We start from the raw sequence: 72,089 nt of genomic DNA, 5'->3' as shown, positions 1-72,089 counted from the left end.
CTTGAGGGTATTCTGCCCACCAGGGGAGCTGTCCCTTGACTGACCATTTGTGACACTGATGAAGTACTTCCTCATTCTTTGCATGCTTGCTGGAGATTTTTATGGCCTCATAAATTAGTTAAAGGAAGGCTGAGAAGGGCGGTATACAAATACAGTAAATTAATTAATTAATTAATTAAATTTGCCTCCCTGCATAAGCGGTAACTAAATTTCCTACTTGACAGATGCAACTGTCAGATTCCATCTGAATATGAGGAAGAACTTCCTGACTGTGTGAGCCGTTCAGCATTGGAACTCTCTGCCCCAGAGTGTGGTGGAGGCTCCTTCTTTGGAGGTGTGCAGAAGTTATTGAAACTATGTATATGTTTAACTGTTAGAATATATTCGTGTTGGTAACAGTAGCTGAAAGCTAGAGCTAACTGGTTGTATCCACAGTGCGGTTGCCAAGGAGACCAGGCAAGAGAGTGAGAAGTGGGCGGAGCCTAGCAAGAAAATGTTATCTGCGTCTTTGAAAAGAAGAGTTCAGTTTAGAGTTGGGAGTTAGGAGTTCGGAGTTAGCAGTTGAGAGAGGGGAGTGAAGAGTGGAGAAGCAGTGTGTGTGAATAGCCAGAGGTTTCTTCAGTCTAGGAAGGCTGAAGAGGGAAACCTAAATAGTTTCATTAGTCAGAGAGGACTAAGGGAAGCTTGTTTAGATCACTAGTTAGGAAAGAACTAGAGATCTAGGATTTGATCAAGAAGGATCAAATTAGAAGGCTATTCACATTAGGAAACATTGTTATTAAAGTGCTTCACCTCAGTAAAAGTCAAACACAAGTTGTGTCATCGTGAAGAGTGAACTGTATTGCAAACCAAGTTACATTCCAAGTTCTATAAGTTATTCCAAGTTATTTAACAGTCTGCAACCATACGCTTTGTACAAAATAAACTTATTAACTTTTGTTGAAGACCGTGTCAACTCCATTAATCTGCGTCTGGGGAGCCAGTTCTCATCGGCAATACCTCACGTTGGTGGCAGTTACCTTAATTACATCCATAATCATCCACATCTGTATAATTGGTGGCAGAATTTAAGTGCAGACAGTACAATTAGTGACAGCGGGTGGGTTCTTTAAAATTAAAAACCCTGTACCCTGTCTGTTGTTGCTATTGCAGCACCTTCACAATTAGCACAATTGTACATCTGGTGCATGCAGACTTCGCAATTTGGTGTCAGAGGTGGGATAGACTTCGCAGGAGATTTTTAAACAGAGGCTAGATGGCCATCTGTCGGGGGTGCTTTGAATGCAATATTCCTGCTTTTTGGCAGGGGGTTGGACTGGATGGCCCATGAGGTCTCTTCCAACTCTAGGATTCTATGATTCTAACTGTCTTTTGGGCTGCAAAGGTTGACAGCAAGCTACATAAAATTGGTTGGAAGCCCACTCCGACCCGAGCTGGCTTTGAACGCATGACATTTCGGTCAGTAGTGATCTTAATGCAGCTGACTCCCAGCCAGCTGCGCCACAGTCCCGGTGCATATGATATGTTTGTACTCACCTGAGGGATTGAATGCTTTCTTTTTTGTATGTGTAAACTGCCCTGAGTCCCTTTGAATTGTATGACTGGGGTCTGACTAAGTCCTATTAAGGTCTGGAAAAGCTGAAGGCACCATCCTAAAAAAGTGAAACCTGGAAAACTGCATTATGGAAAGTAAGTACAAAGGAGCTGAAGAATTCATTAACATGAGAAGTGCTACTGAGAAATCCAGAAAACAACTGCTGAATGGTTGTTTGTAAACAACACCTGTTTCTACAGTCAAACACAACGTTACCTTAAGAAACAACCTACCTGTTTTGGGATTGATGAGGTTCCAGCAGTTCTGAGCTGAATGTCAGAGATTATTTAAACAACTGAGTAATGCATAAACATCTTGTAAGACTGCAGGATTTATATAGCAATCTTAAATGATCACTCACAAGCCGGTTTTGCTTTGAAATGGATATATTGCTTGTATCTCTGCAGCAAGGAAAGACACGACTGACTACATAAGGAGACTTTTTTCATTTTCGACTGTGTGGCAGATCTAAGAGGAATGCAGCATTTTGAACATCCGCCACCTTCCTCCCAACAAGCCTGATCAGCTTAACGGAGAGGGATGGTGAGTATGAATGTTGAATGGATGTGGAGTGAATGCGGAGTAGAGGTGATTTTTCCCCTTTCTCTGTGTAACTAATATAGCTATTACAAAACCCAGTACAGGAGTCTGTGTGTCTACACCTTTCTCTGAACGTGCCTGATGTACTCTGTCTCATAGAATCATAGAATCAAAGAGTTGGAAGAGACCTCATGGGCCATCCAGTCCAACCCCATTCTGCCAAGAAGCAGGAATATTGCATTTAAATCACCCCTGACAGATGGCCATCCAGCCTCTGCTTAAAAGCTTCCAAAGAAGGAGCCTCCACTACACTCCGGGGCAGAGAGTTCCACTGCTGAACGGCTCTCACAGTCAGGAAGTTCTTCCTCATGTTCAGATGGAATCTCCTCTCTTGTAGTTTGAAGCCATTCCTTCATTGCGTCCTAATGGAGAGGGATGGTGAGGATGAATGTTGAATGGATGTGGAGTGAATGCGGAGTAGAGGTGATTTTTTCCCCTTTCTCTGTGTAACTAATATGGCTATTACAAAACCCAGTACTGGAGTTTGTGTGTTTACACCTTTCTCTGAAGGTGCCTGATGTACTCTGTCCCACTGATAACAGATTCAAGAACATTTTCAAGGGTCATAAAGTATTTGTGACACAACGCCCCGCCTCCATCCACCGCACTGCTTACCTTGCGGATGAAGGCCTGGCGGATGTTCTTGTCGTCCCAATCCGTGGGGGTGAAGTCCTGGTTGTCATAGTAGGAGGGCGGCCCGTCACTGTGCATCGGGGCTGCAGGGGGAGGGAGGGAGGGAAGAATAAGGGTGTGCTCTCTCTCTCTCTCTGGCCCTGCCTGCCCCAAAGCGGCAATGGAGTGTGCCTGGGAGGGGGCGCTCACCGATACGTGCAGCCGCGTTTCCTGGTTTCTGTACCACATAGACAGGGTGTCTCGCTCCATCTGGGGGTGCGAAGGCAACAAGAGAAGAGAGGAGACTGAGCCGGACCCCAGAGTGCCCCACTGCGCTGTTCCAGGGGGGTGGTCCCCTCCTTACCAGTAAGACCCAGCGAAGGGAATGGGGCCACTCTTGCCCTGAACTCCCTTCTATCTTCCTAGGCTCCCCCCCCCCCAAAAACCCACCCACCCATAAGTCATTTAGGCTACTTACAGTCTTGGACCCCGGGGTGCTGCTGAGGGTAGGGCCCCTGTGGATAGGGCCCCTGCGGGTACGGCCCTTGTGGATAGGGCCCAGGTTGAGGGTATGGCCCCTGTTGAGGGTAGGGTCCCTGTTGAGGGTAGGGTCCCTGTTGAGGATAGCCCGCCTGCGGAGGGTAGGGCCCCTGTGGATATCCTGGCTGGCCGTAGACAGCGGGCTGTGGGTAGGGGCCTGGCTGCGAGTAGGGGGCCGGCTGCGGATAGGGGGCTGGTGGTGGGTAGGGGGGCTGGGCGTATCCTGACGGGGCAGGGGGCTGCTGCCCCGGAAAGGGGTCTCCCGACACCAGGAAGCTCTTCTCATGTGGCATGACTGCCACACTCATGGTTGCGTCGCCACCTCAGAGCTGGAGAGACAGAGAAAGAGAAAGAAAAAAGAGAAGAGAAGAAGGGGTCAAATGAGTGGCGGAAGGACCCTTCCCCGGCCAACAACCGTGTTTCCCACAATTCATTGAATGTCACTGCATTTCATCCACTCTAAGATGCCATCACGTGTAAGGCGCACCCTAATCTCAGTATCATCATCATCAACAAAAATACATAAGATACACCTGTGATTGTAAGACACACCCCATTTTTAGAGATATTTATACAGGGGGAAAGGCGTGGCTTAGAACTGAGGATAAATAGACAACTATGGAAACAAAAGAAAGCAACAACTAAGATACATTCTGAAATTATAAGGGAATAAAAGAAGAATCCGGGAATCTTTTGAACTCCTGAAACCTTTGTAAACTGGAGGAAAAAGGGAGAAGGGAGCGGAGATTGGAGATTTAAAATATATATACATATATAATTTTAAAACGGCATTGGTGACAATAAAAAAAAAGTGTCCCTTCCCCGTCCCATCCGTGCTAAAAACAGGCTTAACCAATGTTAAAGACAAGCAACTAAGAAACGAGTTGACTTTAATGGCAGCAGAGAAAGGCATCACAAGAAAGAGTACTGACCTTTTGTTGTGTCTACGGGAGGTCCTTCTTGTAAATAACGTCAGAGGACGGAAGACGGGAAGACGATGACCGGAAAGAGTGGGTACGGAAATGAAGTCAGAATAAGGAAATTAGAACTCAGACTATAGAGATAGTAAAGGAATAGACGTGGACTCTAGTGTGAACGGAAACGGAAACGGACGTTGAAAAGACGTAGTAGTACATAGAGCTATTAAAGTAAAGAACAACAGATTCAAAACAAAAACAAAAATTAAATTCAATAAAAATAAAATGAAAAAATAATTAAAAATAAAGGGAAGAGAGGAAAAATTGGAGAAAGGAGACAACGGACCAGGAAGAGAAGAAGACGGGTGGCGAACCAGGAGGAGAAGAAGACGAGCGACGGACCAGGAAGGGAAGTAGACGAGCGACGGACCAGGAAGGGAAGGAGACATGCGCCGGACCCGGAAGAGAAGCAGACGAAATCCAAAATTAAGGATTACAATGACAAAATAAGGAAATAAACAAGCTAATAGTGGAAAAAAGAATTAGATTCAGAGGCAAAGAAGGAGAAGAAATTGGAACTGAATGAACTTAAATTGAATAAATTCAAATTAAAAGGAAATAAGTTTAAAAAACGGACTAAATTGGAGCCAATTATATGAAGTAAAATAAATAAATAAATTATTAAAAAATATTAATATTAACATTAACATAAATTTAACTAATCAATAAATTAAGGAATTAAATTAAAAATTAATTGACGAACCAACTAAGATATATATCTATTTATACATATTTATATTATATTTATACATATCGAAGTGGTCATTTGAAGCAACTTACATTCCTCTCCTGCTAGGTATAATAAAAATAAAAGGTCATTTTACAAAACTTAAAATATTTCACTTCAGATGAATTACTAAATTAAATTAAATGAATTAAGCCAATTAAGGCTAGGAAATGTATTGTCCACTACTTTTAATCTTATCTACTGGGAACCAGGAAGTACCACAGATACAGAATGGTAACTCCAAAACACAAGGCGGAAAAGGAGGTCAAGGACCTCAAAGGTACAACAAGAAGGGGGTCTGGACAGGAAGAGGCGGCAACGGTAGGAACAGTAGGAACAACGACCGCAACAGGACCAACGGGTTGGAAAGACATTTTAAAGGAAATACAAAAATTGTCAGAAAAGCAAGATGAACTACAAAAAGACTTTGAAACAAAAGCAACTAGACATGAAGAGCAACAGAAATTGGGAAGAGATGGCGGAAATTAAAAAAGACCTAAGGGAAGAATGAGGAAAAATGAGTAAGGAAATAAATGCATTAAAAAAGGAGAAAATCAAAATAGAGAAAACCCAGACAAAAATACGAAAAAAGGTGGAATATCTAGACAATAAAAACACTAAATTAGAAAATCTCCATGAGAGATTAGAACAAAGCGAGATGGAATATCAGCTCAGATATTTCTTTCTGACTGATGAACTTAAGCGGTTAAATATCAGATTTAGGTGGGAGAAGAATGAAGGAATAATGACTACGTATAAAGGAGATAAATACTGGCTTACGTCAGAGGAGAAAGCTAAGGAATTCTACAAAAGATTGGAAAAAGAAAAACTGATAAAAACAACACCCAAATCAGCAGAAAGAGGGAAAAAACCTAAAAGGAAAAGATCCAAATCCCCAGAACTTCGAGAAGCAACGGCAACCATGCAATCGACCAATGAAGACGGTGACGACGAAGAGGATGGCGAGAAGACGGAGGAAGCACTAATAGAAGAGTAAAATGGTGGCGTTTACATACCAATTAAATTGCTATTCTAATAATGTAAATGGATTAAATTCACCCAATAAAAGGAAAATAATATTCAATTAGTTAAAGCGTGGAAAATATAATATTATTGCTTTACAAGAAACCCATATAGCGCAAAAGCACATATCCCATTTAGAACAAAAACAATTAGGCAAATTTTATTACTCATCAGCAGCGAAAAAGAAAAAAGGGGTAGTTTTATATATTGACGAACGGATCTCATCAGAACTGATCTTTAGAGATCAGGAAGGTAGACTGGTAGCGGTCAAAATAGTTATAGGCACAGATACCATCTTGATATGTAATATATATGCTCCAAATGGCTCAAAATCAAAATTTGTTAAGATTCTTAAGGAAAAATTAATAAATCAGCAAATTGACCACATGATTATAATGGGAGATTTCAATGGTATAATGGATTCGAAGATAGATAAATCGAGACAGCAGAGAAAATATAAGAAAGAAAATCAGAGTATTTTACCTAAAAGTTTCCTCTCATTGAAGGAAGAATTCGATTTAGATGACACCTGGAGATTACATAACTTTAAGGAGAAAGACTTCACATATTATTCCAGTAGACATGCAAAGTTGGTCTAGAATTGACATGATATGGACAACAAGGACACTTATAACAAAGGTCGACGAGATAAAAATCTTACCGAGAGACTTATTGGACCACAGCCCAATAATAATGTGTATAAACTATAAAAAATCAGCAAGAAGATGGAGGCTAAATGAAAACTTACTAAAAACACAGGAGGACATAAATAGATACAAGGCGAAATCGAGAGAATACTTTGAATTAAAAAATAAGGAGGACATTAAAATCCAGACGGTGTGGGATGCATGTAAAGCAGTTATGAGGGGACACCTGATTCAACATAACACAATAAGGAACAAGGGAAAAAGCCAAAAATTTAAAGAAATACAGGGGGAAATTTGGAAAAAAGAACAAGACTTAAAAAGAGAACCAGAAAATAGGGGGCTCAACAAGGAGTTAGACTTACTTAAAAAAGAGAAACACAATATGGAGTTAGAAGAAATGGCAAAACAACTAAAATATATTAAACAAATATCATTCGAGAACGCAAACAAGATCGGAAGATGGTTGGCTAGGAAATTAAGAAAAAAGAAACAAGCTCAATATAAACAAAATTCGAATAGGAGAGAGAGTAATAACTAAAGAAAGAGAAATTATTAAGGAATTTCAAAACTATTACCAACAACTCTATACCAGAGAAGAGATAGATAAAGAAAAAATTATGAAGTATCTGAACACACGAAATTTAGGGAAATTTTCAGAGGAACAAAGGGAAAAACTGAATAGACCAATCACACTTGAAGAAATTAAAAAGGCAATACAAAACTTAAACAATAACAAAGCACCTGGTCCCGATGGATATTCAGCTTGTTTTTTTAAATCTATGCAAGAAATTTTTTTACTAGTCCTACAAAGCATTATGAATAAAGCATTTACAAATCGGGAAATACCAGATTCGTGGAAAATAGCAGACATCATTTTGATTCATAAAGAAAGAACAGATATAGAGGAAATGAGGAACTATCGTCCAATATTGTTATTGAATTCGGATTATAATTTTTTTCGAGTATCCTAGCCAACAGATTCAAAGACTTTTTAAAAGACTCAATTGGGGAAGATCAAAATGGTTTTTTGCCGAATCTGAATATTAAAGACAATGTGAGAACAATTATAGACGCTTTGGAATATTATGAAATGCACCATCAAAAAGAAATGGCTTTACTTACTGTCGATGCTGAGAAAGCGTTCGACAATATTGGGACTTTTAAAAATTCTTATTTCAAGAGATAGACATCAGCTTCCATTTTCAGAAAGCAATTGAAGTGATTTACGAGGATCAGAAAACTAAATTGCTGATCAATGGGAATATAACAGAGGAAATAACAATAGAAAAAGGCACAAGACAGGGGTATCCATTGTCAACTCTAATCTTTATATTTGCTTTAGAAATTTTATTAAAGGACATTAGAGAAGACGACTCCTTGAGAGGTATTAAAATTGACAAACAAGAGTACAAAGTTAGGGCGTTCGCCGACGATTTAATATGTATAATTGAAAATCCGCGGCATAACATAATGAAATGGACCCAAAAATTGGAAGAATATGGAGGGATGGCAGGTTTAAAAATAAACAGAACTAAAACAAAGATTCTTACTAAAAATACTACAAATAAAATTAAAAAAAAAATTACAAGAAATAGGTGGAATTAAAATAGCATCCAAAATCAAATATTTGGGTATTTGGCTAACGGCAAGGAACTTGCAATTACTGGAAAACAACTATCTAAGCAAATGGAAAGAAATTAACAACAGACTGGTTCAAGATTGGGAAAGGCATACAGCAAGGCTGCATCCTCTCACCCAGCCTTTTTAACTTGTATGCAGAACACATCATGCGAGGATGTGCGGGGCTTGACGAATGCAAAGCTGGGGTGGAAATGGCTGGAAGAAACATCAACAACCTCAGATATGCAGATGACACCACTCTGATGGCCGAAAGCGAGGAGGAGCTGAGGAGCCTTCTAATCAAGGTGGAAGAAGAAAGCGCAAAAGCCGGGTTGCACCTAAACGTCAAAAAAACCAAGATTATGGCAACAAGAATGATTGACAACTGGGAAATAGAGGGAGAAACCGTGGAGGCCGTGACAGACTTTGTATTTCTAGGTGCAAAGATGAGTGCAGACGCAGACTGTGGCCAGGAAATCAGAAGACGCTTCCTTCTTGGGAGGAGAGCAATGTCCAGTCTTGATAAAATAGTCAAGAGTAGAGACATCAGACTGGCAACAAAGATCCATTGCCTAGTCAAAGCCATGGTCTTCCCTGTGATGTGAGAGCTGGACCTTAGGGAAGGCGGAGCGAAGGGAGAGAGAGGCTTTTGAGCTGTGGTGTTGGAGGAAAGTTCTGAGAGTGCCTTGGACTGCGAGAAGATCCAACCAGTCCATCCTCCAGGAAAGAAAGCCCTACTAAGGCTCATTGGAGGGAAGGAGAGTAGAGGGAAAGCGGAAGTCCTTTGGCCACATCATGAGGAGACAGGAAAGCCTAGAGAAGGGAATGATGCTGGGGAAAGTGGAAGGCAAAAGGAAGAGGGGCCGACCAAGGGCAAGATGGAGGGATGGGATCCTTGAAGAGACTGGACTGACCTTAAAGGAGCTGGGGGTGGTGACACACTGGACAACGTATAAGGACATGTTGCATAAAAAAGGAGATACCGATGAACTGAAAAGACAGGAGGACATAAGGGGACAATTTAAAAATGTATCATGATTCCAGTATTTACAGGTGAAGGACGCTTTTAATGTAGACCAAAAAAAATGGATTTGGAGACAAAGAAGAGTTCTGGGATAAAATACAAAATACGGGAAAAAAGATAATTACAAAAATGTATAACAAATTATTAGGATGGGAAAAGGAAAGGACCTGAGGCTGTTAGGAATGATGGGAGTTGGAGTCCAAAACACCTGGAGGGAGGGCCAAAGTTGGCCCATGCCTTTGCTCTACCCAAAGCATCCTCAAATGTAACAGCCTTGCCTCTGCAGCTCTGGCTCTACTTTTGGCTACTTGGCGGGCGCAGACGGCTCTCTCTCCGGCCGCGGATTGTGACCCAGGCTTGGCCCCATCGGCCTCCGTCCTTCTGGCTCAAAGGGCTCCCAACGGACTGCTGGTCAAGCAGGTTCTATTCCGGCCTCCGTTGCTGCAGCGACCAGACAAAAACAACAACATGAGCCAAGGGTGTGATGCTGCAGCGGAAAAGGCCAATGCAATCCTAGAATCCTAGAGTCAAAGAGTTGGAAGAGACCTCCTGGGCCATCATCCAGTCCAACCCCATTCTGCCAATAAGCAGGAATATTGCATTTAAATCACCCCTGACAGATGGCCATCCAGCCTCTGCTTAAAAGCTTCCAAAGAAGGAGCCTCCACCACACTCCCTCCGGGGAAGGAAGAGAGTTCCACTGCTGAACGGCTCTCACAGTCAGGAAGTTCTTCCTCATGTTCAGGTGGAATCTCCTCTCTTGTCGTTTGAAGCCATTGTTTCAAGTCCTAGTCTCCAGGGAAGCGGAAAACAAGCTTGCTCCCTCCTCCTCCCTGTGGCTTCCTCTCACATATTTATACATGGCTATCATGTCTCCTCTCAGCCTTCTCTTCTTCAGGCTAAATATGCCCAGCTCCTTAAGCCGCTCCTCATAGGGCTTGTTCTCCAGACCCTTGGTCATTTGAGTCGCCCTCCTCTGGACACATTCCAGTTTGTCAATATCTCTCTTGAATTGTGGTGCCCAGAATTGGACACAATATTCCAGGTTAAGTGGTCTAACCAAAGCAGAATAGAGCATGGGGAGCATGACTTCCTTAGATCCAGACACTAGGCTCCTCTTGATATAGGCCAAAATCCCATTGGCTTTTTTTGCCGCCACATCACATTCCTGGCTCATGTTCAACTTGTTGTCCACGAGGACTCCAAGATCTTTTTCACACGTACTGCTCTCGAGCCAGGCGTCACCCATTCTGTCTCTTTGCATTTCGTTTTTTCTGCCTAAGTGGAGTATCTTGCATTTGTCACTGCTGAACTTCGTTTTGTTAGTTTTGACCATTTATCTCTCTAATCTGTCAAGATCGTTTTGAGTCCTGCTCCTGTCCTCTGGACTATTGGCTCTCTCTCAATTTGGTGTCATCTGCAAACTTGATGATCCTGCCTTCTAGCCCTTCATCTAAGTCATTAATGGAGATCCTGAACAGGACCACATCCTAGGCTGCATCCAAAAGAAGTCTGCGTCTGGATGGAGGAAAGTAGTATTGCCATGGCTTGGCACTAGTAATATATATGACTGAACATGAGCCAAGAGTGTGATGCTGCAGCAGAAAAGGCCAATGCAATCCTAGCCTGCAACCATAGGAGTCTAATGTATGGATGGAGGAAAGTAACATAGCTATGGCTTGGCAATAGTAATATATAAGACAATAGTAATATATAAGACGCGGAACAATGGCTTCAAACTACAAGAGAGGAGATTCCATCTGAACACAAGGAAGAACTTCCTGACTGTGAGAGCCGTTCAGCAGTGGAACTCTCTGCCCCGGAGTGTGGTGGAGGCTCCTTCTTTGGAAGCTTTTAAGCAGAGGCTGGATGGCCATCTGGCAGAATGGGGTTGGACTGGATGATGGCCCAGGAGGTCTCTTCCAACTCTAGGATTCCAGGATTCTATGACATGAGTCAATGGTGTGATGCTGCAGCGGAAAAGGCCAATGCAATTCTAAGCTGCATTCAAAAGGAGTCTAGTGTCTGGATGAAAGTAATATAGTCATGGCTTGATGATAGTAATTTATGTGACTGAACACAAGCCAAGAGTGTGAAACTGCAGCTCAACAGGCCAATGCAATTCAGGCCGATGCAATTCAACATCACACTCTTGGCTCGTATATTGATGAAGGGATATAATAATAATAATACTAATAATGATGATTTATTTATTTTATTTATTTATTTAATTTTTTTTTGCATTTATTGACCGCCCCTCTCAGCCCGAAGGCGACTCGGGGCGGTGAACAGCAACATAAAGGACAGTGTACAAAAATCAAGACAATACAAACCAGACAATACAACATGACATATACTTATACTAAAAAATCCGCTTCGTCAAGTCCTGGGGTCATAGCCAAATTTCATAATCCTAGTCCATTCCAGTGTCGTTCAAGATACTCTCAGTTGAAGGCCTGCTCGAAGAGCCATGTTTTCAGGCCCCTACGAAAGGCCAACAAGGAGGGCGCCTGTCTAACTTCAACAGGGAGGGTGTTCCACAGCCGGGGGGCCACCACCGAGAAGGCCCGCTCTCTCGTCCCCGCCAGACGTGCCTGTGAGGCAGGCGGGACCGAGAGAAGGGCCTCCCCGGAAGATCTCAAGGCCCTCGTGGGCTCATAGGCCGAGATGCGGTCTGCAAGGTATTTTGGGCCGGAACCGTTTAGGGCTTTGTAGGATAATACCAGCACCTTAAATTGGGCCCGGTAGCGAATCGGCAGCCAGTGGAGCTGGGACAGCAGGGGCGTTGTATGCTCTCTGCGTCCTGCTCCCGTTAACACCATGGCTGCCGCGCGTTGGACTAGCTGTAGCTTCCGGGCCGTCTTCAAGGGCAGCCCCACGTAGAGAGCGTTGCAGTAGTCGAGGCGGGATGTGACCAAAGCGTGTACCACCGTGGCCAAGTCAGACTTCCCAAGATACGGGCGCAGCTGGCGCACGAGCCTAAGCTGTGCAAATGCTCCCCTGGTCACCGCCGAAACCTGAGGCTCCAGGCTCAGCGATGAGTCCAGGGTCACACCCAAGCTGCGAACCTGCGCCTTCAAGGGGAGTGCGACCCCGTCCAGCACAGGCTGTAACCCTATACCCTGTTCGGCCTTGCGACTGACCAGGAGTACCTCTGTCTTGTCTGGATTTAGTTTCAGTTTGTTCGCCCTCATCCAGACCATTACAGCGGCCAGGCACCGGTTCAGGACTTCGACGGCCTCCTTAGTAGCAGGTGGGAAGGAGTGACAGAGTTGGACATCATCTGCGTACAGGTGACACCGCACCCCGAAACTCCGGATGATCTGACCCAGCGGCTTCATGTAGATGTTAAACAGCAAGGGGGACAAGATGGAACCCTGAGGAACGCCACAGATCAACGGCTGTGGCGCTGAACAGGAGTCCCCCAGCAACACCTTCTGAGTACGACCCTCCAGAAATGACCGGAGCCACTGCAAAGCAGTGCCCCCAAGCCCCATCTCTGCAAGGCGCCCCAGAAGAATACCGTGGTCGACGGTATCGAAGGCCGCTGAGAGGTCCAGGAGCACCAACAGGGACACACTCCCCCTGTCTAGCTCCCGGCGCAGATCATCCACTAAGGCGACCAAGACCGTCTCGGTACCATGTCCCGGTCTGAAACCAGACTGTGCCGGATCCAGAATATCCGTGTCTCTCAAGAATACCTGGAGTTGTGAGGCCACCACGCTTTCCATGACTTTGCCCAAGAAGGGAAGATTGGAAACAGGCCGAAAGTTGTCCAATTTAGTGGGGTCGAGTGATGGTTTCTTCAACAGCGGCTTTACAACAGCCTGTTTTAGGCTCGCTGGAATCTTGCCTTCCCGAAGGGAGGCATTAACCACCACCGTTACCCACTCGGCCAATCCCCCTCTGGCCTCTTTCAGAAGCCAGGATGGGCAGGGGTCTAGGATGGACGTGGTGGGTCTCATTCCTCCAAGTATCTTGTCCACATCCTCGGGTTTCACAAACTGAAAAGAATCCAACAAAATCGGACAAGCAGGTGCTTGTGTCACATCCACTGAGACTGCATCTAATGCGGCGTCCAGCCCAGAGCGGATCGAAGCGACTTTGTCTGCAAAGAACCGAGCAAATGCTTCACAGCGTGCTGTCGAGTTGTCAGGGCTCCCACCTGAGGTAGGGGGAGTTAAAAGACCTCTGACAACCCGAAACAACTCCGCCGGACGGTTCTTTGCAGACGCAATAGTGGCCGCAAAGAAAGTTTTCTTTGCGGCTTTTATTGCCGCGGCATATGCCCTTAAAAAGGACACAAACCGTGTTCGGTTTGACTCGCTTGGGTCTGAGCGCCACACGCTCTCTAGAACCCTCTTCTTTCGCTTCATCGCTGCCAGCTCCTCAGTAAACCAAGGGGCTGGTTTAGCTCGGTTACTCGAGAGGGGACGTTCCGGAGCGATCCTGTCAATAGCCCTGGTCATCTCCCCATTCCAGAGAGCGACCAAGGCCTCGACATGATCACCTACCGCGGCGGCGGGAAACTCCCCAAGAGCCGTCAGGAATCCACTCGGATCCATTAGCCTCCTGGGGCGGACCATCTTAATGGGTCCTCCACCCTTGCGGAGGTTAGGGGGCGCAGTGAGTCTAAATCTAATCAGGAAGTGGTCGGACCATGGCAACGGAGAGCTAGACAACTCCTCCACACCGCCACCCTGCTCCCATCCCTGACAGAAAACCAAGTCCAATGTGTGTCCAGCACAGTGGGTGGGGCCAGTTATTCGTTGGGACAGCCCCATGGTTGCCATGGCGGACATGAAGTCCTGAGCCGCACCTGTGAGGGTTGCCTCGGCGTGGATGTTGAAGTCCCCCAGCACAAGAAGCCGCTGGGACTCCACCGCCAGGCTCGAGACCACCCCCGCTAGCTCAGGTAGGGAGACTGTAGTGCAGCGAGGTGGACGGTACACTAGCAGAATCCCTATTCTGTCCCGGTCACCCACCCTCAGGTGGACGCATTCAAAATTTGTGGTCTGCGGGATGGGGCTCCTGGTTAGATGGATGGAATCTCTATAGACCACTGCGACACCGCCTCCCCGTCCTCCGGCTCTTGGTTGGTGTTGCACGGAGAAACCTGGAGGACAGAGCTGGGAGAGGTTTACGCCCCCCGCTTCATCCAGCCAGGTTTCCGTGATGCATGATGATGATGATAATAATAATCTTTATTTATACCCCGCCACCATCTCCCCAATGGGGACTCGGAGCGGCTAACATGAGGCCAAGCCCGGACAACATGTTACAGCAAAATAACACCAAAACATAAACAATACACAACATCATCAAAATTACATAGAAAAAGCATACATACACACACACACACACACAACAAAACAACATTCCAATAAACACGTGTAATATAGCTATGGCTTTAAAAAACTTTAAAAATAAATTATTATTATTATTGTTGTTATTATTATTATTGATACTAATAATAATAAGCACAACTGCCACTGAGCTCAGGCCCTGGCTTATATAGGTTAAACAGGGGTGCTTTGAATGCAACATTCCTGCTTCTTGGCAGAATGGGGTTGGACTGGATGGCCCAGGAGATCTCTCCCAACTCTAGGATTCTAGGATTCTATAATATAGATGACTGAACCCAAGCCATGGCTTCTCCTTCTAAGCCAGGAAGGGTCTTTTGCAATTTGGCGTCCCTTTGACGTTGAGCATGCCCCCCCCCCCAAACAAGGGATGGTGACTTGTAGTTCTGCAAAGGACAAAGGTACCAGACTGCACAATAGGGGTTAAGTCTTGGTCAATTTGCCAAGGCCTTAGCAACAATGAGGACCCCATGAAACTTTGGGAATAGCTAGACCTTGGGGTCTCTGCCTCTCTCGGGAGCTGTAGTTCTCCAATTACGGGGAGCAAAGCTTTTTTCCAGAGACACCAGGTCCATTTGGGCCACTCAAGAACTCCTGCCGGGACCTTTGTGCAACACCCTTGCGTTTTAGCCATCCCCTATGGACGCTCTTTCCCCCCACATGGACAAACTTTATGAAATCTTGCCTTTTTTGAACTTTAGATGTATGAAATGTGTTTTCTGATTTCTTTGTGTGGCAGAAGCCTTTCCCCTTTTCTTCTGACCTTTGTTTCCCCTATATACATGAAGAAACGCCACCAAAGGGACTACAAAGCCCCAAACATTCCAGGAATTGTTTTTATCCACAACTTCCTTTTGCATGAACAATAGCCTGGGCAGCTGGTGGCCCTCGGAGGAATTGCCCAGCCCTCAGTTTGACCCTTTGGCAAAAAATCTTAATCATATTTCCTCCTGAAGGACAAAAGGTCCTTGAAAAACTTTTTGCCTTTGCTCTGATTAACTCAGCTATCTCCACCAAGAAACAATCACCCCAGTCTACACATGTTGATAGATCAGGCTGGCTTGAGATTTCCCCTTTGTCTCGCCGGCCACATGGCATTTCCTTTGTTTACTCCTTTCCCAGATTCCTTTGTGCTCTCTCATCCCGCCTCCATCTCTGATTGGTTGTCACCACCAGGTGGCAGAGGTCTCCCCATTGGTTACGGACCACTGGAGCTTCCTGATTGGCCCAGAGGCACTGGGGACAGGAGGGCCGCCTCCCAACTGTTTGCCCAGTGCCCAATCATGGCAGGGAACAACAGGGAAGCCGGGGCGGGGGGTTTGAACTCTGCAACTTTGAATTTGCTATAAATATGCCTCTGATCAATGCACTGGTATGCTTGTGGGTGAGCTATCCCCGCAATTGCATCCGATCCAGCTGAATTGCTAATAAAGAACCTCGGTCGCCATCTTCTTCCACTTTGGTGAGATTTTTATAATTTTTAATATTTTTTCGTCGGCGGAATTCGTCTTCTCTGTCCTCACCAAGGTTAGGGACCCTTTTTGGTGCGGTCCTAGGGGTCTCCTTTACTAGGGGGACCCTCCTAAAGTCCGTATTGAGTTCAGTTGGACCTGATGGTCTTGCCTTCCAAGTAGTATCAGGATAACATATTTCCTTGCATAGCATTGACATAATAGTCGCACCCCCATTTTTGGGGTGGTAAACTTAGTATCTTTGTGTTCTTCACATAATAGTCGCAGAACCATTTGGAGCCGACTCCCTTTCCCTTCCTTCTTTCTCTAAAGGCAGTTTAAAAATTATGAAACGGGGGTCTCTGGGCATCAGATCTTCCCTCCTTCCTTTAAAGAGCTCCATTTCAGATTTTGTAAACTGTCTTGCCTTTGGAGGAAGGAAGAGGCAAAACAGTTTAGAACAAATATGCAAACAAACAGGAACAAAGTTGTTTGTTGGAGGATGGATAATCTCTCCTCCACCTCCATTTTTGGAGGTAAGGCAAGTTTTCTGAAAAGCATTAATGAAAACAAACTGAATCAAAGGCAGATGTTTTCATCATATAATAGTCTTACCCTCTTTTTGATGAAAAATGGGGAAAGTACGACTATTATGTGATGAAACATGGAAGTTCGTGCCTCCCAATCCTATTCTCCACCTCCCCCACATTTGGAGGTAAGGCAGTTTTCTAAAATAAATAATGAAAACAAACTTTTGAATAAAAGGCAGTTGTATTCATCATATAATAGTCTTACCCTCTTTTTGACGAAAAATTGGGAAAGTGCAACTATTATGTGATGAAACATGGAAGTTGGTGCCTCCCAATCCTATTCTCCTCCTCCCCCCACATTGGAGGTAAGGCAGTTTTCTAAAATAAATAATGAAAACAAACTGTTGAATCAAAGGCAGTTGTTTTCATCATGTAATAGTCTTACCCTCTTTTTGATGAAAAATGGGGAAAGTACGACTATTATGTAATGAAACATGGAAGTTGGTGCCTCCCAGTCCTATTCCCCCCCCCCCAAGTGACAGAGACAGAATATAATGAAAACAAACTGTTGAATCAAAGGCAGTTGTTTTCATCATATAATAGTCTCACCCTCTTTTTGATGAAAAATGGGGAAAGTGCGACTATTATGTGATGAAACATGGAAATTGGCGCCTCCCAATCCTATTCCCCCCAAGAGACAGAGACAGAATATAATGAAAACAAACAGTTGAATCAAAGGCAGTTGTATTCATCATGTAATAGTCTTACCTTCCCATTCCTATCCCCCCCCCCCCCCCAAGAGACAGAGGCAGAAGGATCTGGTACATTCTCACTTTTTATTAGGACATCCTAGTTATACAGCTTTAGTGCAAAGGTTGCCCGGGGGCACGGTCGTGGCTGCTCAGCATGCAGTAGTGCAGGGCCCCCCTAAAGCCAGCCACAAGGGTCGGGGGTCAGGGGTCAAGGGGGTAAAGGGGGAGGGAAGGAATGGCGCAGGGCCTACACCCCCTGCCCCCCCCCCCCCAAATGACATCAGGAGTCAGGAAATATCTTCACATCTTGATATAAAAGGTTGCAGCAAAGGGAGCAACTGAGGGTCCACTCTGCCTATCCTGCCCCCCCCCCGCCCGCCTTGGAACCTATAGAGAGGCAAAGAGGGAGGCCCCACTCATTTGGAAAACGGGAAAGGGGTACGGAAGCCCTGAACACTCTCAGACAGCCCCCCCCCCCCAAGTGACAGGAATAGAAAAGTCCAGAAATGGGGAGGTACTGAGGGGATTGGGGTAGATAGCATATAAACAGAGCCCCCCCCCTTCCTAAAGGCTTGGTCTCTTGTTAGGGAGGGGGGCGGGAGTGAGGAAAGGGGCTGGTGACGATGTGTGGTCGATGGGGGGGGGGGGTATTGGGTAGCATGCCTGGAACAAGGAGGTCCCTCAAAACGAAACTGGACACCTCCAGATCAAAATACAAAAGAGGGAGATGGGGGGGAGGGGAGGGAAGAGACAGACGAGCACAGCCTATATACAGCCCCCCCCCACCAAATCTTCCCATAACCACCCACCCCCTCCCTACTTCCCATTTCCTGACTCACCAAGGAAACCCTTTTGCTTCTTCTGAAAGACCCCCCCCCAATTAACTCTTCTTTCTTTTCCTGAGAAAAGCTTAAAAAGGGGAGGGGGGCAGAGAGACCTGGAGGAACAACACACACAAACGTACATGCACACACGTGTGCATGCTCGTCCCTGTCATTCACGCATAGACAAAACCAAAGGGGGAGGGAGGAGGAATATAAATCCTGGGTTGAGGGGTCAAAAGGGGGAGGGAGCACGATGACCACAAAGAAAGGAGGGGAGGGTCCGAGGGTGACGCTGCCGCTGCTGCCGTTTGGAGAGAGAGAGGACCCCCCCTTCCGGACCCCCTACTCCTTGGCCCGGCCGATGATGGCCAGGATGTAGAGGAAGATGTTGATAATGTCTGTGTAGAGGTTGAGGGCGGCAAAGATGTACTCCTCAGGGCTGAGGGACAGCTGCTTGTTGCCCAGGATCATCTGGGTGTCCACCGCCAGGAACTGCAAAGGAGAGAGAAAAGGAGGTCAGGGGGCAGATTGGGGATGCGCACGAGAACCCCTCACAGCAGGTCCAGCAGAGGAAGAGGCTGAAGAGGAAGCAGGAGGGGACCCCTGCTCGTGGGAAAAGCCTTCCCTTTTGGGGTGTGCTAGAGAGCTGAGTGGTTGTTTCTTGTTTCAGGCTAGGTGTTTGTGTTTGTTTTTACGGCATGTTTTGGTGGCTAGTGTGCAGATAGAATCACAGAATCATAAAATGTAAGACTGTAGGTTTTATATAGCAATATTAAATGATCACTCACAAGCCGGTTTTGCTTGGAAATGGATATATTGCCTGTATCTCTGCAGCAAAGGAAGACACTACTGACTTTTCCCCACCACCACTTCCTTTTATACACCTTTCCTGCCCATCTCCCCCTCTTCTCCGTTTCCTTCACAAGTTCCAATACAAAGTTTCCAGCACCCTCTGCTGGCTTCAAAATGTCACAGAGAGAAAACTGAGGCAGCCAGGATGATTGTCAGGATGTCATGGAGGGAATTTGTGATGTCTTCATGCCGTCAGAAATTGACTCCTGACATAGAATCAAAGAGTTGGAAGAGACCTCATGGGCCATCCAGTTCAACCCCATTCTACCAAGAAGCAGGAATATTGCATTCAAATCACCTCTGACAGATGGCCATCCAGCCAGCAAGATGAGTGAAGGTAGGAAAGAGAGAAAGGCAGACAGAGGAGGCCTGGAAACTTACCAACCAAAATAAAGTTCAGACAAAGTCTCACATGTGCTTTTGGAGGAGAGAGTTCAAGCCTAGGGATTGGTTTAAGCTAATAACACACAAGCGCAAGAAGGAAAAACAACTGTTGAGACAACACTGATAAGAGAGGTGCCGAAGGAAAAGAGGATGCAAAGCTCAGAGAGAGAAAAATTGCACGCATGTGCTCAATATTTGGACTATAAAACAAAGCTGCTCTTAGTTGTGTGTGTGGCACTTTCCACCCAGCAAGGTGACTTGATCAATCAAACCTGTTGCAACCATATCCTGCTTTCAGCATTTGAATAATAATAATAAAAAAACTCTGAAGGTTTTTGGGCTAATAGAGAAGAGGGAACAGCAGTGATCCCAACAAGAAGAAGCAGAAGGCGAACTACATTTGGGGAAAGCCTTAACTTTTGGGCTGTGCTAGAGCGCTGAGTGCACTTTCTTGTTTGTCTATCTACTCTGTTATACGAGGTGTACTGTCTGCAACCATAAAAAAGGTTTTTACATTCTTTTAAACCTTACCAGAGCCTGCTTCCTGCATATTTTATCTCCTGTTTCCTCCCATAAGCTTGTATAACCTACTACAGATACCAAATAATCCTCCAATTCCTGGCTCAGCTGGAGGACCGGCCCAGTTTCAGCATCCTCCTCTCAGGCCCAAACCTGAGCCCTAGAGACTTTTTGATGCTATGAAGCACAATGCATCGAGTACCAAGAATGGCTTCTCATGTACGCTAGTTAGACTCAAAGTGAAGACAGAAATCTTCACTCTTATTATTTTATTTACTTCGTTTTTGTTCCACCTTTATCATATATAGGGACTCAAGGTGGGAAACTATAAATAAAAGGCCTGCTTCCAGAACGAGGCAAAAGGATGACTCCCTCTCACTTACTTTGGGAGGCAGGACAAAGAATATTTACTGCAGCCAGCTTGCTTTGGGCAGAGCAGAGGGTGAGCCCTGGCACCGCAATTAAGGAGGAAGCTAAGCAAGTCCAAGGACACCCCCTGCTCCTCCCCCCAAGGATGCATCATTGCAAGTTGCAGCAACAAAGACATTAAAACTTGCAGTAAAGATGGAGATTTGCACCTAGCCCTTTCCTCTGCCCTGGACCCTCCAAAACTGGAGAGCCTGCACTCGGGGTCAATTCCTTGAAATTTATTTGGTATACTTGTATACCGCCGTTTCTCAGCCTAGCCGGCGACTCAACGCGGTTTACAACAACTTATAACAAACAACAGTATACAGTTTAAAAACATAAAAACACAATCCACAATACATATATCAATAAACAATCCAATTCATCTCTTGACTAAAATCGCGATCCAGTTTCGTCGTCCAAATTGCCAGTCCTTCAATCATTACACTTATTGCACTGAGTTAACCGAACGCCTGCTCGAACATCCAGGTTTTTAGTCTTTTCCGGAATACCATCAATGAAGGGGCTGATCTTACCTCCATGGGGAGGGCGTTCCATAGCCACGGGGCCACCACAGAAAAGGCCCTGTCTCTCGTCCCCGCCAGCCGCACCTGTGAAGCAGGCGGGATAGAGAGCAGCCCCCCCCCAGAAGATCTTAGGGTCCTGGTGGGCTGATAGGCCGAGATACGTTCGGATAGGTAAATTGGGCCAGAACCGTTTAGGGCTTTAAAGGCCAACGCCAGCACTTTGAATTGAGCCCGGTAGCAGATCGGCAGCCAGTGGAGCTGGTGCAGCAGAGGAGTTGTATGCTCCCTGCGCTCCGCTCCTGTTAGTATCATGGCTGCCGAGCGTTGGACTAATTGGAGCTTCCGGGCCATCTTCAAAGGCAACCCCACGTAGAGAGCGTTGCAGTAGTCTAAACAGGATGTAACCAGAGCGTGGACTACCGTGGCCAAGTCAGACTTCCCAAGGTACGGGCGCAGTTGGCGCACGAGTTTTAACTGTGCGAATGCTCCCCTGGTCACCGCTGAAACCTGGGGTTCCAGGCTCAACGATGAGTCCAGGATCACACCCAAACAGGATCACACCCAAATGCCACGTGGTCCCTTGCAGGGCATCCAGTGAAGCAGCCTCTCTGCAGCCCTTGCTTTATTATTATTATTATTATTAGTAGTAGTAGTAGTAGTAGTAGTAGTAGTAATAGTATTTCTATCCCACTTTTTCTCCCCACAAGGAGACTCAAAGTAGCTAACAATAAAAATATCACAATATAATTAAAAATATGCAAATATTAAAACCACACACCCCTGATTTGGGGGTGGGGTGTGCTTCTAGAGGCTTGAGGGGTGGGCCACAAGGGAGTCTGGGGGCCACGGGGGCCCATTCAGGAAATATCAAGGAGTTGCACCCCTTGCATCCACTTCTAGAGCTGTAACTATATGGAACTAGAGCTGTAACTATAAGAACACTCCTACTTTTCAGCCCACTCAGTTCCCTTGACGATTCCCTCTCCACTCTGTCATCGGAAACATCCCTACAGGTCATCCAAGGGAAGTTATATCCCAGCCCCACTTCCTCAGAGAGTTGACTAACTGTAGATCCTAGTCACATAGGGGAGGAGGGGTTCCGGAGGAGGGGGACACTATCCAGGTCATGTGGGGGAGGAGATTTGCTGGTCACCAATGGCCCAGGGAGAAGCGCAACAGAGTTCTTGCGACCCTGGAGAAGGTAGGAAGTGGTAGGCTCTATGACAGACCACCTGGCCTCAAGGTTCTGATGAATGCCAGATCTGTCAACAGGAACACCGCAGCCATCCAGGACCTGATCCTGATCTGGCTTGCATCACTGAGACCTGGTTGGACGAGTTGGGTGGGGTAAATTTCACCCAGCTGTGCCCACCGGGCTTCGGGGTGCACCAGCAGACCAGGCTTGGGGGGCGGGGAGGAGGGGGTCGCAGTAGTCTTTCAGCAATCCATCGCAGTGGTCAGATGCTCTGTTCCGCAATCATCTGGGTTCGAGTGTATCCACCTGAGGGTGGAGAATCGTTATAGCTTGGGGTTTCTGCTGGTGTACCGCCCACCCCGCGACACAGCAGTTTCCCTGCCTGAGCTAGCAGATATGGTCTCCAATTCGGCTTTCATCTCCCAGCACCTGGTTGTGCTGGGAGATGAAACCTCTTTGACTGGTGCGGCTCAGGACTTCATGGCCGCTATGACCATGGGGCTTTCACAAATTATATCTGGACCCACCCATCAGGCTGGACATACACTCAACCTAGTTTTGTGGCGGACAGTGTAAGGGTCAGAGTGGAAGAACAAAACATCCTTCCTGTGTCATGGTCTGACCACTATCTGATCAGTTTTAGACTGTCTGCTAACCTCCGCAGGGGTGGAGGACAAATCAAGATGGTCCGCCTCAGGAGACTGATGGATCTGGAGGGATTCCGGAGGAATCTTGGGGTTCTTTCTGCCATGGAGCCTGGCGATCCTGTCAACGCCTTGGTCAATCACTATAATAGGGAGATGACCACGGCGATAGATACGGTCGCTCCCAAACACCCCATCTCGTTGTGTCGAGACACACCATCTCCCTGGTTTACCGAGGAGTTGGGTGTGATGAAGCACACGAGAAGGGGGCTAGAGCGCATTTGGAGGAAATCTCGAGACGTGTCTGACCAAGCACGGGCTACAGCCTCTCTTAGGGTGTATACCGCGGCTATACGGGTAGCCAGGGAGTCTTTCACGACTGCCCATATAGCGTCTGCAGCAAATAGATAATCAGAGCTGTTTCGGGTTGTCGGGGAACTCCTTCATCCACCTGCGGTGGAGGAGACCTTCGATGACCCAACAACTCGGTGTCGCGAGTTCGCACACCATTTTGCAGGCAAAGTTGCTCAGATACGCCTTGAGCTGGACTCCAATTTCATCACAGTGCCAGGAGAGGTGATTGAGGCATCTGCTTGTCCAACCCTGTGGGATTCTTTTAGGCTTGTTCTTCCTGAGACCGTGGGGGAGGTCCTTGGTGCTGTGAGGGCGACCACGTCGGCTCTAGACACTTGCCCGTCTTGGCTAATTAAATCGGCCAGGGAGGGGTTGGTTGATTTGTTTGTGTTGATCATTAATGCATCATTGGAGCAGGGTGTTTTTCCATCTAGACTAAAACAGGCTGTGGTCCGACCACTCCTTAAAAAGGTCTCCCTTGACTCCACGGTGCTGAACAACTATAGACCAATCTCCAACCTCCCTTTTCTGGGCAAGGTGCTGGAGCGGGTGGTCGCCTCCCAGCTCCAGGCTTTTCTAGATGACATCAATTACCTGGACCAGTCACAGTCTGGTTTCAGGCCTGACCACAGCACCAAGATGGCTTTGGTTGCCTTGGTGGATGACCTCCGTAGAGAGCTTGACAGGGGAAGCGTGACTCTGTTGGTTCTCTTGGACATCTCAGCGGCTTTCGATACCATCGATCATGGTATCCTTCTGGGTCGACTCTCTGGGATGGGTCTCGGGGGCACGGTTCTGTCGTGGCTCCGGTCCTTCCTGGAGGGTCGATCCCAGATGGTGAAGCTAGGAGACACCTGCTCGGACCCCTAGCCTTTGACCTGTGGGGTCCCGCAAGGCTCTATTTTGTCTCCCATGCTTTTTAACATCTACATGAAACTGCTGAGAGAGGTCATCCGGAGTTTTGGAGTTAGGTGCCATCGCTACGCAGATGACATACAACTCTATTACCCATTTCCACCTAATTCCAAGGAAGCCCCTCGAGTGCTGGACGAGTGCCTGGCTGCTGCGACAGTCTGGACAAGCTGAAGATTAATCCCGACAAGACAGAGGTCCTCCTGGTCGATCAAAAACCGGATTGGGGTATAGGGTGGCAACCTGTGCTGGACGGGGTTACACTCCCCTGAAACCACAGGTCCGCAGCTTGGGGGTCCTCTTGGATTCATTGCTTACGCTTGAGGCTCAGGCATCGGCGGTGTCCGGGAGGGCTTTTACACAATTGAGACTTGTGCGCCAACTGCGACCTTACCTTGTAAAGGCTGATCTGGCCGGGGTGCTCCATGCCTTGGTCACCTCTAGATTGGATTACTGTAATGCGCTCTACGTGGGGCTGCCCTTGAAAACAGCTCGGAAATTTCAGCTAGTTCAGTGGGCGACAGCCAGGATGTTAACTGGTGCTCCTTACAGAGAGGTCAACCCTCCTGTTCAAGGAGCTCCATTGGCTGCCATTCATTTTCCGATCCCAATTCAAGGTGCAGGTGCTCACCTACAAAGCCCTGAACGGTTTGGGACCTGCCTACCTGCGTGACCGCATCTCCGTTTACGAACCCGCACGCTCCCTTCGATCATCTGGAGAGGCCTTTCTCACGGTCCCACCTGCGTCGCAGGCGCGTTTGGTGGTGACGAGGGACAGGGCCTTCTCTGTGGTGGCCCCTGACTCTGCAATTCTCTCCCCAAGGACATCAGACAAGCCCCAACGTTGGCTGTCTTTAGGAAGAGCCTGAAGACCTGGCTGTTCCAGTGTGCCTTTCCAGAATAGGAAACTCCTGGCTTTAGTCCCAAATGCACTTTGTTAGAGATTCAGGATTATTTGCATATTGCACCTACCTCCACATACCTCTACATATTACCTGTCAAGTTCAGCATTTTTAAACTTTGTCCACTACATTGGCCCGGCCTTTAGGTTTTAATTGCGTCACGGTGTAATTGTCAGACTGTTCTATTGTTTTGCTTGATGTTTTATTATTTGCTTATGAATTTATTGTGTATTGTATGTTGTTGATTGTCGCCGGCCTTGGCCTTTGTAAGCCGCATCGAGTCCTCCGGGAGGTTTTGCGGGGTATAAATAAAGTTAATAATAATAATAATAACTCTGTGACTTTGCATTGATGTGGCATTGGGGACTGTGCAGTGGTGGAGGGGGTGTGGAGAAATGGGTGTGTTGTTTTGCGATGTGTGCAACGCACAACAACAATAAAGTTGTATTGTCGAAGGCTTTCATGGCTGGAATCACTAGGTTCTTGTAGGTTTTTTCGGGCTATAGGGCCATGTTCTAGAGGCATTTCTCCTGACGTTTCGCCTGCATCTATGGCAAGCATCTTCAGAGGTAGTGACGTCTGTTGGAATTAGGACCATGGGTTTATATATCTGTGGAATGACCAGGGTGGGACAAAGAGCTCTCTGCCGTATACCATGCAGCTGTGGACAAGTCTACATAGGGACCACCAAACGCAGCGTTGCCCAAACACGAATCAAGGAACATGGAAGGCACTGCAGACTTCTTCAACCAGAGAAGTCAGCCATAGCAGAGCACCTGAGGAACCAGCCTGGACACAGCATATTATTGGAGAACACAGAAATGCTGGACCACACCAACAACCACCATGTCAGACTACACAGAGAAGCCATTGAAATCCACAAGAAGCATGTGGACAATTCCAACAGAAAGGAGGAGACCATGAAAATGAACACAATCTGGCTACCAGTATTAAAAAACTCTAAAATTACAACAGCAAAACAGCAGAGAGGAAACAACCAGGCACATCTTAACACCTCTCAACAGGGGATTTTCCCAGGCTCAGCCAAGCCTTCAAATGCTAATGAAGGTGATCAGCTGAAACATTCACACCTAGCTTCAGCAGAGAGCTCTTTGCCCCACCCCAGCCATTCCACAGATATATAAACCCATTTTCCTATTTCCAACAGACCTCACTACCTATGAGGATGCTTGCCATAGATGCAGGCGAAACGTCAGGAGAGAATGCCTCTAGAACATGGCCCTATGAAGGTGATCAGCTGAAACATTCACACCTAGCTCCAGCAGAGAAGAGTCCTTTGTCCCACCCTGGTCATTCCACAGATATATAAACCCATTTTCCTATTTCCAACAGACCTCCCTACCTCTAAGGATGCTTGCCATAGATGCAGGCGAAACGTCAGGAGAAATGCCTCTAGACCATGGCCATATAACCCAAAAAAACCTACAAGAACCTAACAATAAAGTTATTCTATTTATGCAAAGGCTGAAAAGAAAAAAAATGTCCCCAATTGCCCCCTAGTGGACAGGTAGGGTATTTGCATTACGCTTTTGGGGAAAGGAGAGGCCTTTTTGGAAAAGTGGAGGTCCCTCTCGTCCCTTGGCCACTCTTTGCCCAACCATTTCCACCAAAAGAAGCACAGCAGAGCCAGAGGGGATCTGCACGGATACCCCCCCCCCCCCACGCACATCAGCCCAGCCCCGTTGGAGACTCACGCAGGTGAAGAGGAGGGCCCCCAGCGAGGCGTAGACGATCTGCATGATGCGGTTCCGGATGAAGATGCAGAGGATGGCGAAGATGAAGAGGACCATCAGGCAGACGATCAGCACCCCCCGGCAGGAAGTGAAGTCGTACTTGGTCTGCGGAAAGGGAAGCCAAGGCCGGCATGGCCGTCAGCAAAGGAGCACCGAGGACCCATCCACAAACACCCCCACCAGGGGCTTTGAGACCCACCTGCAGGGAGAAGATGACCACCGTGAAGCAGACGGCGGTGGTGATGCCCACAGCCATGATGACGGCATCCGTGTCGTAGAAGCTGGCGATCATGCCCACCATGTAGGAGAGGCTCAGCGTCAGGATGGACTGCGGGGAGAGGAGAGAGCGTGGGGCAGGGCACCCCATTAGTCGCCCCCATTTGCCACCCTCGCTGCCCCATTAGCAGTCGTGGGACAGCCCCTCGCCACCCACCCCTCCCTGCCCCCTACCCTACCAGGGCCACCAGGTTCCAGGGGTGCTTGCGCCGGAACTCCCCGCAGCAGCTGAGCACGATGAGGGAGATGAAGAAGACGGCGTAGGAGAGGTAGTACGTCCAGACGTTCCTCCGCACAAAGCCCTTCACGCCCTTCACAAAGGTGAAGATGGCCACGAAGGCAAAGGTGACCGAGAGCTGGACGGTCAGGACCAGGAACACCTGCAGGGTACAAGGACGGGTGCTCAGGCGGGGACCACGACTGCAAATCGTTTATAGTCACACTTGTATACCCTACATGTTGTCAGGTATTCCTTCAACCTGAAGCAGAGCTTCCTAGTGCAACCCTCCAAGCAGTATTTGTATGAAATAGTAACCTTCTACAAGCCTCCTACACTAGCTATTTTTTATGTATATAATACAGACTGCTTACTGTATTGTAGATGTGTGAATTGTGTGAATGCTGAATGTATGTGGAGTGAATGCTGAGTAGAGATGATTTTTCCCCTTTCTCTGTGTAACTAATATAGTTATGTATTGTTGAAGGCTTTCATGGCTGGAATCACTAGGTTCTTGTGGGTTTTTTCGGGCTATAGAGCCATGTTCTAGAGGCATTTCTCCTGACGTTTCGCCTGCATCTATGGCAAGCATCCTCAGAGGTAGAGGTCTGTTGGAATTAGGACAATGGGTTTATATATATCTGTGGAATGGCTGGGGTGGGGCAAGGAGCTCTTCCCTGCTGCAGTTAGGTGTGAATGTTCAGCTGATCACCTTCATTAGCATTTGAAGGCCTGCCTGCGCCTGGGAAAATCTGTTGCTGGGAGGTGTTAATCTGTGCCTGGTTTTTTCCTCTCTGCTGATTAGCTGTTATAATTTTAGAGTTTTTTAATACTGGTAGCCAGATTTTGTTCATTTTCATGGTCTCTTCCTTTCTGTTGAAATTGTCCACATGCTTGTGGATTTCAACAGGTTCCTGGAACATCTCAACAGCATCCACCCAAACATCCAGTTCACCATGGAAAAAGAAAATGAAGGAAGACGTCCTAGATGTCCTAGTCATCCACAAACCAGATCAACAATTGGGTCACACCGTCTACAGAAAACCCACACACACACAGAGATATCTACATAGAAACTACAACCATCACCCAAGTCAAAAAAGAAGCCCCATTAAAGCCTTGGCAGACCGTGCAAAAAGAATCTGCGAAGCCCACCTCCTCCAAGAGGAACTGGACCACCTCAACTGGGCTCCCCAGGCCAATGGAGACTCCACCTCAGACATCAGAAGAGCTGCAAGACAACCAAGAAGAAGCCACGAGAGTCAAGACAAAGACCCATCCATAGGGAAAGTGTTCCTGCCATACATCAAGGGAACCACTGATCGCATAGGGAAGCTGATGAGGAAACACAACATACAAACAATCTACAAACCCACCAAGAAAATCCAACAAATGCTCCGTTCAGCAAAGGACAAGAGGGATCCTCTCACCTCTGCAGGAGTCTACCATTGTATACCATGCAGCTGTGGACAAGTCTACATAGGGACACCAAACGCAGCCTTGCCCAGACACGCATCAAGGAACATGAAAGGCACTGCAGACTCCTTCAACCAGAGAAGTCAGCCATAGCAGAGCACCTGAGGAACCAACCTGGACACAGCATATTATTTGAGAACACAGAAATGCTGGACCACACCAACAACCACCATGTCAGACTACACAGAGAAGCCATTGAAATCCACAAGCATGTGGACAATGTCAACAGAAAGGAAGAGACCATGAAAATGAACAAAATCTGGCTACCAGTATTAAAAAACTCTAAAATTATAACAGCTAATCAGCAGAGAGGAAAAAACCAGGCACAGATTAACACCTCCCAGCAACAGATTTTCCCAGGCTCAGGCAGGCCTTCAAATGCTAATGAAGGTGATCAGCTGAACATTCCCACCTAACTGCAGCAGGGAAGAGCTCCTTGCCCCACCCCAGCCATTCCACAGATATATATAAACCCATTGTCCTAATTCCAACAGACCTCTACCTCTGAGGATGCTTGCCATAGATGCAGGCGAAACGTCAGGAGAAATGCCTCTAGAACATGGCTCTATAGCCCGAAAAAACCCACAAGAACCTAATATAGTTATTATAAAACCCAGTACTGGAGTCTGTGTGTCTACACCTTTCTCTGAAGGTGCCTGATGTATTCTGTCCCACTGACAACAGATTCAAGAACATTTTTAAGGTTGATAAAGTATTTGTGACACAACGCCCCGCCTCCATCCACCGCACTGCTTACCTTGCGGATGAAGGCCTGGCGGATGCTCTTGTCGTCCCAATTCGTGGGGGGGAAGTCCTGGTTGTCATAGTAGGAGGGCGGCCCGTCCTCATGGTAGTTGCTGTGCATCGGGGCTGCAGGGGGAGGGAGGGAAGAATAAGGGTGTGCACAATCCCCACACGACCCTGTGGGAGCAAAGCCCTGCCTCTCTCTCTCTCTCTCTCTTTCTGGCCTTGCCTGCCCCAAAGCGGCAATGGAGTGTGCCTGGGAGGGGGCGCTCACCGATACGCTCGGACGCGTTGCCTGGTTTCCGTACCACATAGACAGGGTGTCTCACTCCATCTGGGGGTCCGAAGGCAACAAGAGAAGAGAGGAGACTGAGCCGGACCCCGGAGCACCCCACAGCGCTGTTCCAGGAGGGTGGTCCCCTTCCTTACCAGTAAGACCCAGCGAAGGCGATGGGGCCACTCTTGCCCTGAACTCCCTGCTATCTTCCTAGCCCCCCCCACCCACCAAAACCCACCCACCCATAAGTCATTTAGGCTACTTACAGTCCTCGTCCATAGGGACCCCAGGGTGCTGCTGAGGGTAGGGCCCCTGTGGATAGGGCCCCTGCGGGTATGGCCCTTGTGGATAGAGTCCCGGTTGAGGGTAGGGCCCCTGTTGAGGGTAGGGTCCCTGTTGAGGATAGCCCGCCTGCGGAGGGTAGGGCCCCTGTGGATATCCTGGCTGGCCATAGACAGCGGGCTGTGGGTAAGGGCCTGGCTGCGGGTAGGGGGCCGGCTGCGGGTAGGGGGCTGGTGGTGGGTAGGGGGGCTGGGCGTATCCCGGCGGGGCGGGGGGCTGCTGCCCCGGAAAGGGGTCTCCCGACACCAGGAAGCTCTTCTCGTGCGACATGACTGCCACACTCATGGGTGCGTCGCCACCTCAGAGCTGGAGAGAGAGAAAGAAAAAGGAAAAAAGAGAAGAGAGGAGGGGGTCAGGTGGGTGGCGGGAGGTCCCTTCCCCGGCCAACAACCCTGTTCCCCACAATTCATTGAATGTCACTGCATTTCATCCACTCTAAGATGCCATCGCATGTAAGGCGCACCCTAACCTCAGTATCATCACCATCAACAAAAATACATAAGATGCACCTGTGAGTGTAAGGCACACCCCATTTTTAGAGATGTTTATATAGGGGGAAAGGCGTGGCTTAGAACTGAGGAAATATAGTGGATAGATGGAGGGGGTGGGTGGATAGATAGATAACATACCCTAGATAGATAGGAAGGATGGACAGGCAGATAGATAGATAGATAGATAGATAGATAGATAGGTCGGTAGGTAGGTAGGTAGGTAGGATGGAAAGACAGATAGATATAATGGGTTGTGATGGATGGACGGGCAGACAGACAGACAGGATGGACAGACAGACAGACATAGTGGGTTGGGATGGATGGATGGATAGATAGAATCCTAGAGCTGGAAGGGGCCCCAAAGAAGGCCATCCAGTCCAATTCCCTTCTGCCATAATAGATAGATAGGTAGGTAGGTAGGTAGGTCGGTCAGTAGATAGGATGGAAAGACAGATAGATATAATGGGTTGGGATGGATGGACGGGCAGACAGACAGACAGACAGGATGGACAGACAGACAGACATAGTGGGTTGGGATGGATGGATGGATAGATAGAATCCTAGAGCTGGAAGGGGCCCTAAAGAAGGCCATCCAGTCCAATTCCCTTCTGCCATAATAGATAGGTAGGTAGGTAGGTAGGTCGGTAGGTAGATAGGATGGAAAGACAGATAGATATAATGGGTTGGGATGGATGGACGGATGAACGGACAGACAGACAGGCAGACAGACAGGATGGACAGACAGACAGATATAGTGGGTTGGGATGGATGGATGGATGGATGGATGGATAGATAGATAGAATCCTAGAGCTGGAAGGGGCCCCAAAGAAGGCCATCCAGTCCAACTCCCTTCTGCCATAATAGATAGATAGATAGATGGATGGATGGATGGATGGATGGATGGATAGATAGATAAATAGATAGGATGGACAGACAGATAGATATAATGGGTTGGGATGGATGGATGGATAGATAGATGAATTAGTAGATAGATAGATAGATAGATAGATAGGATGGACAGACAGACAGATATAGTGGGTTGAGATGGATGGATGGATGGATGGGATGGATGGATAGATAGATAGAATCCTAGAGGTGGAAGGGACCCCAAAGAAGGCCATCCAGTCCAACTCCCCTCTGCCATAATAGATAAATAGATAGATAGATAGATAGATAGATAGATAGATAGATAGATGCATAGATAGATGCATGGATGGATGATGGATGGATAGACAGACAGACAGATAGGATGGACAGACAGACAGACAGTGGGTTGGGATGGATGGATGGATGGATAGAATGGATAGACAAACGGATATGGTGAGTTTGGGAGGATAAATAGATATATAGATGGGAATGGATAGATAGATAGATAGATAGATAGATAGATAGATAGAATCCTAGAGCTGGAAGGGACCCCAAAGAAGGCCATCCAGTCCAACTCCCCTCTGCCATAATAGATAGATAGATAGATAGATAGATAGATAGATAGATGCATGGATGGATGCATGGATGGATGGATGATGGATGGATAGACAGACAGACAGACAGATAGGATGGACAGATAGACAGACAGTGGGTTGGGATGGATGGATAGATAGAATGGACAGACAAACAGATATGGTGAGTTTGGGTGGATGAATAGATATATAGATGGGAATGGATAGATGATAGATAGATAGATAGATAGATAGATAGATAGATAGATAGATAGATAGATAGATAGGACAGACAGACATGGTGAGTTGGGATGGCTGGATAGATAGGATGGACAGACAGACAGACATAGTGGGTTGGGGTGAATCGATAGATGGGAATGGATAGATGGATAGATGGATGGATGGATGGATGGATAGATAGGTAGATAGATAGATAGATAGATAGATAGATAGATAGATAGATAGGATGGACAGACAGACAGATAGATATGGTGGGTTGGGCACAATTAAAACTCCGGACCGGCCCGGACGGAGAGGTGCGCATGGCTGCAAGCGGACTTGCAAGGCTTCCTTTCCTTTGTTCTGCTTCACCAAGAGGAAACGACACAGCGCACGACAAACAAACACACTTTATGTTTAGACCGGCGGTTTCCCCTCTCCAGCGTTTCCGCCTTTTGAAGAGTGACCAAACAGGAAGTAACCAGGAAGCGGCTTCGGCTCACTTCCCGAGGTCCGAAAATGACCTAAAGTCTCAAGAGCCTTTGTTTACAATTTCTGGGACTTGGAAGGGCCCCGATCCCAAGAGGTAACCCCCAAAACACTCAAGGAAGAGCCATGTAAACACTGCCAAGGAGCCCAGGACAAATGGATCTCCCTTCCTGCTATACTAAGCATGGGTACATTTGGGCCTTCCAGTGGTTTTGGACTCCAACTCCCACCATTCCTAACAGCCTCAGGCCCTTTCCTTTTCCCTCTCAGCTTAAGCGGCTGAGAGGGAAAAGGAAGGGGCCTGAGGCTGTTAGGAATGATGGGAGTTGGAGTCCAAAACACCTGGAGGGAAGGCCAAAGTTGGCCCGTGCCTTTGCTCTACCCAAAACATCCTCAAATGTAACCACCTTGCCTCTGCAGCTCTGGCTCTACTTTTGGCTACTTGGCGGGCGCAGACGGATCCCTCTCCGGCCACGGATCGTGACCAAGGCTTGGCCCCATCGGCCTCTGTCCTTCCGGGTCAAAGGACTCCTAATGGACTGCTGGTCAAGCAGGTTCTATTCCGGCCTCTGTTGCTGCAGCGACCTGGGATTCCTGGCCAGTCGTTTTACTGACCGTGAATTCTCCACATTCATGTTCGTTTTTGACTAATTTAATGATGGTTGAAATTTGAGAGATCGCAGAAGAAATCCAGGATTTCAAAAGGATAGAAACTGCAATCTGATTCTCTTGCAGAGTTTTGGTGTAAAAAAATAAATTCCAGGAATTGCCTTGTATTCTCTTATGGTCTTTTCCACAACTTATTTATACGAACAAGTGTTTCCTGATTTGCTGGTAATTAAAAACAAGTCCAGGAATTGATTGAACGTAAATAAGGGCCGGGCTATAGCACAGCTGGAGTTTTGGTGTAAAAAAGCACCTTTCGAGGAATCACCTTGCACTATCTTATGCTCTTTTCCACAACTTATTTATGTGAACAAGCGTTTTCTGTTTTGCTGGCAATTAAAAACAAGTCCAAGAATTGATTGAAAGTAAATAAGGGCTGGGCTATAGCACAGCTGGGAGTTTTGGTATAAAAAAACAACTTTTATGGTAAACTTTGAGGAATCGCCTTGCATTATCTTATGCTCTTTTCCTCAACTTATTTATATGAACAAGCGTTTTCTGTTTTGCTGGCAATTAAAAACAAGTCCAGGAATTGATTGAAAGTAAATAAGGGCCGGGCTATAGCACAGCTGGAGTTTTGGTGTAAAAAAGCAACTTTTATGCTAAAATTCGAGGAATCGCCTTGCACAACTTATTTATGTGAACAAGGTTTTTTTGCTTTGCTAGTAATTAAAAACAAGTCCAGGAATTGATTGAAAGTAAGGAAGGGCCGGGCTATAGCACAGCTGGAGTTTTGGTGTAAAAAAGCAACTTTTATGATAAAATTCGAGGAATCACCTTGTGTTCTCTTATGCTCTTTTCCACAACTTATTTATACGAACAAGCGTTTTCTGTTTTGCTGGCAATTAAAAACAAGTCCAGGAATTGATTGAAAGTAAATAAGGGCTGGGCTATAGCACAGCTGGAGTTTTGGTATAAAAAACCAACTTTTATGGTAAACTTTGAGGAATCGCCTTGCATTATCTTATGCTCTTTTCCACAACTTATTTATACGAACAAGCGTTTTCTGTTTTGCTGGCAATTAAAAACAAGTCCGGGAATTGATTGAAAGTAAATAAGGGCCGGGCTATAGCACAAATGGAGTTTTGGTGTAAAAAAACAACTTTTATGCTAAAATTCGAGGAATCGCCTTGCTCAACTTATTTATGTGAACAAGGGTTTTTTGTTTTGCTAGTAATTAAAAACAAGTCCAGGAATTGATTGAAAGTAAGGAAGGGCCGGGCTATAGCACAGCTGGAGTTTTGGTGTAAAAAAACAACTTTTATGCTAAACTTCGAGGAATCGCCTTGCATTATCTTATGCTCTTTTCCACAACTTATTTATACGAACAAGCGTTTTCTGCTTTGCTGGCAATTAAAAACAAGTCCAGGAATTGATTGAAAGTAAGGAAGGGCCGGGCTATAGCACAGCTGGAGTTTTGGTGTAAAAAAACAACTTTTATGCTAAAATTCGAGGAATTGCCTTGCATTATCTTATGCTCTTTCCCACAACTTATTTATGCGAACAAGGGTTTTTTGCTTTGCTAGTAATTAAAAACAAGTCTAGGAATTGATTGAACGTAAATAAGGGCCGGGCTACAGCACAGCTGGAGTTTTGGTGTAAAAAAGCAACTTTTATGCTAAAATTCGAGGAATCGCCTTGCACAACTTATTTATGTGAACAAGGTTTTTTTGCTTTGCTACTAATTAAAAACAAGTCCAGGAATTGATTGTAAGGAAGGTCCGGGCTACAGCACAGCTGGTGCTTTGGTGTAAAAAAGCAGGTTTTATACTAAAATTCGAGGAATCGCCTTACACTATCTTATGCTCTTTTCCACAACAGGAGATCAGGAATGTGTGTATGCAACCCACGTCCAGTGACACCTTTGAGGGATTTTGAGGGTGGTGGGGATTGGTAATCTGATGATACTATGGAATTGTGGGGAGACCTAAGTCAGAGATGCGTTTGGACAGCGTACCTGTCCGAACACATCTCCTTCTATGTCCCGCCTCGGAGTTTAAGATCTTCTGGGGAGGCCCTGCTCTCGGCCTCACCTCTATCACAAATGAGATTGGGGGGACGAGGAGCAGGGCCTTCTCAGTGGTGGCCCCTCGCCTGTGGAACTCACTTCCCAGGGAAATCAGATCATCGACATCCCTCCTCTCTTTCAGAAGGAAACTAAAAGCATGGATATGGGACCAGGCCTTTGGGTAATCTGGCAGATAGACAAAGGACAATGACGACTAGAATTGATAGGATTTGACAATGTGGAATGAACTTACGGATTCTGAGCTGGCTAACGTTGAACATTAGATTGGTTTTATTGATTGTGAGATATATCTTGCTTGTTTTAATTGTTGTAATTGCTATTGATACATATTTTATCTTAGGTTCTTGTGGGTTTTTTCGGGCTATAGAGCCATGTTCTAGAGGCATTTCTCCTGACGTTTCACCTGCATCTATGGCAAGCATCCTCAGAGGTTGTGAGGTCTGTTGGAAGTAGGAAAAATGGGTTTATATATCTGTGGAATGGCTGGGGTGGGGCAAAGAGCTCTTCCCTGCTGCAGTTAGGTGTGAATGTTTAGCTGATCACCTTCATTAGCATTTGAAGGCCTGCCTGAGCCTGGGAAAATCTGTTGCTGGGAGGTGTTAATCTGTGCCTGGTTTTTTCCTCTCTGTTGTTTAGCTGTTATAATTTTAGAGTTTATTAATACTGGTAGCCAGATTTTGTTCATCTTCATGGTCTCTTCCTTTCTGTTGAAATTGTCCAAATGCTTCTTGTGGATTTCAATGGCTTCTCTGTGCAGTCTGACATGGTGGTTGTTGGTGTGGTCCAGCATTTCTGTGGTCTCAAACCACACCAACAACCACCATGTCAGACTACACAGAGAAGCCATTGAAATCCACAAGCATGTGGACAATTTCAACAGAAAGGAAGAGACCATGAAAATGAACAAAATCTGGCTACCAGTATTAAAAAAAATCTAAAATTACAACAGCAAAACAACAGAGAGGAAAAAACCAGGCACAGATTAACACCTCCCAGCAAGAGATTTTCCCAGGCTCAGTCTCTTATTGTTTGTTGTTGGCATCGAATTGTGCCTTTTGTAAGCCACCCTGAGTCCCCCCTCGGGGGTTGAGAAGGGCGGGGTAGAAATGCGCGAAATAAATTAATAAGTCTTGACAAAAGGCGGAAGAGTTGGAGGGATGGGTGTTGGCATTCAGCTCTAGAGGCTAAGCCAGCTGACAGTGATGAGGACGGGTGATGAGCGGTAAGATAAATGAAGGCACTGGAGTAATAGAACTTTGCAGTAGGCAAAGTGTTGGTTTCGTGCCTTGGGTCTTGTCGCTGCCGCTTCTCTTGTTGGGCTTGGGTCCTGGATCTGCAGGTTGCTGCTTTTCTTCGTGTACCGACCATCTTGGCTTCTCGTAAGTGCGGCTCTCCCTTCTCCTTGACTTCGGACTGTTTTTGATGACGACGCTGCCTTTTGGACTTTGGAACTTTCATCTGGGACTTCTTCGCCTTTGGACTGCTTCTGGACGACGGCTTCTCTTCACGGCTCATTGTTTGCTTATTATCTTTGAACTGTGTGATTTTGGTGTGCTTTGAAAGAACTCTTGTTTAATCTGGATTTTTTTGCCAGTTTAATCCGGTTTATTTTCCAAGTTTGTTTTTCAAGCTGCAAATTGCTGCAAACTTTGACCAGAGACACTGAAGCAAGTGTCTCTGCGTCCTGTTTGCTATTGTTTTGGATATACTCCTGTGCCTGGCTCTTTAAGGCATCTGGGTTTTGACAATGATAGTGTCATTCCTACCAATGCATTCTTGGACGCTCGGCACACAGACCACCTTTGGGCACGTCTCTTTTTGCACTGAGTGGCGCCAAAACGGCCGCAATCTCCTTCCGTAGTAATCTAATTAGCAATAAATAAAACAGATGACGGAGCGCTTGGGCAGCGCTAAGTGCCCCCTTGGCTCCGTGTCCATGGCTGCCGCATTGGCAAGGGAATCATCATAACAAGAGGACCAAGTGGCCGAGGGCCAAGTCACCAAAGGACATTTTGTGCAAAAGGAAAGGCTGGTCGTGTTGTAAGGAAAGCTAGGAAACGGCAAGGAACGAGCAGGAGGGCTTGGAAGCGTTGTTTCCTGTTTCATTGTGCGGTCCTGGCTTCGAAAGGAGTCGTTCTTTTACTCGCGAAGCTTTGTTTTCATGGCGCAAATGATGTGGAACGGGCCGAGACTCCATGATGAGATACTCATTGAGTATTGTTATTATTTACTCTAGGAGATAGGTACTCGGACAACCACTTTGTCAAAGAAGCCACCGAAATCCACAAGAAGCACAGAAAAGGAAGAAACTATGAAAAGGAACACAATTTGGCGACCTGTACTGGAAAACACTAGAATCACGGCACCACCCAGACACAGGAAGTCTCCAGAGTAAACAGCCAAGGGCTTCTCCAGATCAAGGATGCCTCCAGGCAACAACCGCTTCAAAGGGAACAAAGGCTACTCCCAAGCTTGCTAATTGCACACTAGGGTTCTTTACTCTCACCCTGGACATCATTCCACAGGTGTATGATAGACTCAACTTGCTTGACTACCATGAGATCCTCTGCCAAGAGCCACAGATGCAGGCAAAACATCAGGAGAAAATGCTGCTAGAACACACTGGCCATGCAGCCCAGACAACAAACAACACCTCAGTGATTCCAGCTGTGAAAGCCTTCAACAATATATAAGCCAGACTTTCTCAACCTGGGGGTCAAGACCCCTGGGGGTAATGAGGGGGTGTCAGAGGGGTCACCAAAGACCACCAGAAAATACAGTATTTTCTGTTGGTCATGTTTCTGTGTGGGACGTTTGGCCCAATTCTATCACTGGTGGGGTTCAGAATGCTCATTGATTGTAGGTGAACTATAAATCCCAGCAACTACAACTCCCAAATGCCAAGGTATTTTTTTCCACAGTATTCACATTTGGGCATATTGAGTATCTGTGCCAAGTTTGGTCCAGATCCATCACTGTTTGAGTCCACAGTGCTCTCTGGATGTAGGTGAACTACAACTCCCAGCAGGTCAATGCCCATCAAACCCTTCCAGTATTTTCTGTTGGTCATGGGAGTTCTGGGTGCCAAGTTTGGTTCAATTCCATCATTGGTGGGGTTCAGGATGCACTTTGATTTAGGTGAACTATAAATCCCAGCAACTACAACTCCATAATGTCAAGTATATTTCCCCCAAACTCCACCAGTGTACACATTTGGGCATATTGAGTATTCGTGCCAAGTTTGGTCCAGATCCATCACTGTTTGAGTCCACAGTGCTCTCTGGATGTAGGTGAACTGCAACTCCCAAACTCAAGGTCAATGCCTACCAAACCCTTCCAGTATTGGGTTGTTGTAGGTTTTTTGGGCTATATGATCTTGTTCTAGAGGCATTCTCTCCTGATGTTTCACTTGCATTTATGGCAAGCATCCACAGAGGTAGTGAGGATGCTTGCCATAGATGCAGACAAAACGTCAGGAGAGAATGCCTCTAGAACATGTCCATATAGCCCAAAAAACCTACAACAACCCAGTGATTCCGGCCATGAAAGCCTTCAACAATACCTTCCAATATTTTCTTTTGGTCATGGGAGTTCTGGGTGCCAAGTTTGGTTCAATTCCATCATTGGTAGGGTTCAGAATGCTCTTTGATTGCAGGTGAACTATAAATCCCAGCAACTACAACTCCATTATGTCAAGGTCTATTTTCCCCAAACTCCACCAGTGTTTACATTGGGCCATATTGAGTATCCGTGCCAAGTTTGGTCCAGATATATAATTTATTGAGTCCACAGTGCTCTCTGGATGTAGGTGAACTACAACTCTCAAACTCAAGGTCAATGCCCACCAAATCCTTCCAGGATTTTCTCTTGGCTATGGGAGTTTAAGTCCATTGTTGGTGGAGTTCGGAATGATCTTTGGCTGTAGGTGAACTATAAATCCCAGCAACTACAACTCCCAAATGTCAAGTCTATTTTCCCCAAACTCCACCAGTGTTCATATTTGGGCATATTGAGTATTTCTATCAAGTTTGATCCAGATCCATCACTGTCTAAGTCCGCAGTGCTCTCTGGATGTAGGTGAACTACAACTCCCAAACTCAAGATCAATGCCCACTAAACCCTTCCAGTGTTGTCTGCTGGTCATGGGGGTTCTGTGTGCCAAGTTTGGTTCAATTCCATCATTGGTGGAGTTCGGAATGTTTTTTGATTGTAGGTGAACTATAAATCCCAGCAACCACAACTCCATAATGTCAAGTCTATTGTTCATAACTTGGGGGCTGCTTGTTAATTCAGAGTCCCATTGAGAACCCCCCTTTTCTTTGGCCCAGCTCTTTCCTGCTTTGAAAGAGTCCATTTTCCGGCTCGTTTGGCCTCCAAAGGAAACTCTTCTTGGCTTGGCGCTACGCTCGGACTGGCCGGCGCTGACCAGCATTAAGCAGCAGCTCCTCTTTTTGCAGAGGCTCTACACCATCTGGTAGGCTGTTAGGAATGGAAGGAGATGACCTCCGAAACACCTAGAAGGAGGGCCCAAGTTGGCCCAGGCCTGGTCTATCCTCTAGCTATAGAAATAAAAATGTAATATTCATTTGTGGGATTAACATAATTCAAAAACCACTTGGCGAATTGACACCAAATGTGGACACAAGACACCTCTCAGGCCAATGAGTGACCATCACTCAGGAAAAAAAAACACTGAAAAACACAACAGAGAGGACTTAAAAGCAAAAAAAAATTACAACACATGCACAAAACCACATATATATATGCAAATACACATATATACACATATACACAAATATATACACACACATATACACACACAAAACACATATAAACAGACCGGGCCACAGCAGCGCATGGCAGGGGATGGCTAGTATCTTTAGAAATAAAAATGTCATGTTCGTTTGTGGAATTAACATAACTCAAAACCTACTGGACAAATTGACATCAAATTTGGGCACAAGACACGTATCAGGCCAAAGAGTGACCACCACTCATAAACACACTGAAAAACACAGCAGAAGGGACTTAAAAAGCCAAAAAAAAAACACCACCCATTACTGCACATGCACAAATCCACATATATATATATATACTAACACACATATCTACACACATATATGCATATACACACACAAAACACATACACAAAAAGGGGGAAGGAAGGAAGGAGAGAAGGAGGGAGAGAAGGAGAGAAAGAAGGAAAGAAAGAAGGGTAAAGAAGGAAGGAAAGAGAGAAGGAGGGAGAGAAAGAGGGAAAGAAAAAGTCACCTGAGGGCTGAGAAAAGTGGTATATAAATGAAGTAAATAAATAAAATAATAAATAAGAGGGGAAAGAAGGGAAGGAGAGAAGGAAAGAAAAGAAAGAAGGGTAGAGAAGGAAGGAAAGAGAGAAGGAGGGAGAGAAAGAGGGAAAGAAGGAGGGAAGGAGAGAAGGAAGGAAAGAAAGAAGGGTAGAGGAGGAAAGAGAGAAGGAGGGAGATAAAGAGGGAAAGAAGAAGGGAAGAAGGGAAGGAAAGAAAGAAGGAAAGAGAGAAGGGTAGAGAAGGAAAGAGAGAAGGAGGGAGAGAAAGAAGGAAAGAAGGAGGGAAGAAGAGAAGGAGAAGGAGAGGAAGAGAAGGAAAGAAAGAAGGGTAGAGAAGGAAGGAAAGAGAGAAGGAGGGAGAGAAAGAGGGAAAGAAGAAGGGAAAGAAGGGAAGGAGAGAAGGAAGGAAAGAAAGAAGGATAGAGAAGGAAAGAGAGAAGGAGGGAGAGAAAGAGGGAAAGAAGGGAAGGAGAGAAAGAAGGGTAGAGAAGGAAGGAAGGAAGGAGAGAAGGAGGAAGAGAAAAAGTGAAAGAAGGAGGGAAGGAGGGAAGGAAATAAAAAAGTGAAAGAGGGAAAGAAGGAGAGAAGGAACGAAAGAGGGAGGGAAGGAAGGGAAGAAAGAAAGAAAGAAAGAAAGAAAGGAGAGAAAGAGGAAGGGAAGCTTGGCCACAGCAACGCGTGGCAGGTACACCTAATATACACATATAAATTGATTGCACACACAGTGAATGCACCACAGTCCCTGTGTTCTTTGTTGTCCTTGCTTTTCTTGTGGTCGCTGCTGCTGCTGCTGCCAGAGGTGCTTCCAGCAAGCATTAACCCCGACACGGGAGCCTTTCATGGGGCTCTTATGCAACCCACAGGTGCCCTTTGGTGTCTTTTGTGGACGTCAAGTGGGTGAAGTCCATCAAAAGGCAAACAGAGCTCAACTTAGAGAGGACGGAGCAGAGGAGGCAGGGTGGATCTCACATTGGCCAGAACTAACACAATGCATTTCAACAAGGAGAAGTGTAGGCAGGGGCGGCTCGTCCATTACGCGAAGTAAGCGGTTGCTGAACACTTTTTTTGCCAGGGGTGCAGAAGCGCCTCTGTAAATTGCCCTCGACCGCCACTTGAGGAGCGCCCCCTCAGCTCACAACAGCCCTAGTAGTCCGGGGGGAGCCTCGGCTTTCTTGCCTCGCTGCCGGGCGATCCTCTTCCCAAAGGGGCCGGGCCCTTGAGCCTCGCCTAGCCCCTCTCGTTCCTGCCCCACCTGGCCACCAGGTGCGAGAGCAGAGCCGGCGCTCAATCGTTCTCCACGTTCGATCCCTTCCCCGTGACCAGCTCCCTTTCCCGATCCCCCGGCGCTCCACTCGCCTCCTCTCCTCTCCCCAATCCGCGGGTGGGCAGAACCGCCATGCCTGGCCCACTTTGGGTCCGGAGGCGTGCCTGAAGACCCCAGCGTGCGCACCAAGAGCCGCCTCTTCTCCTGACTTTCTCTTCAGCCATTGGGACCAAGAGAGAGAGAGAGAGAGAGAGAGAGAGCCCCTCCGGCTGGAGGTATCTCCCACCTCCGCTCCCTCCTTTGTTTTTGCGCCTACCTTCAGGAAAGGTGGGCATCTCCACCTACCAAAAAGTCGCCTCTTCTCCTGACTTTCTCTTCAGCCATTGGGACCAAGAGAGAGAGAGAGAGAGAGAGAGCCCCTCCGGCTGGAGGTATCTCCCACCTCCGCTCCCTCCTTTGTTTTTGCGCCTACCTTCAGGAAAGGTGGGCCTCTCCACCTTTCTCCTTCTCTCTCTCTGGAGGCGTGTCTGAAGACCTCAGTGTGCGCACCAAAAGTCACCTCTTCTCCTGACTTTCTCTTCAGCCATTGGGACCAAGAGAGAGAGAGAGAGAGAGAGAGAGAGAGAGAGAGCCCTCCGGCTGGAGGTATCTCCCACCTCCGCTCCCTCCTTTGTTTTTGCGCCTACCTTCAGGAAAGGTGGGCATCTCCACCTCTCTCTCTCTCTCTCTCTCTCTCTCTTGGTCCCAATGGCTGAAGAGAAAGTCAGGAGAAGAGGTGACTTTTGGTGCACACGCCGGGGTCTTCAGGCACGCCTCCGGACCCAAAGCGGGCCAGGCAAGGGAGCAAGTGCGGCAAGTGTAGTTACTGGGATGTATAGTTCACCTACAATCAAAGAGCATTCTGAACTCCACCAATGATGGAATTGAACCAAATACGGCACACAAAACTCCCACGACAAACAGAAAATATATATCAATGATTGGTGGGGGGGGGGGGGCAAAATACTGTTTGCTTACCGTTGAAAATTATCTTGCAAACAGGCAGATACTCACGCTGAGTCACACAGGAGAGAGAAAGATGGATTCTTTCATCCTTACTTATATAACAGGCCTGGGCCAACTTCGGCCCTCCCTCCAGGAGTTTTGGACTGCAACTTCCACAATATCGAACAGGAATTAATGGAGTTGCAGTCCAAAACACCTTGAGGGCCGAAGTTTGCCTGTGCCTGAATTCTCTCCAAGGAATTAGCAGAAGTAATTACACAACCACTGTCGACCATCTTTGAGGATTCTTGGAGAACCAGAGAAGTTCCAGCAGAGTAAAGGAAGGCGAATATTGAGAAAGGGGGAGAAACATGACCAAAACAATGACCGTCTAATCAGCTTGATATCGATTCCAGGAAAGATCCTGGAGCAGAGCATTAAACAGACCATCTGTGAGCACTTAGAAAGGAATGCCATCCTCATGAAATGTCAACATGGGTTCCTCAAAAACGAGTCATGCTCAACTAATCTTATCTCTGGACTTTTTCTATGGCCTTCCTTGCCCAAGGAGAACTTGTGAAATCCACAGGGTCATCGTTAGTCAGCAAGCATGAGCATAATAAATGCACACGCACGCATCACCAGGTTCTGGGCAAGAGGTATGCTGGGAGTAATCCCAAAAGGAATGACAAAACACCCAAATGGAAATAATCATAGAATCATAGAATCCTAGAATCAAAGAGTTGGAAGAGACCTCATGGGCCATCCAGTCCAACCCCATTCTGCCAAGAAGCAGGAAAATTGCATTCAAATCACCCCTGACAGATGGCCATCCAGCCTCTGCTTAAAAGCCTCCAAAGAAGGAGCCTCCACCACACTCCGGGGCAGAGAGTTCCACTGCTGAACGGCTCTCACAGTCAGGAAGTTCTTCCTCGTGTTCAGGTGGATTCTCCTCTCTTGGAGTTTGAAGCCATTGCTCTATTGCATCCTAGTCTCCAGGGAAGCAGAAAACAAGCTTGCTCCCTCCTCCTCCCTGTGGCTTCCTCTCACATATTTATACATGGCTATCATATCTCCTCTCATCCTTCTATTCTGCAGGCTAAACATGCCCAGCTCCTTAAGCCGCTCCTCATAGGGCTTGTTCTCCAGACCTTTTATCATTTTAGTCGCTCTCCTCTGGACACATTCCAGCTTGTCAATCTCTCTCTTGAATTGTGGTGCCCAGAATTGGACACAATATTCCAGATGTGGTCTAACCAAAGCAGAATAGAGCATGGGGAGCATGACTTCCCTGGACCTAGACACTAGGCTCCTCTTGATGCAGGCCAAAATCCCATTGGCTTTTTTTGCTGCCACATCACATTCCTGGCTCATGTTCCCCTTCCTCCCCATGAGGACTCCAAGATCTTTTTCAACTGTACTGCTCTCGAGCCAGGCCTCATTGTCCCCCATTCTGTCTCTTTGCATTTCGTTTTTCCTGCCTAAGTGGAGTATCTTGCATTTGTCACTGTTGAACTTCATTGTGTTAGTTTTGGTCATTCATCTCTCTAATCTGTCAAGGACTCCAAGACCTTTTTCCCCACGTCCTGCTCTCGAGCCAGGCATCATCGTCCCCCATTCTGTCTCTTTGCATTTCGTTTTTTCTGCCTAAGTGGAGTCTCTTGCATTTGTCCCTGTTGAACTTCATTTTGTTAGTTTTGGTCATTCATCTCTCTAATCTGTCAAGGACTCCAAGACCTTTTTCCCCACGTCCTGCTCTCGAGCCAGGCATTGTCCCCCATTCTGTCTCTTTGCATTTCGTTTTTTCTGCCTAAGTGGAGTCTCTTGCATTTGTCCCTGTTGAACTTCATTTTGTTAGTTTTGGCCATTCATCTCTCTAATCTGTCAAGATAGTTTTGAATCCTGCTCCTGTCCTCTGGAGTATTGGCTCTCTCTCCCAATTTGGTGTCATCTGCAAATTTGATGATCTTGCCTTCTAGTCCTTCATCCAAGTCATGAATGAAGATCCTGAGCAGGACCGGACCCAGGACGGAACCCTGCGGATGGCACTCCACTCGTCACTTCTTTCCAGGATGAAGAGGAGGAAGCCTTGGGGAGAATCACCCTCTGGGTTCGTCCATTTAACCAATTCCAGATCCACCTCACCGTAGTTTTGCCTCACCCACATTGGACTAGTTTCCTTGCCAGGAGGTCATGGGGGACCTTGTCGAAGGCCTTACTGAAATCCAGGTATGCTACATCCTTGTTTTTCCTTTTTCTACTGAAATAAGAAAAGAAGTCCTTTTTATTGTTTTTAATGTCCCTGGCAAGCCTGAGCTCATTTTGTGCCTTGCAGATCTTTTCCCTACAGGTGTTGGCTATTTGTTTGAATTCTTCTTTGGTGATTTCTCCCTTTTTCCACTTCTTGTGCATGTCTCTTTTGTGTCCAGGAGGACACCTAAACTGCGGACCTGTGACTTCAGGGGAAGTGCAACCCCATCCAGCACAGGTTGATGTTGCAAGGCCTTTTGGAATTCCCACCCTTGGCCCCAGAGAGCAATGCCCAAAGGAGGGGCAAGGCTGCTCTCTTTCCCCATACCTTAAGTAGCCTCGCCCCATAGCTGCCTTGGGCAAAACTAGGGCTGAAAGGGAGGCCGTGCAGAAATAATAACCTACGCTTTCAACCTGTGCTTCTCCATGATATGCAGAAAAGCAAGGCTGGCCACTCTTCGAAAGCAATCCAAATGGGTGCATCTCCACTGTAGAGTGAATGCAGCTTGATCCCACTTTAAGTACCAGGGCTCAGGACTGGGAGTTGTAGTTCCACAAGGTCTTGAGCCTTCTCTGGACCCCACCCAAAGTCTCTTCCGTGCTTCCTCAATCCTTGCACTTTGATCTCTGGCCTGCACCCCATGAAGTTTGCAATTAGTGCAAGAGTGCTTAAGTTGGGAAAAAGTAATCCGCCCACAAACTATGACTCCTAGAATCCTAGGATGGGCCATCCAGCCCAACCTCATTCTGCCCAAGAAGCAGGAAAACCCCATTCAAAGCACCCCTGACAGATGACCATCCAGCCTCTGTTTCAAAGCTCCCGAAGAATATTGTGTCCAGTTCTCAGCACTACAATTCAAGCTGGAATGTGTCCAGAGGAGGGCAACTAAAATGATCAAGGGTCTGGAGAACAAGCCCTATGAGGAGCGGCTTAAGGAGTTGGGTATATTTAGCCTGAAGAAGAGAAGGCTGAGAGGAGACATGATGAGAGCCATGTATAAATATGTGAGAGGAAGCCACAGGGAGGAGGGAGCAGATCAAGGTTCTGAAGAACAAGCCCTATGAGGAGCGGCTTAAAGAGCTGGGCATGTTTAGCCTGAAGAAGAGGAGGCTGAGAGGAGACATCATGAGAGCCATGTATAAATATGTGAGAGGAAGCCACAGGGAGGAGGGAGCAAGCTTCCTTTCTGCTTCCCTGGAGACTAGGACGCAAGGGAACAATGGCTTCAAACTACAAGAGAGGAGATTCCATCTGAACATGAGGAAGAACTTCCTGACTGTGAGAGCCGTTCAGCAGTGGAACTCTCTGCCCCGGAGTGTGGTGGAGGCTCCTTCTATGGAGGTTTTTAAACAGAGGCTGGATGGCCATCTGTCGAGGGTGCTTTGAATGCAATATTCCTCCTTCTTGGCACAATGGGGTTGGACTGGATGGCCTATGAGGTCTCTTCCAACTCTTTGATTCTATGAAGAAGGAGTCTCCCAGGATTCCAGGGACTGAACTGAGAAGCGTGCATTGTTGACAAAAGTCAGCCTCCAAGGGGATCTGTTCCTGGCTTTACTCTGAACTGTAACAAGGGTCTCCATTCCGTTGAGCGCTGTCCACAAAGCAGGCTCAACGCCTCACAGGGCTTCCTTCAAGCTCCGGTTGAGCTCCAGTTCGATGGAGGCCACCTCGGAGCCAGAAGTGAGGCATCATGCGCAAGGCAAAGAGTGGCCTCCTCCTAAGCCTCAGGTACACAAAGATACGGGTCAGGGACGTGGTTGCCTTGGAGGCGCTCGGTTGCCAAAACATCATGGGACAAACACTCTCCCAAGATAGAAGGCTCTTACAGAATCACAGGTGGAAGGGACCTCTCAAGGCCATCCAGTCCAACCCCAATCTGCCACTATGCAGGAAAAGTACAATCAAAGCAACTCCAACAGACGACCATCCAGCCTCTGTTTGAAAGCCTCCAAAGAAGGCGATAGATAGATGATAGATAGACAGATAGACAGACAGAATCATAGGATTCTAGAGTTGGGACTTCTAAAGGCCATCCAGTCCAACCCCAATCTGCCATTACGCAGGAAAAGTACAACCAAAGCAACCCTGGCAGACGGCCATCCAGCCTCTGTTTGAAAACCTCCAAAGAAGGCGATAGATAGATAGATAGATGATAGATAGACAGATAGACAGACAGAATCATAGGATTCTAGAGTTGGAAGGGACTTCTAAAGGCCATCCAGTCCAACCCCAATCTGCCACTATGCAGGAAAAGTACAATCAAAGCAACCACAACAGACAGCCATCCAGCCTCTGTTTGAAAACCTCCAAAGAAGGCGATAGATAGATAGATAGATAGATAGATAGACAGACAGATAGATAGATGATAGATAGACAGATAGACAGACAGAATCATAGGATTCTAGAGTTGGAAGGGACTTCTAAAGGCCATCCAGTCCAACCCCAATCTGCCATTACGCAGGAAAAGTACAACCAAAGCAACCCTGACAGACGGCCATCCAGCCTCTGTTTGAAAACCTCCAAAGAAGGCGATAGATAGATAGATAGATAGATAGACAGATAGACAGACAGAATCATAGGATTCTAGAGTTGGAAGGGACTTCTAAAGGCCATCCAGTCCAACTCCAATCTGCTATTATGAAGAAAGTACAATCAAAGCAACCCCGATAGATGGCCATCCAGCCTCTGTTTGAAAGCCTCCAAAGAGGGAGATAGATAGATAGATAGATAGATAGATAGATAGATAGATAGATGGATAGAATCATAGGATTCTAGAGTTGGAAGGGACTTCTAAAGGCCATCCAGTCCAACCACAATCTGCCACTATGCAGGAAAAGTACAATCAAAGCAACCACAACAGTCGGCCATCCAGCCTCTGTTTGAAAACCTCCAAAGAAGATAGATAGATAGATAGACAGATAGATAGATAGAATCATAGGATTCTAGAGTTGGAAGGGACCTCTAAAGGCCATCCCATCCAACACCAATCTGCCATTATGCAGGAAAGTGCAATCAAAGCAATCCCAACAGATGGCCACCCAGCCTCAGTTTGAAAGCCTCCAAAGATAGATAGATAGGATTCTAGAGTTGGAAGGGATGTCTAAAGGCCATCTAGTCCAAATCCTTCTTCCATGCAAGTAAAGCACAATCAAAGCAATCCTGACAGATGGCCATCCAGCCTCTGTTTGAAGGTCTCCAAAGAAGGCGATAATTAGATAGATAGATAGATAGATAGATAGACAGACAGACAGATAGAATCATAGGATTCTAGAGTTGGAAGGGCCCTTTAAAGGCCATCCAGTCCAACCCCAATCTGCTATTATGCAGGAAAGTACAATCAAAGCAACCTTGATAGATGGCCATCCAGCCTCTGTTTGAAAGCCTCCAAAGAAGGCGATAGATAGATAGATAGATAGATAGACAGACAGACAGTTAGATAGATAGATAGATGATAGATAGACAGATAGACAGACAGAATCATAGGATTCTAGAGTTGGAAGGGACTTCTAAAGGCCATCCAGTCCAACCCCAATCTGCCACTATGCAGGAAAAGTGCAATCAAAGCAACCACAACAGACAGCCATCCAGCCTCTGTTTGAAAGCCTCCAAAGAAGGCGATAGATAGATAGATAGATAGATGATAGATAGATAGATAGACAGATAGACAGACAGAATCATAGGATTCTAGAGTTGGAAGGGACTTCTAAAGGCCATCCAGTCCAACCCCAATCTGCCACTATGCAGGAAAAGTACAAAGCAACCACAACAGACAGCCATCCAGCCTCTGTTTGAAAGCCTCCAAAGAAGATAGATAGAATCATAGGATTCTAGAGTTGGAAGGGACCTCTAAAGGCCATCCAGTCCAACCCTAATCTGCCATTACGCAGGAAAAGTACAACCAAAGCAATCCCAACTGATGGTCATCCACCCTCTGTTTGAAAGCCTCCAAAGATGGAGACAGACAGACGGACGGACAGACAGACAGATCCAAGATATAATCATAAGATTCTGGAGTTGAAAGGACCTCTAAAGGCCATCCAGTCCAACCTCAATCTTCCATTATGCAGGAAAAGTACCATCAAAGCCTCCAATGAAGGAGGGAGATAGATAGGTAGATTGATTTATTGATTGATTGAGAGAAACATAGGATTCTAGAGTTGGAAGGGACATCTAAAGGCAATCCAGTCCAACCCCAATCTGCTATTATGTAGGAAAGTACAATCAAAGCAACCCTGACAGATGGCCATCTAGCCTCTGTTTGAAAGCCTCCAAAGAAGGAGATAGATAGAGTTGTAGTTCACCTACATCCAGAGAGCACTGTGGACTCAAACAATGATGGAGCTGGACCAAACTTGGCATGAATGCTCAATGTGCCCAAATGTGAACACTGGTGGAGTTTGGGGAAAATAGACCTCAACATTTGGGAGTTGTAGTTGCTGGGATTTATAGTTCACCTACAATCAAAGAGCATTCTGAACCCCACCAATGATGGAATTGAACCAAACCTGGCACACAGAACTCCCATGACCAAGAGAAAATACTGGAAGGGTTTGGTGGGCATTGACCTTGAGTTTGGGAGTTGTAGTTCACCTACATCCAGAGAGCACTGAGGACTCAATGTGGGATCTGGACCAAACTTGGCACAAATACTCTATATTCCCAAATGTGAACACTGGTGGAGTTTGGGGAAAATAGACCTTGACATTTGGGAGTTGTAGTTTCTGGGAAGGGTTTGGTGGGCATTGACCTTGAGTTTGGGAGTTGTAGTTCACCTGCATCCAGAAAGCACTGAGGACTCAAACAATGATGGATCTGGACTAAACTTGGCATGAATATTCAATATGCCCAAATGTGAACACAGGTGGAGTTTGGGGAAAATAGACCTTGACATTTGGGAGTTGTAGTTGCTGGGATTTATAGTTCACCTACAATCAAAGAGCATTCTGAACTCCACCAATAATGCGATTGAACCAAACTTGGCACACAGAGCTCCTATGACCAAGAGAAAATACTGGAAGGGTTTGGTGGGCATTGACCTTGAGTTTGGGAGTTGTAGTTCACCTACATCCAGAGAGCACTGTGGACTCAAACAATGATGGATCTGGACCAAACTTGGCATGAATACTCCAAATGCCCAAATGTCAACACTGGTGGAGTTTGGGGGAAACAGACCTTGACATTTGGGATATGCAGTTGGTGGGATTTATAGTTCACCTATAATCAAAGAGCATTCTGAACCCCACCAACGATAGAATTGGGCCAAACTTCCCACACAGACCAACAGAAAATACTGTGTTTTCTGATGGTCTTTGGTGACCCCTCTGTCCCCCCTAGTGACCCCCCCCAGGGGTCCCGACCCCCAGATTGGGAGACACTGATCTAGTCCAACCTCCTTCTTCCATGCAGGAAAAACACAATCAAAGCGCCCTTGACAAATAGCCACCCAGCCTCTGCTTCAAAGCCTCCACCACACTCACTCCGAGGCGGAGAGTTCCACTGCTGAACAGCTCTCCTCACCGTCAGGAAGTTCTTTCTAGTTGACTCCTAGTTTCCAGGGCAGAAGGAAACAAGCTTGCTTCCACCTTAATGGGGCCACCTTTTAAATATTTACACATGGCTCTTCTCATGTCTCCTCTCAACGTTAAACAGAGAGATTATCTGTGGCCAGTGTTTGTTTGGGCCGCGACTCTCCCGCCTCCCTCCCTCTCTCCCTATACCCTGATCCCAGTCACACCCTGCGGCTATTTCCAAGCCCCCAGGGTAAGCTCATTAATGCCATGCGCCCAATTAGCCTCCTGGCTCAAGGGGACAGATGGACGCTGTCCTTTGGACCAAGGCCACATGCTGGACGGACCAAGATCCGCTTCCAAGGACAGCAGCATCCCTTTGGAGCAGGCTTGGGCAAACTTGGGCCCTCCGGGTGTTTTGGACTCCAACTCCCACAATTCCTAACAGCCTACCGGCTGTTAGGAATTGTGGGAGTTGGAGTCCAAAACACCCGGAGGGCCCAAGTTTGCCCAAGCCTGCTCTAGCCTTTGTGGGTAATAATAATAATAGAACCATACAATCCTAGGGACCCCTAAAGGCCATCTAGTCCAAGTCCTTTTCTACCATAAAGGAAGGCACTATCGAAACTTTCCCGACAGATAGCCATCCAGCCCCTGCTTAATAATAATTAATAACAACAATAATTCTTAATAATAATAATAATAATAATAATAAACAATTCCCTTTTATAGAATTGGAAGGGACCCCCAAAGGCCATCCAGTCAAACCCCCATATTTCTGCCAGGCAGGAAGGCCGCCTACTCCAACCCTCTTCTGCCAGGAAAGAGACACCATCCAAGCCCTCTTGACAGATGACCATTCAGCGTCTGATTAATAATAATAATATAGTTGGAAGGGACCCACAATTAATAATAATGCCATAGAATCATAGAGTTGGAAGGGACCCACAAAGAGCATCCAGTCCAACCCACTTCATTCTATGTTGGAAGGCACCATCCAAGCTCTCTTGACAGATGGTCATTCTGCCTCTGAATAATAATAATAATAATAATAATAATAATAATAATAATAATATAGTTGGAAGGGATCCATAATTAATAATAATACAATAGATTCATGGAGTTGGATGGGACCCCCAAAGAGCATCCAGTCCAACCCAATTCATTCTGCCAAGCAGGAAAGCATCATCCAAGCCCTTGCAACAGATGGCCATTCAACGTCTGATTGACAACAACATATAGTTGGAAGGGACCCATAATTAATAATAATGCCATAGAATCATAGAGTTGGAACGGACTCCCAAAGGGCATCCAGTCCAACCCACTTCATTCTGCCAGGCAGGAAGGCACCAGCCAAGCACTCCCAACAGATGACCATTCAGCATCTGATTAATAATAATAATAATAATATAGTTGGAAGGGACCCATAATTAATAATAATGCCATAGAATCATAGAGTTGGAAGGGATCCCCAAAGACCACCTAGTCCAATCCCCTTCTGCCAGGAAAGAGACACCATCCAAGCTCTCTTGACAGATGGCCATTCAGCCTTTGCTTAAGAATAATAATAATAATAATGGAATATAGTTGGAAGGGACTAACAATTATTAATAATAATGCCATAGAATCAGAGTTGGACCCCAAAAATGAGCATCTAGTACAAACCCAATTCATTCTGCCAGGCAGGAAGGCACCATCCAAGCCCTCTTGACAAATGACCATTCAGCCTCTGATTAATAATAATAATAATAATAATAATAATAATAATAATATAGTCGAAAGGCACCCATAATTAATAACATAGATTCATAGTTGGAAAGGTCCCCCAAAAGCCACCTAGTCCAACCCCCTTCTGCCAGGAAAGAGACACCAATCAAGCCCTCTTAACAGATGGCCATTCATCCTCTAATTAATAATAATAATAATAATAATAATAATAATAATAATATAGTTGGAAGGGACCCATCATTAATGATAATAGCATAGAATCATAGAGTTGGAAGGGACCCCCAAAAATCATCCAGTCCAACCCCCTTCATTCTGCCAGGCAGGAAGGCACCATCCAAGCCCTCCGGACAGATGGCCATCCTGACTGTTAGGAATGGTGGGAGTTGAGGTCCCAAACACCTGGAGGGAGGACCCAAGTTGCCTGGTATAACTATTCTATTACAAGATTATTAATATAGCATACATTAATATTGCATACACTATTACATGACAATGTGAACTAGAGTTGGAAGGGATCCTTCCCATTGTAAACACACACACATACCCACGTGACCTGTCTCAGCTGCCCAATGCTCCCTGAGACTCACAGGCGGCGGCGTCTGCGCATGCGCGGTGCCTGCACGACAGTCAGGCGCTCCAGGTGGGAAGGGGAGGGACGGCGTCTCTGCCGGGCGGTGACGTCACCGGCGGCGGCCCCGCCCCCACGCCTGCGCTCACACGCCTCCGCGCATGCGCAAGGGGCTCTCCTCCTCCTCCATCCTCTTCCTCCTCCTTTCCATGTGGCTAAGCGGCTTTGAGCCTAATGCCCGGCCAAGGCTATTTCGAGCCAAAGAGGGGATAATCCCCCCAAAGGAGAGAAGAGAAGGGAGGGACCCCCAAAGGCCATCCAGCCCAACCCCCTTCTGCCAGGAAAGAGACACCATCAAAACCTTCCTGACAGATGGCCATCCAGACTCTGCTTCATAATAATAATAATAATAGAATCTAAAGAGTTGGAAGGGACCTCCAAAGGCCACCTAGCCCAACCCCTCCTGCCAGAAGAGAGACACAATTCAAGTCCTCCCAACAGATGGCCATCCAGACTCTGCATAATAATAATAATAATAATGTCCTATAGACCCCCCCCCCAAAAGGTCATCTAGTCCAGCTCCCTTCTTTCTGCCAGGCAAGAAGACACCATCAAAGCCCTCCCTACAGGTGGCCATTCTGAATCTTAAGAGTTGGGTGGGACCCCCAAAGGCCATCCAGCCCAACCCCCTTCTGCCAGGAAAGAGACACCATCAAAGCCTTCCTAACAGATGGCCATCCAGACTCTGCTTCATAATAATAATAATAATAATAAAATCTAAAGAGTTGGAAGGGACCCCCAAAGGCCACCTAGTCCAACCCTCTCCTGCCAGATGAGAGACACAATCCAAGTCCTCCCAACAGATGGCCATCCAGACTCTGCTTCATAATAATAAAGTTCTAGAGACCCCCAAAGGTCATCTAATCCAGCTCTAGTCCAACAATAGAATCTAAAGAGTTGGAAGGGACCGCCAAAGACCACCTAGTCAGGAAAGAGCCACCATCCAAGCCACCCCAACAGATGGCCATCCAGACTCTGCTTCATAATAATAATAGAATCTTAAGAGTTGGAAGGGACCCCCAAAGGCCACCTAGTCCAACCCCCTTCTGCCAGGAATGAGACACCATCAAAGCCTTCCCGACAGATGGCCATCCAGACTCTGCTTAATAATAATAATAATAATAATAGAATTTTAAGAGTTGGAAGGGACCCCCAAAGGCCACCTAGCCCAACTCTCTCCTGCCAGAAGAGAGACACAATTCAAGTCCTCCCAACAGATGGCCATCCAGACTCTGCTTCATAATAATAATAGTCCTAGAGACCCCCAAAGGTCATCTAGTCCAGCTCCCTTCTTTCTGCCAGGCAAGAAGACACCATCAAAGCCCTCCCTACAGATGGCTATCCTGAATCTTAAGAGTTGGGTGAGACCCCCAAAGGCCACATAGTCCAACCCTTCCGCCAGGAAAGAGACACCATCCAAGCCACCCTGACAGATGGCCATCCAGACTCTGCTTAATAATAATAATAATAATAACAATAATAATAACAATAACAACAACAATAATAATAATAGAATCTAAAAAGTTGGAAAGGATCCCCAAAGAGACACCATCCAAGCCACCCCGACAGATGGCCATCCAGGCTCTACTTAATAATAATAACAAATACGATCCTAGAGTTGGAAGAGACCCCCCCCCAAAGACCACCTAGTCCCACCCCTTCGGGCAGGCAGAAAGACACAATCCAAGCTCTCCTGACAGATGGCCATTCAGACTCTACATCATCATAATCAGTCCTAGAGACCACCAAAAGCTATCTAGTCCAACCCCCTTCTTTTTGCCAGGCAAGAAGACACCATCAAAGCCATCCCTACAGATGGCTATTCTGAATCTTAAGAGTTGGAAGGGACCCCCAAAGGCCATCCTGCCCAACCCCCTTCTTTCTGCCACACAATCCAAGGCCTCCCGACAGATGGCCATCCTGACTCTGCTTAATAAGAATAATAGAGTGGGAAAGGATCCCCAGTCTCTGCTTAATATTTATTTATTTATTTATTTAGTACACTTGTATACCGCTAATATCTCAGCCTGTGCGGCGACTCATTGCGGTTTACAACATATTTAAAAATACAATATTCACTTTAAAAATATAAAATAAAATATAAAAATACATACATATACATACATAGTATTGGGCCACCAATACAGACCGGAACATCTCATAGTTAAAGTCGTAATCCAATTCGTTATCCTTGATTGCTAGTCCATGATCAAAACATCATCACATCGGAATTAGTTGAAAACTTGCTCGAACATCCAAGTTTTCAGTTTTTTCCGAAATGCCATTAGCGAGGTGGCTGATCTTATTTCAGTAGGGAGGGCATTCCAAAGCCGGGGGGCCACCACAGAAAAGGCCCTATCTCTCGTTCCCGCAAGCCGCACTTGTGAAGCAGGCGGGATGGAGAGAAGGGCTTCTCCTGAAGATCTTAGGGTCCTGGTGGGCTGATAGGCTGAGATACGTTCGGATAGATAAGTTGGGCCAGAACCGTTTAGGGCTTTAAAGGTCAAAGCCAGCACTTTGAATTGGGCTCGGTAGCTAATCGGTAGCCAGTGGAGCTGGTACAGCAGAGGAGTTGTATGCTCCCTGCGCCCTGCTCCTGTTAATACCATGGCTGCCGCCCGTTGGACTAATTGGAGCTTCCGGGCCGTCTTCAAAGGCAACCCCACGTAGAGAGCGTTGCAGTAGTCAAGGCGGGATGTAACCAGAGCGTGGACTACGGTGGCCAAGTCAGACTTCCCAAGGTACGGTCGCAGTTGGCGCACGAGTCTTAACTGTGCGAATGCTCCCCTGGTCACCGCCGAAACCTGAGGCTCCAGGCTCAGCGATGAGTCCAGGATCACACCCAAACTGCGAACCTGTGTCTTCAGGGGGAGTGCGACCCCGTCTAACACAGGCTGTAACCCTATACCCTGTTCGGCCCTGCGACTGACCAGGAGTACCTCTGTCTTGTCTGGATTCAATTTCAATTTGTTCGCCCCCATCCAGACCGTCACAGCGGCCAAGCACCGGTTCAGGACCTCGACAGCCTCCTTAGTAGCGGGTGGAAAGGAGTGACAGAGCTGGACATCATCTGCGTACAGATGACACCGCACCCCGAAACTCCGGATGATCTCGCCCAGCGGCTTCATGTAGATGTTAAACAACATGGGGGACAGTATTGAACCCTGAGGAACCCCACAAAACAAAGGTTGTGGGGTAGAACAGGAGTTCTAATGATAACAACAACAACAATAATAACAGGAGTTCTAATGATAACAACAACAACAATAATAACAATACAAACCTGAAATTGGAAGGGAACACCAGAGGCCATCCAGCCCAACCCCTTTCTTTCTGCCAGGAAGACACAATCAAAGCCCTCCCAATTGATGGCCACCCAGACTCTGCTTAATAATAATAGTAATAATAATAACAGAATGATAGAATCTCAAAAATTGGACGGGACTCCTAAAGGCCATCTAGTCCCTTTGGCCAGGCAGGAAGACACCATGTAAGCCCTCCCAACACATGGCCATCCAGACTCCACTTTATTGTTGTTGTTGTTGTTGTTGTTGTTGTTGTTGTTGTTGTTATACAGTCCTAGAGACCCCCCAAAGCCATCTAGTCCAGCCTCCTTCTTTCTGCCAGACAGCAAGACACCATTAAAGCCCTTCCTACAGACGGCCATCCAGCCTCTACTTAATAATAACATCAACCATACAATCTTAGAGTTGGAAGAGAGCAGTCCAACTTCCTTTGACTAGGCAGGAAGACACCATCCAAACCCTCCCAATAGATGGCCATCTGGCCTCCACTTAATAATAATAACAACAACAATAATACAGTCCTAGAGTTGGAAGAGAACCCAAGGGCTATCCAGTACATCCCTCTACTGCCAGGCAGACACCATCAAAGCCCTCCCTACAGATGGCCATCCAGCCTCTACTTAACAACAACAACAACAATACAATCTTAGAGTTGGAAGAGAGGGCTTCTGTACTATTATTATTATTATTATTATTATTATTATTAAATAGAGATGGAATACACCATCCAAACCCTCCCAACAGATGGCCATCTGGCCCCTACTTAATATTATTAATAATAATAATAATAATACAGTCCTAGAGTTGGAAAAGAACCCAGGGGCTATCCAGTACATCCCTCTATTGCCAGGAAGACACCATCAAAGCTATCCCTACACATGGCCATCCAGCCTCTACTAAATAGCAACAACAACAACAATAATACAGTCCTAGAGACCCCAAAGGCCATCCAGTCCATCCCTCTTCTGCCAGGCAGAAGACACAATCAAAGCCCACCCTACAGATGACCATCCAGCCTCTACTCAATAATAACAACAATACAATCTTAGAGTTGGAAGAGACCCCAGAGGCTATCCAATCCATCCCTCTTCTGCCAGGCAGAAGGCACAATCAAAGCCCACCCTATAGATGACCATCCAGCCTCTACTCAATAATAACAACAATACAATCTTAGAGTTGGAAGAGACCCCAGAGGCTATCCAATCCATCCCTCTTCTGCCAGGCAGAAGGCACAATCAAAGCCCACCCTACAGATGACCATCCAGCCTCTACTCAATAATAACAACAATACAATCTTAGAGTTGGAAGAGACCCCAGAGGCTATCCAATCCATCCCTCTTCTGCCAGGCAGAAGGCACAATCAAAGCCCACCCTATAGATGACCATCCAGCCTCTACTCAATAATAACAACAATACAATCTTAGAGTTGGAAGAGACCCCAGAGGCTATCCAATCCATCCCTCTTCTGCCAGGCAGAAGGCACAATCAAAGCCCACCCTACAGATGACCATCCAGCCTCTACTCAATAATAACAACAATACAATCTTAGAGTTGGAAGAGACCCCAGAGGCTATCCAATCCATCCCTCTTCTGCCAGGCAGAAGGCACAATCAAAGCCCACCCTACAGATGACCATCCAGCCTCTACTCAATAATAACAACAATACAATCTTAGAGTTGGAAGAGACCCCAGAGGCTATCCAATCCATCCCTCTTCTGCCAGGCAGAAGGCACAATCAAAGCCCACCCTACAGATGACCATCCGGCTTCTGCTTAAAAATCCTCAGAGAAGGCGAGTCCAGTGGACTTTGACAAGGCTGCCCCCCCCCCCCCAACAGGACATCCCAGCCGGCAAATACCTGGCTGACTCCACCCGATCTCCAGCCCAGGCTGACCAGGTGCCTCCGCCTCGGCCGATCCCAAAAGGAGAAAACTGAAAAGGAGTTTCAGGAAAGGCTCGAACAAGGCATTGAGCTTGACGAAAACGAAAGGGGAAGTGGGACCCAAAGGGATGCCAGCCCTGGATGAAGAAATCCCTTCTCAAGAAGCCACCCTTGCAGCGTCAACAGGAGGCTGTGCTCCAGAAGCATTCTCTCCTGACGATTCGCCCACATCAATGGCAGGCATCCTAAGAGGAACGACTTAAGCAAGGAGGAGGAGGAGAAGGAGGAGATATTTAAGGGAGAAAAGGAAGGGACCTGAGGCTGTTCCTCTGAGGATACCTTTAGCCATAGATGTGGGTGGAACGTCAGGAGAGAATGCTTCCGGAACATAGCCAGGCAGCCATACGTAAAACTCACAGCCAACAAGACGATTTGCACATGAAAATAAGCAAACTTGCAAAAATAGAGAAACTTACTATGTGAATCATACATAAAGGTTTCCTTTAGCCATAGATGTGGGTGAAACATCAGGAGAGAATGCTTCCGGAACATAGCCATTCAGCCATACGGAAAACTCACAGCAAACAAGACGATTTGCACATGAAAATAAGCAAACTTGCAAAAATAGAGAAACTTACTATGTGAATCATACATAAAGGATGCCTTTAGCCATAGATGTGGGTGGAACGTCAGGAGAGAATGCTTCCGGAACATGGCCAGGCAGCCATACGTAAAACTCACAACAAACAAGACAATTTGCACATGAAAATAAGCAAACTGGCAAAAATGGAGAAACTTACTATGTGAATCAAGGAGAGAGATCTAACCAACTCTCCTTAGATCTCTCTCCTTGATTCACGTCGTAAGTTTCTCCATTTTTGCAAGTGGTGATTGGGGTTTAGTGCCTCAAGACCTTGGCCTGCACTTAAAAACAATTGGTAATTGACAAAATTACCATCTGCTGGCTGCAAAAGTGATGCCGAGGGCACCCCAGGACCCTGCTTTCAAGTTGATCTGACCAGCCGCAGGGAGTTCCGCAGTTCCTGGATGCCCAGTTGGGCCAAGACTGATGAAATGTGCCCCAGTTGCAGCTTCAACCAGGGACTCTTTGCAGCCTTCTGCTCTCTCCTTTCGCTTCTTTCCCCAGCCCAAACAATGTAACCAATCCCCAAATAAAGACTAATTGAATTGTAACCTTTACCTCTTCAGAATGATACTTTGTGTCTTTTTCCTGACTCACTCAACTAAAAAGCATGAATTTAACTTTTCTGGGCCGCGGGAGACCGCCGGCCCGCCTGGGATGCCGAATTTGCGTTTCTTCAAACCGCGGATACGGAAACCCTTCGGGCGCCCGTATCCGCGTGTTGACGGATCGACTCCATTTTGGTGCCATTTTTTTCTAGCTAAATTCTAACACTATCTGTTATCTCGCTTTTTGCATTTTGTGTTGGGGTTCAGCCTGAGTTTGAACTTGAACCTGATTCTCTGTTTGTTCCTCCTGATGCTAATGAAAGTATATTTACTGATGCTAGTGGAAATGTACCTTTTGATGCCAATGCTCCTGAAATTAGTGAAGAAGAAACTGCTGTAGGTTTGGAAAATGCCAATGTTCCTGAAATTAGTGAGGAAGGAACTTCTGTAGATTTGGAAAACGAAAGTACCAGTGTTCCTGAGAATGTTTCAGAGGGAGACCTTGACCTTTCCCTCCCTTCTGCACCTGTTAACTGTAATGACAACAGAAGGGGCCAAATTTGGGAAGACAGAAGTAAAACACTCAGTTTGCGAAGGTCTTCCCGATTAAGAGAAACACAAACAATGGCTTCAAAGCAGAGGGGCAGTTCACGGAACCGATTCTTGAATTTTAATTGGCTGACTGTCTCAGTTCAGGCATCGTTTCAGAATTGATGAAGACCTTGGCAGTTCTCCCGGTTCCCTGGCCATAGTTTGGGAAGATTTCTAGGATATCAAGTACGGTTAGTGGATTGCTAACAGGTTCCAATATTTCCCAGTGAGGCTTTTGGTTTTGCTTTGTCCATTTAAATTCATGCTTGCTGATTTTGCTGTGGCTTTTGACTTGCATTTTTCCTTTATTTTGTAACCATTTTTCCTCAATAAAAAAGGATTGTTTTTCACAGCCAAGTGTGGTGGATAGTTATCTTAGGGCCTCGTTCCCTGCTCTGGATTGCAACATTTTGGGCCCCTACGCTCGGGGAATAACCTTTGATTTTTTAAGAATATTTTTAAGGAAAACAGCTGATTGTCAAATCCAAGCCTCATGCTGCTGCGCTACCGCTGCCATCGCTGTTTCTTCATCCTCCTGGAGTAGACTCTAAAATTCCCTATCAACTTCAAAAGGCCACCTTACTGGGATCTGCACACATTATTCGCCGATACATCACACAGTCCTAGACACTTGGGAAGGGTCCAACGTGTGATCCAGTACAACAGCCTTCCAGGCGTCCCAGGAAGGCCGAATCTGCATTTCTTCAAACCGCAGATACGGAAACCCTTTGGGCGCCCGTATCCGCAAGTTGACGGATCGACTCCATTTTGGTACCATTTTTTCTAGCTAAATTCTAACACTATCTGCTATCTCGCTTTTTGCATTTCGGGCCCCTACACTTGGGGAATAACCTTTGATTTTTTAAGAATATTTGGCGATACATCACACAGTCCTAGACACTTGGGAAGGGTCCGACGTGTGATCCAGTACAACAGCCAGCAGAATGTCTGCTGTGGACTCATCTTGTGTTTCACATAGTATTATTATTACTATTATTATTTATTTATACCTCGCCACCATCTCGCCAAAGGGGACTCGGGGCGGCTCACATGAGGCCAAGCCCGAAACATACAATGCAGCAAAATATAATACAAAACAACAGAAAAGTTACATCACAACAAAATACATAAAGTAACAAAATAAAATAAACAGTGCAAAATAACATAATGAAAATCGAATCCAAAGGGCGGGTTGAACGCACAAGATAAATTGATAAAACCCTACGAATACAAAATCTATCTAAATAAAAATGTAATGTTAGTTCGTGCTACCATCAAAACTCAAAAACCACTGGGGGAATTGACACCAAATTTGGACACAAGACACCTAACAGTCCAATTTATGTCCTCCACTCAAAAACATTGATTTTGTCATTTGGGAATTGTCGTTGATGGGATTTATAGTTTACCTACAATCAAAGAGCATTCTGAACTCCACCAATGATGGAATTGCGCCAAACTTAGCACACAGGGCTCCCATGACCATCAGAAAAAACTGGAAAGGTTTGGTGGACATTGACCTTGAGTTTGGGAATTATAGTTCACCCACATCCAGAGAGCACTGTGGACTCAAACAATGATGGATCTGGACCAAACTTGGCACGAATATTCCATATGCCCAAATATGAACACAGATGGAGTTTAAGGGAAATAGACCTTGACATTTGGGAGTTGTAGTTGCTGGGATTTATAGTTCACCTACAATCAAAGAGCATTCTGAACTCCACCAATGATGGAATTGAACCAAACATGGCGTACAGGACTTCCATGACCAACAGAACACACGGGAAGGGTTTGGTGGGCATTGACCTTGAGTTTGGGAGTTGTAGTTCACCTCCATCCAGAGAGCACTGTGGACTCAAACAATGATGGATCTGAACCAAACTTGACACAAATATTCCATATGCCTAAATATGAACACAGATGGGGTTTGGAGGAAATAGAACTTGACATTGGGGATTTGTAGTTATTGGGATTTATAGTTCACTACAATTAAAGAGCATTCTGAAACCCACAAACGACAGAATCGGGGCAAACTTCCCACACAGAACCCCCATGACCAACAGAAAATACTTAAGGCCATCCAGTCCAACTCTCTTCACCAGGGCAAGAAAATGTAATCAGAGCCCTCCAGACAAAGAGCCATCCAGCCAGAGATAAAGGTAGATAGATATGAATCTCACACACACACACACACACAGAGATATAGTATCACAGATTTGAAAGGGACCCTTAAAGAAGGACTATGATATGTGGCATATTCCAGAGTAGGCAAACCAGACACTCTCCACATCAACACTGACAAAGAAACAACAAGAAATACTGTTTACTCACAAACATAAACGAATTACATATATTAGAAACCAACACTTTCTCATTACTTTATTTTGCAGATCACCAGACTGGGCCACAGCAACGCCTGGCAGGGGACAGCTAGTATATATATATATATTTGTAAGAGAGGAGCTAAGAAGAAGAGAATATAACCCCCAGATGAAGAATGTAAAGCCCTCAGATTAAATGTTGATTGTGTGTCGTCGTGATTGCCGGTTTTTATGTTTAGGATGTAGTCGTCTTAATCTAGAAAGAAGTATTTTTAATCTGGGTTGTTGTGTGTGTTTCTGGGCCGTCTGGCCGTCTCCCAGAAGCATTCTCGTAATCTTTTGTTGTTGTTGATGTTGTTGGATGGTGTCTTCTTACATGGCAGAAAGAAAAGGACTGGACTAGATGGCTTTGGGAAGTCTCTTCCAACTCAAAAACATTATTATTATTATTATTATTATTATTATTATTATTGGGCTGGATGGCCATCTGTCAGGAGGGCTTGGATGGTGTCTTGCTACTTGGCAGAAAGAAAAAGGACTGGACTAGATGGCTTTGGGAGGTCTCTTCCAACTCAAAGACTGTATTATTATTATTATTATTATTATTATTATTATTATGAGGCTGGATGGCCATCTGTCAGGAGGGCTTGGATGGTGTCTTGTTACATGGCAGAAAGAAAAGGACTGGACTAGATGGCTTTGGGAAGTCTCTTCCAACTCAAAAACATTATTATTATTATTATTATTATTATTATGAGGCTGGATGGCCATCTGTCAGGAGGGCTTGGATGGTATCTTGTTACATGGCAGAAAGAAAAGGACTGGACTAGATGGCTTTGGGAGGTCTCTTCCAACGCAAAAACATTATTATTATTATTATTATTATGAGGCTGGATGGCCATCTGTCAGGGGGACTTGGATGGTGTCTTGTGACGTGGCAGAAAGAAAAAGGACTGGACTAGATGGCTTTGGGAGGTCTCTTCCAACTCAAAAACATTATTATTATTATTATTATTATTATTACTATTATGAGGCTGGATGGTCAACTGTGAAGCCAACTGTATTATTATTATTATTATTATTATTATTATTATTATTATGAGGCTGGATGGCCATCTGTCAGGAGGACTTGGATGGTGTCTTGTTATGTGGCAGAAAGAAAAAGGACTAGACTAGATGGCTTTGGGAGGTCTCTTCCAACTCAAAAACATTATTATTATTATTATTATTATTATTATTATTACTATTACTATTATGAGGCTGGATGGTCAACTGTGAGGCTAACTGTATTATTATTATTATTATTATCATTATTATTATTATTATTATTATTATTATTATTAGGCAGGATGGCCATCTGTCAGGAGGGCTTGGATGGAGTCTTCTCCCTGGCAGAAAGAAGGGGGCTGGACTAGATGGCCTTTGAGGATCCCAACTCTAGGACTATACTACTATTATTACTATTATTATTATTATTATTATTATTACTATTACTATTATTACTATTATTATTATTAGAAAATTAACAAGATTAGTACACAGCAAACATGATCACTATACTGGTTGTATTGTTATTCTTATTCTTATTATTGTTATTGCTATTGAGTGGAGGCTGGGTGGCCATCTGTTGAGAGGGCTTGGATTGTGTCCTCCTGCTTAGGGGCTGGACTAGATGGCCTTTGGGTGCCCCTCCCAACTTAGCCTGGCCAAGGCCTACTTGGCTTCCCGAAGAATTAATTAAGGAGAGCGGTGGCTGCTGCCTCGCCCGGTTTGGCAACATACTCCTCCTGCGGGCCCTGAGCTGGCACACGCATGCACATGCATGCACACGCGCGCCAAGGGCCTGGCCTGCTCAGCGCAGCCCCCTCCCCACCATCCCCGCAATCAAGCCCATCTGTCTCTCCTTCCACCTGAGTCACTGCGGCTGGGCTCCCAAAGCCCTTCGCATCCTCATCACCTGCAGGTTTGTAATCGGAGGCTGCGGCATGCTGGCCCTCTGCCAGGAGGGGTCGGGTGGTGCTTTTCCAGACGGCCTTTGGGGGTCCCTTCCAATTCTATCATCCCATTCCTCCCACAGGAAAATGAGAAGGAGAGGGGTTAGGACAGGTGTGGGTTAACTTTGCCCTCCCTCCAGGTATTTTGGACTCCAACTCCCATCATTCCCAACAGCCTCAGGCCTGGGTTAGGATAAATAATAATAATATATAATAATAATAATATAATATATAATAATATAATAATAAAATGATGCAAATGATGAACATTAATATAATAATAATAGAATAGGATAGAATAATGAAAGGATGCAAATGATGAATATTAATATAAAATATTATATAATATTCAAATAATAAAAGGGTGCAAATGATAAATATTGATATAATAATAAATTATAGAATAATTAAAGTACACAAATCATAAATATAGTAATACTAATATATAACAATAATAGAATAATAAAAAGATGCAAATGATGAATATTAATATAACAATAATATATTATATTAGAATAAAAGGGTGCAAATGATGAATATTAATATTGTAGAATATATAATAGAATAAAAGGATGTAAATGATGAACATTAATGTAATATATAATAATTTAATAATAAAAGGGTATAAATGATGAATAATAATATATAATAATAGAATAAAAGGATGCAAATGATGAATATAATGCTAATATATAACAATAATAGAATAATAAAAAATGCCAATGATGAATATTAATATAACAATAATATATTATATTAGAATAAAGGGTGTAAGTAATTAATATAATAATATAATACATAATAATTTTATAAAAGGGTGCAAATTATTATTAATAATATATAATAATAGAATAAAAGGATGCAAATGATGAATATTAATATAATTATAATAATATAGAATAATAAAAGGGTGCAAATGATGGATAGTAATATAACGATAATATATTATATTATAATAATAAAAGGGTGCAAATGATTAATATTAATATAATAATAGAATATATAATAATAGAATAATAAAAGGATGCAAATGATTAATATTAATATTATATAATATAATATATAAGAATTTAATAATAAGAGGGTGCAAATTATGAATAATAATATATAATAATAGAATAATAAAAAGATGCAAATGATAACTATTAATATAATAATATAGAATAATAAATATAACAATAACATATTATATTAGAATAATAAAAGGGTGCAAATTATGAATATTAATATAATAGAACATATAATAATAGAATAATAAAAGGATGCAAATGATAACTGTTAATATAATAATATAGAATAATAAATATAGCAATAACATATTATATTAAAATAATAAAAGGGTGCAAATTATGAATATTAATATAATAGAACATATAATAATAGAATAATAAAAGGATGCAAATGATAAATATTAATATAATAATATAGAATAATAAAAGGGTGCAAATAATGAATATTAATATAATAATAGAATACATAATAATAGAATAAAAGGGTGCAAATGATGAATATTAATATAATAATAATATAGAATAGAAGGGTGCAAATGATGAATATTAATATAATAGAACATATAATAACAGAATAAGAAAAGGATGCAAATTATAAATATTAATATAATATATAATAATTTCATAATAAAAGGGTGCAAATGATGAATAATAATATATAATAATAGAACAATAAAAGGATGCAAATGATAAATATTAATATCATAATAATATAGAATAATAAAAGGGTGCAAAGGATGGATCTTAATATAGCAATAATAATAATAATAATAATAAAAGGTTGTTGGTGGTGTAGATGAGTTCTCATTCTGGTTGCATTCTCTTGGTTGCAATGTAAACAAACAGCTCTGAGCATTGCCTTTGCAGGGCCAGGCCAGGCCTGCCTCGAGAGAGAGAGGCACAATGGCTCTCCTTGCAGAAGCCAACATATCTATCTCTCTATACATCTTGCAAAGGGAAGGAAAGGCACCCAACCGGCAATGCAAGCCCCCTCCCCAAAAAGGACCCGCATAATCCGCATTAATGCCCAGCCAGAGGACCAGACTCACCCCGCCAGCGCCTCTCCTGCCTTCCTCCTCTTCCTCAGTGACGTCACGTGGGAGAGAGGGGGGGAGGGAAGAAGGGGGCGGGGCTCCCCGGGAATTCTCTCGGGGGCGTGGCCTCCGAGGCGCTGACGTCACGGGCTCACTCCTCCAGTTACTAGGTATTGGGAAATGGCATTCTCAACCAGGTGGAGATCATTCACCTTTTAGCAAGGGAGGTGTTGCAATTGCAGATCCCCAGATTAGTTTAGTGTTTACACCTTAGTTTATTTAATATTTCATGTTTATTTTACTTAAGTGCTATTCTAATAATATGTTTTAATATAATATATAATATATTGTATATACATATAATATTTATAATATTGTAATGTAATGCAATATAATACTACTACTACTAATAATGTTGTTGTTCATTCGTTCAGTCGTCTCCGACTCTTCGTGACCTCATGGACCAGCCCACGCCAGAGCTCCCTGTCGGCCGTCACCACCCCCAGCTCCTTCAAGGTCAGTCCAGTCACTTCAAGGATGCCACCCATCCATCTTGCCCTTGGTCGGCCCCTCTTCTTGTTGCCTTCCACTTTCCCCAGCATTGTTGTTCATTCGTTCAGTCGTCTCCAACTCTTCGTGATCTCATGGACCAGCCCACGCCAGAGCTCCCTGTCGGCCGTCACCACCCCCAGCTCCTTCAAGGTCAGTCCAGTCCCTTCAAGGATGCCGTCCATCCATCTTGCCCTTGGTCGGCCCCTCTTCTTGTTGCCTTCCACTTTCCCCAGCATTGTTGTTCATTCGTTCAGTCGTCTCCAACTCTTCGTGATCTCATGGACCAGCCCACGCCAGAGCTCCCTGTCGGCCGTCACCACCCCCAGCTCCTTCAAGGTCAGTCCAGTCCCTTCAAGGATGCCGTCCATCCATCTTGCCCTTGGTCGGCCCCTCTTCTTGTTGCCTTCCACTTTCCCCAGCATTGTTGTTTATTCGTTCAGTCGTCTCCAACTCTTCGTGATCTCATGGACCAGCCCACGCCAGAGCTCCCTGTCGGCCGTCACCACCCCCAGCTCCTTCAAGGTCAGTCCAGTCACTTCAAGGATGCCACCCATCCATCTTGCCCTTGGTCGGCCCCTCTTCTTGTTGCCTTCCACTTTCCCCAGCATTGTTGTTCATTCGTTCAGTCGTCTCCAACTCTTCGTGATCTCATGGACCAGCCCACGCCAGAGCTCCCTGTCGGCCGTCACCACCCCCAGCTCCTTCAAGGTCAGTCCAGTCCCTTCAAGGATGCCGTCCATCCATCTTGCCCTTGGTCGGCCCCTCTTCTTGTTGCCTTCCACTTTCCCCAGCATTGTTGTTCATTCGTTCAGTCGTCTCCAACTCTTCGTGATCTCATGGACCAGCCCACGCCAGAGCTCCCTGTCGGCCGTCACCACCCCCAGCTCCTTCAAGGTCAGTCCAGTCCCTTCAAGGATGCCGTCCATCCATCTTGCCCTTGGTCGGCCCCTCTTCTTGTTGCCTTCCACTTTCCCCAGCATTGTTGTTCATTCGTTCAGTCGTCTCCAACTCTTCGTGACCTCATGGACCAGCCCACGCCAGAGCTCCCTGTCGGCCGTCACCACCCCCAGCTCCTTCAAGGTCAGTCCAGTCCCTTCAAGGATGCCGTCCATCCATCTTGCCCTTGGTCGGCCCCTCTTCTTGTTGCCTTCCACTTTCCCCAGCATTGTTGTTCATTCGTTCAGTCGTCTCCAACTCTTCGTGATCTCATGGACCAGCCCACGCCAGAGCTCCCTGTCGGCCGTCACCACCCCCAGCTCCTTCAAGGTCAGTCCAGTCCCTTCAAGGATGCCGTCCATCCATCTTGCCCTTGGTCGGCCCCTCTTCTTGTTGCCTTCCACTTTCCCCAGCATTGTTGTTCATTCGTTCAGTCGTCTCCAACTCTTCGTGATCTCATGGACCAGCCCACGCCAGAGCTCCCTGTCGGCCGTCACCACCCCCAGCTCCTTCAAGGTCAGTCCAGTCCCTTCAAGGATGCCGTCAATCCATCTTGCCCTTGGTCGGCCCCTCTTCTTGTTGCCTTCCACTTTCCCCAGCATTGTTGTTCATTCGTTCAGTCGTCTCCAACTCTTCGTGACCTCATGGACCAGCCCACGCCAGAGCTCCCTGTCGGCCGCCACCACCCCCAGCTCCCTCAAGGTCAGTCCAGTCACTTCAAGGATGCCGTCCATCCATCTTGCCCTTGGTCGGCCCCTCTTCTTGTTGCCTTCCACTTTCCCCAGCATTGTTGTTCATTCGTTCAGTCGTCTCCAACTCTTCGTGACCTCATGGACCAGCCCACGCCAGAGCTCCCTGTCGGCCGTCACCACCCCCAGCTCCTTCAAGGTCAGTCCAGTCCCTTCAAGGATGCCGTCCATCCATCTTGCCCTTGGTCGGCCCCTCTTCTTGTTGCCTTCCACTTTCCCCAGCATCGTTCCCTTCTCTAGGCTTTGCTGTCTCCTCATGATGTGGCATTCAAAGGACTTTGTCTCTAGTCTCCTTCCCTCCAGTGAGCACGGCTTTCTTTCCTGGAGGATGGACTGGTTGGATCTTCTCAGTCCAAGGCACTCTCAGGACTTTCCTCCAACACCACAGCTCAAAAGCATCTCTCTTCCTTCGCTCAGCCTTCCCGAAGGTCCAGCTCTCACATCCGTAGGTGACTACAGGGAAGACCATGGCTTGGACTAGGCAATGGATCTTCGTTGCCAGTCTGATGTCTCTACTCTTTACTATTTTATCAAGACTGGACATTGCTCTCCTCCCAAGAAGGAAGCGTCTCCTGATTTCCTGGCCACAGTCTGCATCTGCAGTCATCTTTGCGCCTAGAAATACAAACCCTGTCACAGCCTCCACGTTTTCTCCCTCTATTTCCCAGTTGTCAATCATTCTTGTTGCCACAATCTTGGTTTTTTGATGTTTAGCTGCAACCCGGCTTTTGCACTTTCTTCTTTCACCTTGATTAGAAGGCTCCTCAGCTCCTCCTCGCTTTCGAAAATCCAAAATCATACTACATATTTTTGACAGTAATATGGAAATCTGAAATATATTCAGAAAGTGTTTATGCATCCTGCGGCTCCTCCATGAAGACACGAGGGCAACAGTTTTGGACAACAATGGCTCCCAAAGTGATTTAAGGTGGAATCAGGTGTCAAACAGGCAGGGGCGGCTCATCCATTATGCGAAGTAAGCGGTTGCAGAACACTTTTTTTTGCCAGGGGTGCAGAAGCGCTTCTGTAAATGCCCCTCGATTGCCACTTGAGGATCGCCCCCTCAGCTCACAACAGCGAGCAGAGCCGGCGCTCAATCGTTCTCCGCGTTCGATCCCTTCCCCATGACCGGCTCCCTTTCCCAATCCCCAGGCGCTCCACCTGCCTCCTCTCCTCTCCCCAATCCGCGGGTGGGCCAAAGGGCGGAACCACCGCGCCTGGCCCGCTTCGGGTCCGGAGCCGTGTCTGAAGACCCCAGCATGCGCACCAAAAGTCTGACTTGGCCACGGTAGTCCACGCTCTGGTTACATCCCGTTTAGACTACTGCAACACTCTCTACGTGGGGTTGCCTTTGAAGACAGCTCGGAAGCTCCAACTAGTCCAACGCTCGGCAGCCATGATCTTAACAGGAGCGGAGCGCAGGGAGCATACAACCCCCCTGTTGCGCCAACTCCACTGGCTACCTATCTGCTACCAGGCTGAATTCAAAGTGCTGGCGTTGGCCTTTAAAGCCCTAAACGGTTCCGGCCCAAGCTACCTATCTGACCGCATCTCTGCCTATGAACCCACCAGGAGTTTGAGATCTTCCGGGGAGACCCTGCTCTCGATCCCGCCTGCTTCTCAAGCTCGGCTGGCGGGGACGAGAGATAGGGCCTTCTCGGTGGTGGCTCCTCGGCTGTGGAATGCCCTTCCTACGGACATTAGACTAGCACCATCTCTAATGGTATTCCGCAAAAAGGTGAAGACCTGGATGTTTGTGCAGGCATTTGAGTAATTTAGTGCAATCTGGTAATGGAACATAGGAATGGAACAATGGACGACGAACCTGGACTACGCTTGGATGATGAGAAGATGGGGTACGGTTGAGTTTTGTAATAATTGTGCATTGTAATTGCTTATTGGTAATTTATGGATAATGTGTTAAGTCAATTGTTATATGTTGTATGGAACCACTGCTGTTTCTACTGTTTTTACTGTTTGTGAACCGCCGTGAGTCGCCTTCGGGCTTGAGATACAGTGGTATAGAAGCAAAGTAAATACATAAATAAATAAAGTCGCCTCTTCTCCTGACTTTCTCTTCAGCCATTGGGACCAAGAGAGAGAGAGAGAGAGAGAGAGAGAGAGAGAGCCCCTCCGGCTGGAGGTATCTCCCACCTCCGCTCCCTCCTTTGTTTTTGCGCCTACCTTCAGGAAAGGTGGGCATCTCCACCTCTCTCTCTCTCTCTCTCTCTCTCTCTCTCTCTCTCGGTCCCAATGGCTGAGGAGAAAGTCAGGAGAAGAGGTGACTTTTGGTGCACACGCCGGGGTCTTCAGGCACGCCTCCGCCAGGCAAGGGAGCAGGTGCGGCAAGTGTAGTTACTGGGATGTATAGTTCACCTACAATCAAAGAGCATTCTGAACGCCACCAATCATGGAACTGACCCAAATATGGCACACAGAACTCCCACGACAAACAAAAATATATATCAATGATTGGTTGGGAGGGGGGGGCAAAATACTGTTTCCTTTATGGGAAAATAATATAGTTGGCCCCACAAAATAATATAGTGGGTTAAACCACTGGGCTGCTAAAGTTGTTGACCAAAAGGTCATAGTTTCAAATTTGGGGAGCAGGGCGAGCTCCCGCTGTTAGCCCCTGCTTCTGCCAACCCAACAGTTCGAAAACATGCAAATGTGAGTAGATCAATAGGTACCACTCTGGCGGGAAGGTAACGGCGGTCCATGCAGTCATGCAGGCCACATGACCTTGGCGGTGTCTATGGACAATGCCGGCTCTTTGGCTGAGAAATGGAGATGAGCACCAACCCCAGAGACTGATATGTCTCGAATAAATATCAGGGGAAAACTTTTACCTTTATCTTTACTATTAATGATACTAACTTTAACAGGCTTCGGTCTACTCACCTCAGGGCAACTCTAGCTTTGGCCCACTGACTCTGGCAGGCTTTGGCCTACTCGTTCTCCTGAGGGGCACACTAGCTTTGGCCCACTCTGACGGGCTTCAGCCTACTCACTCTCCTCAGGACGACGCTAGTTTTGACCCGCTGACTCTAGCAGGCTTCGGCCTACTCACTCTCCTCAGAACGACGCTAGCTTTGACCCACTGACTCTAGCAGGCTTCGGCCTACTCACTCTCCTCAGGACGACGCTAGTTTTGACCCGCTGACTCTAGCAGGCTTCGGCCTACTCACTCTCCTCAGAACGACGCTAGCTTTGACCCACTGACTCTAGCAGGCTTCGGCCTACTCACTCTCCTCAGGACGACGCTAGTTTTGACCCGCTGACTCTAGCAGGCTTCGGCCTACTCACTCTCCTCAGAACGACGCTAGCTTTGACCCACTGACTCTAGCAGGCTTCGGCCTACTCACTCTCCTCAGGACGACGCTAGTTTTGACCCGCTGACTCTAGCAGGCTTCGGCCTACTCACTCTCCTCAGAACGACGCTAGCTTT

The 72,089-nt window shown here is 46.2% G+C and overlaps 2 protein-coding genes across 3 annotated transcripts in view; both read right to left on the bottom strand.

Annotated features, from left to right (window-relative positions):
• The window catches only part of LOC132775198 (protein lifeguard 1-like), a 16,112-nt gene extending 12,443 nt beyond the window's left edge, over window positions 1–3,669 (bottom strand). The window contains exons 1-3 of the mRNA XM_067467200.1: window positions 3,285–3,669; window positions 3,017–3,076; window positions 2,810–2,910 (exon numbers count right to left, since the gene is read on the bottom strand). Coding sequence (XP_067323301.1) covers window positions 2,810–2,910; window positions 3,017–3,076; window positions 3,285–3,654 — 531 coding nt within the window. The 5' untranslated portion in view covers window positions 3,655–3,669. The remainder of the gene's footprint in view (window positions 1–2,809; window positions 2,911–3,016; window positions 3,077–3,284) is intronic.
• Window positions 3,670–17,525: 13,856 nt separating this feature from the next.
• GRINA (glutamate ionotropic receptor NMDA type subunit associated protein 1) lies at window positions 17,526–66,474 on the bottom strand. Of its 2 annotated transcripts, none has more exons than XM_060776041.2 (7): window positions 66,417–66,474; window positions 29,992–30,373; window positions 29,462–29,574; window positions 27,191–27,391; window positions 26,935–27,063; window positions 26,697–26,840; window positions 17,526–18,776 (listed from the first exon to the last, which is right to left on the bottom strand). In XM_060776041.2, the coding sequence occupies exons 2-7, from the start codon at window positions 30,350–30,352 to the stop codon at window positions 18,627–18,629; spliced, it is 1,098 nt and encodes a 365-aa protein (XP_060632024.2). In that variant the 5' UTR covers window positions 30,353–30,373; window positions 66,417–66,474; the 3' UTR covers window positions 17,526–18,626. The 2 variants fall into 2 exon arrangements, with proteins under 2 accessions (XP_060632024.2, XP_060632025.2); XM_060776042.2 differs by lacking the exon at window positions 66,417–66,474 and adding an exon at window positions 52,987–53,059.
• Window positions 66,475–72,089: the final 5,615 nt, after the last annotated feature.

This window comes from Anolis sagrei, chromosome 4 (assembly GCF_037176765.1).
Source record: "Anolis sagrei isolate rAnoSag1 chromosome 4, rAnoSag1.mat, whole genome shotgun sequence".
NCBI lineage: Eukaryota > Metazoa > Chordata > Lepidosauria > Squamata > Dactyloidae > Anolis > Anolis sagrei.
This window is presented reverse-complemented; position numbering and strand designations above follow the sequence as displayed.

Bases quoted from the DNA above. Each gene is read 5' to 3' on its own strand.
- GRINA (XM_060776041.2), bottom strand. From the start codon at position 30,352: ATGAGTGTGGCAGTCATGTCGCACGAGAAGAGCTTCCTGGTGTCGGGA. The intron at 27,392-29,461 runs GTAAGCAGTGCG...TGTACCCTGCAG, and splicing joins GCCAGGCCTTCATCCGCAAG to GTGTTCCTGGTCCTGACCGT. The intron at 27,064-27,190 runs GTAGGGTAGGGG...CTCTCCCCGCAG, and splicing joins CCTGGAACCTGGTGGCCCTG to TCCATCCTGACGCTGAGCCT.